General features: G+C 63.4%; 2 protein-coding genes across 3 annotated transcripts; one reads left to right on the forward strand and one right to left on the reverse strand.

The window, feature by feature from the left end:
• Window positions 1–1,345: 1,345 nt before the first annotated feature.
• INSYN1 (inhibitory synaptic factor 1) lies at window positions 1,346–12,261 on the forward strand. 2 transcript variants are annotated; one of them, XM_051822301.3, is made up of 3 exons: window positions 1,346–2,473; window positions 2,833–3,546; window positions 11,438–12,261. In XM_051822301.3, exons 2-3 carry the CDS (start codon window positions 3,391–3,393, stop codon window positions 12,170–12,172), a joined length of 891 nt encoding a protein of 296 aa, XP_051678261.3. In that variant the 5' UTR covers window positions 1,346–2,473; window positions 2,833–3,390; the 3' UTR covers window positions 12,173–12,261. The 2 variants fall into 2 exon arrangements, with proteins under 2 accessions (XP_051678261.3, XP_051678262.2); XM_051822302.3 differs by lacking the exon at window positions 1,346–2,473 and having other exon boundaries at window positions 3,482–3,546; window positions 11,438–11,512; window positions 11,608–12,261.
• A 17,906-nt stretch (window positions 12,262–30,167) lies between these two features.
• Window positions 30,168–57,059, reverse strand: CD276 (CD276 molecule). The gene is made up of 11 exons (XM_070053431.2): window positions 56,893–57,059; window positions 43,165–43,276; window positions 42,928–43,016; window positions 40,817–41,167; window positions 40,301–40,615; window positions 39,603–39,953; window positions 39,105–39,401; window positions 35,233–35,367; window positions 33,993–34,034; window positions 32,302–32,337; window positions 30,168–31,299 (listed from the first exon to the last, which is right to left on the reverse strand). Exons 3-11 carry the CDS (start codon window positions 42,974–42,976, stop codon window positions 31,286–31,288), a joined length of 1,590 nt encoding a protein of 529 aa, XP_069909532.2. The 5' UTR covers window positions 42,977–43,016; window positions 43,165–43,276; window positions 56,893–57,059; the 3' UTR covers window positions 30,168–31,285.
• Between the last annotated feature and the right edge of the window lie 3,889 nt (window positions 57,060–60,948).

Genomic DNA, 60,948 nt, shown 5'->3' on the forward strand with positions numbered 1-60,948 from the left:
GAACTTTGGGAAATGTCACCCGTCCCCACTGACTGCCCCCCATTCCTCACCAGCCAGTCAGTCCTCAAGGCCCAACAGCGTGGCTCCTGTCACTCCAGCACCACCAAGACGCCCCTGCCATCACCGGTGACAGCCTAAGGACCAGGCCAGGGGGCCCTTCCCGTTGCTTCTCTCACAGCCGCTCTCTGGAGCCTGGGACACTGGGGAGCACCTGCCTCCCGGGGCCCACTCTCCACCCTCCTGGGCCACTTCCCCATCTCACCCACAAGCTCTTGTCCCAAGGTCCCAACCTGCACGCATGGCTTTTGTTCCCTCTCCACTGTCAGTATTGGTGGCCAAACCAACCGACCCTACACCCCCAAGACCCTGCCTCTCCCATCACCTGGAGCGTCTTACCTGCCCCTGGCGGGTTCTCCTCCCCCTCCCCACACAGCCGTCCACCCAGCTTCATGGCTCAAACTGCTGCCCAAGTCCTCAGCTTCCAAAAGCCTCCTAATGGATGTGGCCCCGAAATCCACCACGTGCAGCCCCCAGGGGGCTCTCCTAAGAAGGCAGGCAGGCCCAGCTCACTTCCCGACCACCATTGCCTCCCCACCTCTGGCAGGGGGTTGGAACCAGGGCCTCCTCTGAGCCTCCCTGCTCCCCGTCTCAGCTGACATAACTCCCGCACCCGCACCCTGCTCCCTGCCGGGCTGCCACTCCCCACCTCTTCCCACACTGACAATCACGGGGTAACTCCTACTCTGAGAGCCGCTCCAGGGCTCTGCCTCCCGGGAAGAACCTGCCGGGCTGAGCATACCTGCTCGTCCTTGTCCGCTCAGGGTCCCTGTGAGCCTGCCTGCTTTGCCTTCCTGCGATGTGTACACAGAAGGTGCTCAATCAGTGTTGAGAACATGGGTGAACAACTGGAGAAAGTGCTGGTGTCCGCGGCACACCTGTCACCCCACCCAGCAGCCCCCAGCCCGGCCCTACCCAGAGCTGGGCAGGCAGCAGGTGCTCAGCCTGGCTGGCTTCTCTTTTCCGAATTCACCAGAGAGCAAACTGGGTCTGGGGTAGCTTGCAGGGGCGTGGGGAGGGTCTGGATTCCAGAAACAGCCGGCAGGGAAGCTTAGAGCTCACCGCAGTCGGGGCAAGGGGCGATGGGGGTGCCTAGGGTGCGAGGCACTACGTCCCCCGGCCACTGCCCCTGCGGGGCCCCGGGGCAGCGGACGCGGGCCTGGCTGGCCCTGCCCGGCCCGGCCAGGTCCGGCGAAAGCAGGACCCTCGCCCTCCTGGCGTTGAGACCCCGGCCGCGCCCGCGCGGGGAGGCGGCGCGCGTGTCGCTTTAAGCGCTCGCTCCCGGCGCGCGGCCGGCCCTTCCCCGGCAGCCGCGGCGAGCTGAGCGGGGAGAGCCGGGCGGCCTCGCAGGGAGCCAGCGCCCGCCCCGGGCGGCCAGTCCCGCGGCGGCGGGGCCGGGGCGCGCGGCCTCCGGGAGCGGGCCCAGGCCGCGGAGCCCCCGGAGCCCGCGGAACCCGGCGGAGCAGGTCTGGGCGAGGCCGCGACGAGGCCCGGCCCCGAGCCGGCGGCCGGGGCTGCGGAGCCGCGGAGCCGAGAGCGGCGCACGGGAGGCAAGCGCGCGCGGGCTGAGCGGAGGCTGCGAGCCCGTGCGCCCCGCGGCCCGGCCCGGCCCGGCCCGGCCCGGCCCGGCGCGCGCCCTCCCCGCCCCTCCCTCTGCCCTCGCCCCCTCCCCTCGAACCCTCCCCTCCGCTTCTCTCCCCTCCCCTCGCCTCCTCTCCTTCCCTGCGCCGGGCGCCGAACCCAGCCGGGCCGGGCCCCAGCCTCGCGCGCTCTCGGCCGGGCCCTGCGGGGGACCCGGTCCCGGCGGCCGGCGCTGCCCCTCCCCCGGGACCGCGGGCTCCGGACCTTCCGGGACGTGGACTGAGCGGAGCGAGGCTGGGCGGAGCGGACCCTAGCTGGTGCCGGAGCGCCGACGTCGGGTTCTGGGCTGAGTGCGCGCGGGCGCCCAGCGCGGCCGGCCCGCTCCGGGCAGGCAGGGCAAGCGGAGCTCGCGGAGCCCTGGCCCGCCGGGGCGCACTGGACAGAGCGAGTCCCAGACGCTGCCGGCCGGGGGCGCCGGGCTTGGGCTGAGGACCCCCTGCACCCTACCGGCCGCTGACTTGAGCTCCAGCGCTGGGACCGGCCCGGAGTCGCCTCGGCCGCCCTGCGCCCGGGTCACCTGTGGCCTCGGAGCCCTGAGCCGGCCAGGTCTTCGCTCGCTGCCCACCTGGAGCCTGGTGGGGCTTGAGGGCTCTCGGTCCTGCCCCGCCCCCTCCCTCCCGCCGCCCAGATGTCCCGGGCCCCGGCGCGGAAGACCTCGCCCAGGCCAGAAGCTGAAGGGTCCAGAGAGAGGAGCCCGCCCTAGGGAGCCTTGTTGGGGGGAGGTCCCCCAATATCATCTTGGGGCTCGGAGAGAACGCCAGCGCCCCCACCCTCGGTGAGTCGGGGAACGGGTTCCGAGGGCGGGGGGGCGGGGACTGAGACGCAGGACGCCCCCCCCCCAAGGGGCCCTGGGCATCCAGGGATGCAAAAGGGGGGGGTGGCAGGCACCGGGGCGTGGGGGTGGGGCGGCGTGGCGTGGCCGGGCGCCCCCGGAGCAGCTGAGGATTTCAGTCCCTGGCAGCGGGGGCTCCCTCCCCCCTCCAGAGGAGGAGCCGCGTTGGAAGCCGTGGCCTGCACAGCCCTCCCTAAGATAAATAGATGCCCGGTGGCCCGCGTGAGGGTGCAGGAGTGCCGAGGAGGGCGCCGCCGGTGCTGCAGCCCGAGAGCTGACGCCAGGCTCCCCGCTCTCCGCAGCCGGCTGCCCTTCTGTCACCCGCTCCAGCGCCAGCACGGAGCACGGAGTAGCCCCCCCCCCCCAGCTGGAGCACCCTCCGCTGTCTGGAAGACCCTGGCCACCCTCCCTCTTCAGGTGTCAGCCACCTCCATCCAGACCTCTGCCGTGGGAGCCGGCCGGGAGTCCTACAGGGAAAGCCACTGCCTCCCCCGCTCCAAGGGCGTCTCTCACCCAGAGTCCCTGCAGTGTCATCGCCCCGGCGGGCCGCGGAGTCCAGGCTCCGGGGGACATTGGCGCGCACGCCCACTGGTGCTCCCAGTGCTGAGGCCATTCCTGGGGCCTGAGGCCCCTCCCGCTGCCCCCTGCCAGAGTCCGGCAGCCTCTGCCTCCCTCTGGGGGGCTGCGTTCCCCCACCCAGAGGCGGAAGAGGCGGGGTGGCAGGGGCAGGGGTCGGGGGCGTGGGCTGGGGGCCGTTAAGATGTGGAGCTCTGCCCGGCCGAGGGGGGCTCCGTGGAGGCAGGCGCAGCGTGAGCCCGGCAGGGGGGAGTATGGGCAGGCCTGTGGCCACGTGGTAAAGGATGAACATTCGGGGGGCCCCGGAACTCGGGCAGCCCAGTGACTACCCCGGCAGCGGCGGCGAGCGGGAGCGGATCCGGCAGCGCATGAAGATGGTCATCGGGCAGCTTGAGGACATCCTGCAGGAGCTCAAGGAGGTGGCCAAGGAGCTGAGGGAGGTGAGTCGGGGGTGACGCCTGCCCCTGCGCCTGGCCTCGACCCAGAGCTGCAGGCTCGCTTGCCCTCACGTGTTAAAGCCGTGCCGAGCCGTGTCCGTGCGTGTCCGTCTTCGGGGGTGCCACTCTTGCCTCGTTCTTCTGTCCCTAAGACCATCACTGAGCTCCAGGGCTGGAGGGCCGCTGGTGTGGCGGGAGTGTCCTAGGTACCGTGTCAGCGGGTCCCTAGCCCCTGGCTCTTGGCACGAGAGCAGCCGAGGTGGCGTCGGCCACGGCTGTTCTCCTGGGACCTGAGCTGACCTCTTTGAGGCCATCCTCTGCCTCCTGACTCTGCCGAGAGGCCCTGGGAAGGTGCAGATGGCTCTACTGGGACAGTCCCCGCTGCCTGAGGCCCAGCTCAGACCGTTCCCTAGACTGCAGGAAGAAGCCAGCTGAGCCCTCCCGTCCTGGGATCAGAAGAGGCCGTGTGTGTGTGTGTGGGTGTGTGTGTGTGTGTCTGTGTCAGGGCTGAGGCATGGGTGCTAGCAGGTGTTGGAATCCAGGAAACAGTGGGGTTGGGGGCTTGCAAAGCTGAACGGCCCCCCAGAAACGCGGGAGAGTGTGCACCTCTGTCTCTTAGCGGAGCCCAGATGAACACTGCTGGGGCAGTGAGGTACACATGTCCTCGACCTGCTCCCTGAGCTGCCGTCCTGCCCAAAATGCACGGTGGCCGCCGGCCTGAATCTGCCCGCCGGGTGCCATGTCGCCAGCCAAGTGGGCTTTAGGCATATTCCAACTCCTGGTAACCAGGGGCCCGGGCTCTCCGCAGCCAGCTGTGCTGGGCACGGGGGCCCTGGGAAGGCTGCGGGGACAGTGGGTGTCAGCTCCAAGCTGGCCTGAGAGCCGTGGGGTTGTTTGGCGGCAGCTGTGGTTGGAGGTGGCAGGGCCTAGAGGGGAGGGGCACAGGTAGAGATGTTGGGACAGGAAGTGAGGTCAGGCCATGCTGACTCTCAGCCTAGTAGAGCTGGCCGCCAGGAAGTCCTGTATGAAGACGGGGTCGTGACTGCTGCTTCAGGTAGACAGGGGCAGGGGCGCTGCTGCCCGTGGTCTGGCCAGGCATCTCTGGGTGGTGCAACTTGGAGGGCGGAGGCGAGATGCCCCTGCCCCCGGGCAGCCTGTCTTCTGGTCTCAGGGATCCAAGGACTCCGATCAACCACCCCCTCCGGACCCCCACGTTCTTTAGCTGTGCTGCAGAGATGGTTCTGTGGGGCGTAGGAACTGTGTGGTCTCCGTCGGGCAGGACGCTGTCTGTCCTGGGAGGCCCTCCCAGAAGGCCTGGGAGCCAACTTGGACCTGACTCCAGGCCGCCTCCCGCCTGAGCCTGTTCCAGGCTCCCCAGGGCCCCTGTGTGCCAAGCTGTTTCTTTGCTGTTGAAAGGACAGAGGCCCAGAGAAGCAGAGGAGCCTGGCCCAGGTCACACAGCCCACCCATGGCAGAACTGCAAGCCTGGGACGCAGTCCTGATGCCCCTCCTGGGCTGGGTGGGCCCCCGGTGCCCTCTGCGTCACCCTGTGTCAGGAGCCCTGTGCACTGCTGTGAGGCTGTGGCACCAGCACTTGTTAGCAGGTCCCTCTCTTCCTGTCTACGGTCCCCTACTCACACATTCCACCTGGAGGAGACCCTGGCCCAGCCAGAGAGGGAGGAGTCCCCTCCCCCACAAACCCTGGCCTCTCCCAAGACTTGGGCAGGTTGCTACAGCAACCAGAGTCTACCTAGGTGCCCGCTGCCAGTGTCCCCCCCCCCAGGGAGGGGCAAGCCCCAGGATGGCGTGGGGTGGGGGAGTGGGGGCAAAGGGCAGTGGGCCAGGAGGAGGCAGGGGAGGCTCTGGGAGGCCCAGGCGAGAGGAAGAACAGCTAGGACCACTTTCCTGTGCGGTGGGCAGGGGTCAGGGTTCCAGCTCCGGAGACCTGGAGGGAAAGTAAAGGCCTGGAGGTGGAGACGGGCGGGCGGTGCTTGTGCCGCGGGGGAGCCGTCCAGGCTCAGCTCCCCTGTGCCACCCCATTCCCCAGCACCCGCTGCTCACAGAGGCTGAGAGTCCCTGAGCTTGGTGTGCTCATCTCTGACATGGGGAGGGGGCCACGGTGATCTTAACCAGGGCTCACCCCCGCAGAGGGTGTGGAGCTGCCCCTCCCGGGTCCCTCTCACCCTCCCAAATCCCTGCTGCGCAGCTCAGCCAGCCGCCCCCCTCCCCGTCCATGGGGGGATCACTACCCGGACGCAGGCAGGGAGGCGGTGACGGTGCCTTGCGAGCTGCAGTTGGGCTGCTGGGGACGTCAGACCTTCATGAGCCTCATCTCTCCAGGTCCCCCCGCCCCAGTCCCCACAGGCTCTCTGCGACAAGCAGCCCAGCCCAGCTCCACGGCCAGATGCCTCCATTCAAGTTCAGTTCCGAGCTCCAGCCCTTCCTAGCTGTGTGAGCTCGGGAAGTCACTTCGCCTCTCTGTGCCTGTCTCCCTGCCCAGCCCGTCCTCCGACTGCGACCTCTCGGGTAGGGTCCCTGTGAGGATGAAAGGGGGTGTCGTGTGTGCAGTGTTAGCTCCGGGCTGTGCCTGCTCCGCCCGCAGCCCCGTCTTCCCCAGTGATCTAGCCTGGACCTGGGAGTGCAGGGCTGGGTGCTGGCCTCCTGGCTGGGGAGCCAGTGGGGAAAGGGGTAGTGATGGGGACAGGGAGGGGGTCTCCAGTAAGGTGGCTTTGGAGTAGAGACTCAAAGGAAGCGAGGGCACAGCCAGGTGCGTGTGCAGTGAGAGGCAGCCAGGGTGCGGGCTGGAGAGGCGGGGTGTGCCGGGTCAGGGCGGAGGCCTGTGCAGGGGCGTGGTGTGATAGAGGAGGAAAGCATTGTGGGGGGCAGGCGCAGGGGTTCCATTGATATCAGAAATGACCCCCAGAAACCTGGATGTGTTGCGGGGAGGGCCCACGCTGTCCAGGAGCCCCCGTGTTTCTGGTGGGATTCTGCCTGCCCCGCCTTCTCCTGCCCCCGCCGGCCGGATGCTCTCCCTGGCCCTCGGTGTCGGGCTTGCCTTGAGCAGGTACTTGGCTGCCTCCTCCTTGGGATCCCCCTGCCCCACGATGTTGCTGAGCCGGGAGGCTCCGGTAGGATCCGTAAATTGACCCCGTGCCCCTATATCCTCAGGGACTCCTGGGGAGACCCCTGGTGCCAGGGCACACCTGCCTCCTCAGCCCCAGCACCTCGGGAGCAATGGAGGAGGTGTGGCGTGCCCTTTGCCCAGCCCAGGGGGTGGCAGGGAGTCCCCTGTCTGATGCCCTTAGGGAACAGCCACGGGGGCAGGTGTTTGCTCCGGCCAGGGCACGCCATGGGCGGTGCGAGTGTGAGAGCAGCGTGGCCCGGCCAGGAAGCAGCACAAGTGGCCAGGGACCACGGAGCCGTGCCAAAGTGGGTCACCCCATCACCCACCGCTCAGCGAGAACGGTGCGGGTTTCTTATTTTTTTCACGCTTGCCTTTCCTCCTCCTCCTCCGGACAGATTCACCGAAGCTCCCCGGCCAATTAGGTCAAACTGCAAGCTGAGAGCCCGTGACTCACGGTCAGCTCATCCCGCCCCTCCCCAACCCCCAGCATCCTCCCCCCACCCCCCGGAAGATAATAAACAACGTAATCACAGAATTAAAAAATAATCAGTGGTCATAAATAATGCAGAATCCCCAGTTATGTAACCAGCTGCCCCAGGGAGCTGGAGGCAAGGGAGCCAGGAGCGGTTGTGGAGGGGTGAAGAGGGGCAGATAAGGGTGCCGGACCCCCGAGTCCTGGGAGAGGGGGCTGGAGGGGAGGGCTGGGGCCAGGCTGTCCTGGGGTGTGCAGGCCATGCAGCAAACAGAAATCCCCAGCGGCTTCTCATCAGCCCTCCCTCCGTGCCGCCTCCTCCCCGCCCCCCGTCACTGGCTGCTGACATTGCGGTGTGTGGTGTGGCTCCTGGGGCCAGGGTTCGCTATTTCGCCAGGAGCCCCGCGTCGGCCACAATACCACCGGCGTGCACAGAAGTGCAGCTGTGAGGGACGAGAAGGGTCCTGACGGGTGGGGCAGGTGCTCTGAGAGCCGACAGCAGGGCACAGGGTCGGCTGGCTTCCCGGGGAGGCACAGGCGGGGTCCCCCGGAGGCTGCTGGGCGAAGGCTGCCTGTTGCCGAGGACAGGGGGCTGTGTCTGGAGACTTGGGAGGGGCTGGAAGCAGAGTAGTAGCCTGGTACTGCGGCTGGCTGACCAGAAAGTTCTCTGGGCACAGCTGGACAGGAAGTCGCCGTCAGTGGGAAGCACAGGAGGATGCGGTTGTTCAGGTGAGGGGAGCGAGAGGCTGTGACCAGGACAGTGGCTGGGGAGACTTCTGAGGCAGGACCTGGGGCCAGGGCCGCCCTTCCTCCCTGGGGCTCCTTCCCAGCCCCTAGCACGAGTGCTCATGGGATGGAGGCGCCAGGCTCTCCGCTCAGCTTCTTCCAGGCTCTGGGTCTCCGCGTCCCCAGCGGCAGGCACAAGGAGACAGGCGGGCCCCTGGCTTGCGGGCTCTGTGGCTCTGTGGCTTATGCTGCTGCTTCTCTCCAGTTCTCTGCCCCAGCGTCTTTCCTTCTGTGTGTGTAGCTGCAAGGAAATCCCACCTGCCACATGGGCAAAATGAGTCTAAGTCAGAGGAGCGGGCGCTCGGCCCAGCAGTTAGCATACTCCTGGTCCATACCAGAGTGCCCGGGTTCAAGGCCCAGCTCCGGTTCCTGACTCCAGCTTCCTGCTAATGCAGACCCCAGGACACAGTGGCGACAGCCCTAGGGACTGGGATCCTGGGAGGTCTGGATTGAGTTCCTGGTTCCAGTCCCCTGCCTGGGGGCTGCTGTGGGAATCTGCAGAGTGAACCAACAGATGGTTCTCCCTCCCTCCCTCCCTCCCTCCCTCCCTCTCTCCCCTCTCCTCTCCCCTCCCTCCCTCCCTCTCTCCCCTCTCCTCTCCCTCCCTCCCTCCCTCTCTCCCCTCTCCTCTCCCCTCCCTCCCTCCCTCTCTCCCCTCTCCTCTCCCTCCCTCCCTCCCTCCCTCTCTCCCCTCTCCTCTCCCCTCCCTCCCTCCCTCTCTCCCCTCTCCTCTCCCTCCCTCCCTCCCTCCCTCTCTCCCCTCTCCTCTCCCCTCCCTCCCTCTCTCCCCTCTCCTCTCCCCTCCCTCCCTCCCTCCCTCCCTCTCTCCCCTCTCCTCTCCCCTCCCTCCCTCCCTCTCTCCCCTCTCCTCTCCCTCCCTCCCTCCCTCCCTCTCTCCCCTCCCTCCCTCCCTCCCTCTCTCCCCTCTCCTCTCCCTCTCTCCCTCCCTCCCTCCCTCTCTCCCCTCTCCTCTCCCTTTCTCCTCTCTCAAATAAACAAATAAGAAAAAAAAATCATCTCATGATATCCAAAGAGAGAGGCGGGTTGCCCAGGCCGGCCCCACACCTGCTCTGCCCACTGGCCCCAGGAAGTGAGGCACCTGGGAAGGCAGCGGGCCTGTGGGCTGACCCAGTCCTGCGCAGTCGTGGTTTACTTGGGCACGTGGCGTCCCTTACGTGGCCATCCGGTGGTTGTGACCCGTGCCCCCGGAGCAGCCTGAGCCAGCTTTGGCGTCGGCCTCGTGGCTGGTTGGCTTCTGGAACCTGTGTGGCCCTGTCCCACCTGGGGGCTGCCTGGCTGGGCTGCCCGTGGGCTGGGTGCCGGAAGCCCCCACGGTCACAGGAAAGGTCCCCATCGCAGGGCTGTCCCCTTAGTCTACGCGGGGCCTGGCCTGTGCACAGTGCGTGTCGGTGGCCTACACCGTTCTGCTCACTTTCTGAAGCGTACTGTCATTAAGTCCTCGCAAGGGCCCTCTCAGGTGAATCATCCGTGCGTGAAGGAACTGGGCCCGGGGAAGCCAAGTAACTCGGCAGCTGGTGGGCAGCGAAGCCAGACTGGACACCAAGTCTGGCTGCAGAGCCCAGGGCCTTCAGGGTGTGGCGTCCTGCTGCTGCCCATGAAAGCAGGCAGTGTCTGCTCTGGGCCCGACGGCCCGGGGCCGGGGCACAGGCCTGAAGCCGAGGCTTGGTGGGGAAGAGCCACGGCCTTGGGCTCCTCTCCTTCCATAACCCTGGGGTGGGGGAGGGGTACGGGGGTGGGGGGGAGTCCAAGGCCTCCACAGGGCAGCCAGGGATCTCTGGGGACGGTGTGTGTGCAGCCTGAGGCTCCGGGGTCCCCCAGCTGAGCACCCCCTCGGGTCCTGCTGCAGCTGAGCCAGATGCACCCCAACCTTGTCTTCACCGAACACAGGAAGCTGAGCCTGGCCTCCCAGGGCTCTCACTTGATCTGGGGGTCCTCATGGGGGTCCCCACTTCCCCAGCTCTTCTGCGCCCCCAGCAAGTGGGGCGTCCTCTCCTGGCCTGCGCCTTGGCATGGACACCCAACCAGCTTCTCATGCTCACCCCCATAATCTCCTCCTGGACTCTCAGAGGCGGAAGGGACCTTGGTGGAGCACTGGGCCACCCACCCTCCCCAGGGAGAAACTGAGACCTGGGAATGACCCAGATGGGGTCTCCCCTCCCACTCTGGGGCTTGCACCAGCCCACCCTCACCAACCCTCAATCCCCCCCACACACACACTGTGGATGTGGGCTGAATGAGTGATTGCCTTGGTTGCTTGGTTACTCCTGGGGAAGAGCCTGGGGCCGTGCTGGGAGCCGACTGGTCTGGATGTTCCCTGTGTCTTTGTCCCCGCCCACCGTGGCCGGCCTGGAGTGGACCCGTCTGCTCTGCATTTGCGGTTCTGCTGTTTTGCTTTTGGCCTGACTCTCCCCTCTACCATCCCTGGTTCCATCCCCTCCTGTGTCTCTAGCTGGGTCCCACGTCTTCCCACCGGGTCTCTCACCCTGATTTCTCTGCAGGCAGGGGCACAGGCAGGCACCTGTGCGGGGGTGGGAGGGGGAGAGGCGCAGGCAGGCACCTGTGGGGGTGGGAGGGGGGAGAGCAGGGTGAGGCTCTCACTGGGTGCCCTTGGCCCCAGCCCTGAGCCCGGGAGCGTGACTTCTTCTGAGTCCTTCTCCCCGCAAGCCAGGGGCCCAGGGAGGACACACAGGGGGTGTGGGGGGTGGGTGCAGGAAGAGGGTGACCAGCCAGTGCCACACGCCTGCTGCCCTCGTCCTGAAAGGCTAGGGGAGACCTGGAGGGGACAGTGGCTGGTGGGCTGCTGGTGGTCCCAGGTGCTGTACAAAAACCTGGACAGGGCCTTCCTTGTGGCTACCCTGAATCCTGTCCTCCCTGGGGGGAGTCCTGGGGACACTCTGGGGTCCTACTGCCCTTTAAAAAAAAGGTATATTTATTTGTTTTTAAAGGCAGAGTTAGAGAGAGGCAAAGGCAGAGAGAGAAAGTCTTCTATCTGTTGGTTCACTCCTCCGAATGGCTGCAACAGCCAGAGCCGTGCCGATCCGAAGCCAGGAGCTTCTTTGGGGTCTCCCACATGGATGCAGGGGCCCAAGCACTTGGGCCATTTTGCACTGCTTTCCCAGGCCACAGCAGAGAGCTGGATTGGAGTGGAGTAGCCAGGACTCGAACCTGTGACCATATGGGATGCCGGTGCTGCAGGCTGGGGTTTTACCCACTATGCCGCCGCGCCAGGCCCCCCACTGCCCTTCTGACCGAGCTCTCTCTGTCAATCAAAGGCTAACGGAGCCCCATCACCAGGGCTGTAGCTGGGTGGGAGAATGAGGGCCACAGCCAGCTCCGTCGGGCCCGGTCTGGACCCTCAGCTGGACCCACGAACCTGTGACCGCCAGCCCGACCGCCCTCCTGTAGCTCAGCAGCCGGGGTTGGGGGAGGGGGGCACACTCGCCGGCACGCAGCCCCACGGACCCTCCCATCTCACCCCCCCCCCCCGCCAGGTGGTGAGCCAGATCGACAGGCTGACCTCGGACTTCGACTTCGACCTGGAGCCGGACGACTGGACCACGGCCACGGTGAGCAGCACCTCGAGCAGCGACAAGGCGGGCACGGGCGGCCCCTTCGACCTGGGCCAGCTGGACTTCGTGACGGCGGACATCCTCTCCGACAGCTGGGAGTTCTGCTCCTTCCTCGACGCCTCCACGCCCTCGGACTCTGTGGACGGCCCCGAGGCCCGGCCGGGCGCTGGCGCCGACTACCGGCTCATGAACGGCGGCCTGCCCGTCCCCAACGGGCCGCGCGTGGACACCCCGGACTCCTCCAGCGAGGAGGCCTTCGGCGCTGGCCCGGCCAAGGGCCAGCAGCCCCAGCGGACCCCGGGCACGCGGGAGAGGGTGCGTTTCAGCGACAAAGTGCTCTACCACGCGCTGTGCTGCGATGACGAGGAGGGAGACGGTGAGGAGGCGGCCGCCGCGGCGGAGGAGGAGGAGGGGGGCGCGCCTCCCGAGCTCCCCCACGCCGAGGGCCACGGCGCCGGCCCCCTCAAGCCGGCCCCAGCTCCCCACAAGCCCCGGCGCCCTCCCTTGACTGGCGGCCGCTCGGGCCCGGCGGCGGCCCCTGACCACTTCAGGAGAAACAGCACAAGGAACAGCAGCACCCAGACGGTGTCAGACAAGAGCACGCAGACGGCGCTGCCCTACACGGCTGCCCGGCAGAAAGCCAAGGGCAAGAACTAGGGGCGGGCGGGCAGGCACATAGAGCTATATATATATAATATATATATTTAAATAATCGCAGTCATAATAAAATTTTAAAATGCCGAGGATCCGGCCCGCAGGCCCCCGGCACTCATCTTGGGCCGAGGTGAGCCTGGAGGCACAGCCAGGAACAGGGCCCCTGCAGGGGTGTTTTGAGAGGATGCCTATGGGGTGTGTAGCGGGGAGGGGCGGGGCGGGGCCTGGCTGCTGGCCTGCAAGGCAGCCATGGCCCAGGTCCCAGGTGCACATTGGAGTGCTGGGGACATGGCAGGGCTGGGGGCCCGGGGGTGGCCCTGGATCCCTTGCGCCTCCTCCTGAGAAAGCAGGGCCACAGCCAGGCTCCCGGCCGAGACCACCTTAGCAGGCTCAGGCGTGAGCACCTAGGGCTGCTCGCGGTCACGGAGCTCCCTGCACACCTGCCCGGCGCGGCCAGCCTCCCTCTCCGAATCGCCATGGCCAACAGCACAGGGAGCATCACTGTCCCCGCTTTGACAAATGAGGAGGTGCGGGGCGTCCGCAGCTGCTCCGGGCCCCACTGTCTGGCTCTGTGTGGCGTGGGCCCGGCGGTCGCCCGCCTCTCTGAGCCCGTCAATGGAATGAGTCCGACGGTCTTCACTGGCCGTGGCAGAGCTGTCACAAGCCAGGGGGCCCTGATGGACAGAACGGGCTGCAGGTGCCTGTTGTGATTTCTGGGGCAAGGGTCCCTGAGTGGGTGGGGAGAAGCCAGCGGGGAGCCACCGCTGGGTCCACCAGCTCTGGGTCCACAGCGAGGACAGGGCTCCTCCTCTGGGCCTCCGTGTCCATGAAGGCAGCTTTCCCGGCACCAGGGGGGCCTGGCGGCAGCTGCTGTCTCTGCTCAGGAGGTGCTGTCCAGCCCCAGCCGTGGGGAGACAGCTGGATCCGGCAGCAGACCCACTGGGGCAGACTCGAGGTGCTGGCTGGGTGGGGAGGGGTCTCTTCTGCAGCCCTCCAGAGGTCACCAGGATGCAGTCCCCCTCCCCGCCCCCCGCAATGTGGAAACTCGGCTCTTCCCAGCCCAGCCTGAGAGCCAGGTGCTCCTAGCTGTGGTCGACCAGGACAAGGGCCGGGGGCTCCCTGGCCGTGGGAAGAGGTGGCTTCTGTTCCCTGACGGTGAGGAGGGGCGGCCCCCGCCCAGCCGTGGGTCCACCTGGTTCTGCGACAGACCCGCGCTCTCCTCCAGAGAGGTTCAGACTCAGTCTCTCTGTTCACCAGTCGGGGAGAAGAAACCCATTTCACAGAGGAGGAAACCAAGGGCCAGAGCCAGGGCCTCCGAGAAAGCCCAGGACCTGTCACCCCCCCACACACATATACACACGCGCACACACACCAGGCTACTTGTAAACGCGGCTGTGGCGCAGGTGCGTCCTGGAGGAGGGGCGTGGGTTTGGAATGGGGGTCCGGACGCGTTGTCCTCATCGTTTTGCCGAGGCCAGTCCCGGCCTCACTGCCGAGGGGTGGGATCCCCACAGCTTGTGGCCACCCAGGGAGAGCTGATGTCACTGGTGAGCTCCCGGTCCCTGCAGCGGACCCCACCATCCCCGCGGGACCTCCTCCAGATGCACCTGCTGGGCAGGGGTCAGCCCGCGTCCTGCCCTCCCTGCTGCTAACCTGGGCCAGTGTCTGTGCTGCGTCACCCAGGCCTCCTGCAGGAAGGGGCCAGGCTCTGTCCTCACAGGCGACTGTGCTGTGCACTAAAGCTCGCTCTAACCCACTCATCCCACGCTGCAAACAGGAGACGGGACGCTGGGGCTCTGAGCTGTGCGGCAGGGGGCGGCACTGGGTATCCTAGGCCAGGCGGGCCTTGGGGCTTGGGTGAGGGTGCAGACATCAGGAGGAGGGTGCCTAGGGACTCTTGGGAGAACCTGGCTACTATGAACCTGAGTGTCACAACCCCTGACCCAGAGCCCCAAAGGGACAAGCGGAACAACAGATGTTTGTTGGATGACTGAATGAGCTACACCGACAGAGGATCACCCACTGTGCATGCATTCAATCAGCTTTGACGGCGGCCGTGGGGGTGGGGGTGGCTCTGTGCACCAGGTCCATGGTGCTTGTGCACAAGCAGGTGTGCATGCCTCCCCCAGGACAGCCTGGGCTGTGCAGAGTGAAGGCAGCAAGGTGCCACCCTGGGGGGGGGGAGGGGCCAGAAAGGGGAGGAGCTGTGGGGAGAGACCCTCAACCCGATACCCTTCTTTTAGGCCAGGTGTGGAGCAGGGCCCGGGAGTCGGAGAGCCGGGGCCAGGGCTGTCCCCTTGTACTGGCGACGGACTGGTCTGACAGTGCCAAGGGGCGGAAGGGGCGCAAGCTGTTCAGAGACCCCAGACTGTACCCCTGTGAGGAGAGCTGGAGTGAGAGGCAAGTTCACAGCGGGTCGCACATCCAGGAGACGCAGGCCCAGCCCCGCCCCCAGCTCCGCCCACTCCCACCTGGCACCTCTTCCACAGCTGGGACTGTGCAAAACGCTGACAGCTCCTGACAGCCCAGCGCACAGCAACACATCACGGCACTAACACGCAGTGACAGAGTGAGCTGGGCCCGGCACAGAACAGGTCACCGGGTGATTACTGAGTCAACGGATTCACCACACACCTTTCCAGGGTGAAACCAATGCACCAATGGGGACCGTGTTCCGTGGCGGAGCCAGAGGCCAGGACTGTCACTCCTTTTTTTTTTTTCCTCTCTCTCTCTCTCTCTTTTTTTTTTTTTTTTTTACAGGCAGAGTGGACAGCGAGAGAGAGAGACAGAGAGAAAGGTCCTCCTTTGCCGTTGGTTCACCCTCCAATGGCTGCTACGGCCGGCGCACCGCGCTGATCTTGATGGCAGGAGCCAGGTGCTTCTCCTGGTCTCCCATGGGGTGCAGGGCCCAAGCACCTGGGCCATCCTCCACTGCACTCCCCGGCCACAGCAGAGTTGGCCCGGAAGAGGGGCAACCGGGACAGAATCCGGCACCCTGACCGGGACCAGAACCCAGTGTGCCGGTGCCGCAAGGCGGAGGATTAGCCTAGTGAGCCGCGGTGCCGGCCGGACTGTCACTCCTAATGCTGTGCGTGGAGGAGCTGCCGTCCCTGGCAGGCAGGGCCACCTGCTGCCCTGGACGGTGGGCCAGACTTCCGGTTCTGGGGGCTCAGCAGGCAAGCAGCTCCAGGACCGGGGTGGGGAGGGGGTCCCTGGCTCGCCTCCTGTCTCTGGCAGAGCCGCAAGACGGGCCCTGTTCTCAGCCAGCAGAGGCCCAGGCCCTCTCTGGTGTAGGCTTGCCTGGTGCTGGGGGGCGGGGGAGGGGCAGGGGTTACCTGGAGGAGGAAGTGAGCGCCTGGGAGTGGGAATGGGTGGCGTAACAGGGCTGGTGGAACCTCAGGTGAGAGGGTGGGCGTTTAGCCTGGTGGTTAAGAGGTGTCCCCGTCGGAATACCTGGGCTTGATGCTCCGGCTCCGGCTCCGGCTCCGGCTCCGGCTGCCTGCTCGTGCACACCCTGGGAGGCGGCAGTGATGGCTCAAGTCCTTGGGGTCCTGACACCCCATGCGGGGGACCTGGCTGCCAGCTCCAGCCTGGCGCGGCTCTGGCCATGGTGGGTACTCAGGAAGTGTCTGTCTCTGCCTCTGAAACATGTTTTCGTTTTTGTATAAAAGCGCTGCCCGCAGTGCCTGTGCGGCAGACGGGAGAAAGCCATCTTGCCGAACTACAGGCCAGGACAGCGGGGAGCAGCTTAGCAGGGCTCAGAGCAGCCCCGCCTGCCCGGGGGGAGGGAGGCCGGGCGCCCCTGTGCTCTGAGACAGGGGCCGGGGGCAAGCATTTGGCACAGCAGTTAAGGTCCCTTTTGGGCCGTCTGCTTCCTGTATGGAGTTTCTGGTTTGAGCCCTGGCTCTGCTCCTGGTTCCAGCTTCCTCCTGATGCAGACCCTGAGGGGCAGCAGGTGATGGTTCAAGTACTTGGCTCCCTGCTGGCCGCACGGAGGCCAGAACGGAATGTCAGGGTCCTCGCTTTTGGCCTGGTCCAGCCCTGATGGAAGATCTCTCTCTCTCTCTCTCCTCTCTCTCTCTCTTTCTCTTTCCCGCTCTTTCTCTCTCCATCGATATCTCTCTGCCTTTAAAATAGAAAAGCATTTTTTAAACAACTCAGTAGCACGTCACGCAGTAGAGACCGATGTGATGGGCAGAGAACCACGGGGCATCGGCACACTGGGCATGAGTTACACACGGAGGTATGAGTGCATGGAAAACAGTTGGGGGGCCGGCGCCGTGGCTCACTTGGTTAGTCCTCCGCCTGCGGCACTGGCATCCCATGTGGCCATTGGTTCAAGTCCCGGCTGCTCCACTTCTAGTCCAGCTCTCTGCTGTGGCCAGGGAGTGCAGTGGAGGATGGCCCAAGTGCTTGGGCCCTGCACCCGCATGGGAGACCAGGAGGAAGCGCCTGGCTCCTGGCTTCAGATCGACGCAGCGCTGGCCATAGCAGCCATTTGGGGAGTGAACCAACGGAAGGAAGACTTTTCTCTCTGTCTCTCTCTCACTGCCTATAACTCTACCTGTCAAATAGAAAAAAAAAGAAAAGAACAACAGTCGGATCCTCCCAGTACAGCCAAACACCCCCATCCCACCCCACACCACCACGATGTGAGCACTGCACCTCTCCCCCTGCCCCAGCCCCAGGAGTGGGGCGCTGGGGACCAGGTGGCTATGACGCTGCTGCCACCTGATTCTGCTCACCTACTGCCCCTCCCCCTACACCTGTGCCCTCCGTGCCAGCCAAGGACACTGCGGCGGGCTCTCCGTGGGTGACTACAAGCCACGCTGTCCACGGCCCTAGCACTACACTGATCGAATCTGACTCCCTGCCGGGTACACTCAGGCTCACACACCTGCCTGGGGCTCCTGGGCTCCTGTTCCCCTGTTCCAGCTGGGGCCGGGGGGAGGTGAGACGCTTCCCACTGTGGGCGACAAACCCTCCTGGAGAAACCCAGCCCCCAGGGGCTACCTCTGCAGGATGGGGCTGGGGGCAGGCTGGGGGGGAGGGGGTCCTATAAGGCAGAGTATGTGCAGCAAGTGTGGAAAGAGACCTGGGACCCTGGTCTGGTTCACCCTGGCCATGAGACCCTGTGAGGACGGATGCTCTTTCTCTGAGCCAGACAGACTGATGGCGGGGACCAGCGATGGCTGAGCCCACCCTGGAGGGGCAGAGAGGGGCGGGGGGCTCACTCACAGGTGGTGACCCAGGAACGTGCAGAGGGGACAGCACCCTGGCAGCTCTCACAGGCAGCAATGCAGGCGCCATCGCTCCCCAGCACTGGCCTCCCCCATCCCCCAGAATGACGGCTTCCCTGGGGAGATGGCACTCACCCCAAGACCCAGGGGAGCTGTGGGTGGCTAAGGAGAGCAGACGTGTGGGGCGAGTGAGGAGCTAGTGTTTAGCCTCTGTGCGCTGAGGATGCACTGGGTCAGCCTGCAAGCCCACAGGCACTGGGGGGGGGGGGTGCCAGGAGGTCCCTGGGGGGCAGGAGCCCACCCTGGCGAGCAGACTGCTGGGGGACATGCTCCTGGGGGGCTCAGCCTGACTGCACTCTGACCTTGCCCCCGGGTCTGGTGCAGGCAGGAGCAGAGTCAGGGGGCAGCCCCAGCATGGCGTCCAGTCTCCCCCAGCAGCAGGTGGTCTCCCTGAGGCTCTTCCTTGTGCCAGGGCTGCCTGCAGTGGCAGGGAGGCTGTGTCTGGGGGCTCTGAGAGCTTCCCCGGCCCAGAGACACCCACCTCACTGCAGAACCAAGTCCCTCAGGGGCACGGACAGTGGCTGTGTCTCCAGGAGCAGGCTCAGGGCTCCACGTGGTCCCTAGCAGGTTCCTGCCTCTGCCCTCAGAAGCCATCCTTGGCCTTGGGGGCTTCCAGCCGTCTCTAGAGTCAGGGCGAGGGGTCATGACTCCCACAGACAGGTGCCGGGGTGGGGAGCAAAGCAGGGGAGCTCTCAGCTGATCCTGCTGCGAAACTTCCCCCCACCCCAAGTTTTCTCGCTGGGGGCTGGGGGATGGAGCTGCAGGTTTGTTTGTTTGTTTGTTTTTATAAAGGAAGCCTCATCTCCAATACTCCTGCGGCTGCTCCGTCAAACCCGCTGGAGCGGCCCCAGGCACAGAGGCAAGTCACAAGCATTCGGGGTTTCCCATGGGGCGTGGTGAGCTGTCGGTCATGTGAGGGTTCACTTACTCAAGGGCCTTGGCCCTGCAGTCCCCCGTGTGAAGGCCCGGCTGAGCAAGGTCTGGCTCTGTGGTCAGCACCCGTGTCTCCCACCTCCGGGACAGCTGCTGGCCCAGGCAGCCGGTGCAGGGGCCTCCAGGGCACCCCGTGGACAAGCTCAGGGCCCTTTGCCTCTCCGCCTGGGCCCATCAGTGAGGGAGCGGCGAGGGCGCCTGCTGGGGCCACTGCACAGCACCAGGGCCCCCCGGTGTGAACGGCCCCTCACACGCCACCAAGAGGACGCTGAGGGAATGACGCCCCAGGAGCCTGGTGAGTCCCGGCTGCTCCACTTCCCATCCAGCTCCCTGCTGATGCACCTGGGAAAGCGGTGGAAAATGGTCCAAGTGCTTGGGTCCCTGTACCCACATGGGAGACCTGGAAGAGGCTCCTGGCTTCAGCCTGGCCCAGCCCCTGCTGCTGTGGCCATTTGGGGAGTGAACCAACAGATGTAAAATCACTTTGTCTCTCTCTTTCTCTGTCGGTCTCCCCCCTTCTCTATGTAACTCTGCCTTTCAAATACGTAACAAATTAAAATAAGATAAATGGAGATTCTGACACCTGTTCAGGGCCATAAGGATGCATGGCCTGGACTCAAGAGTCCTGACCCTGCCCGGACTTGGAGCCCTCCAGGGACAGGGCCTATTCTGGCTGTCTTCTGAGCTCAGCCGCCGGGGTCAGGGCCCAGAGAGGTGGCCTTAGGGACACAGCAGGGGCAGGGTGTGGCCCCACACTGGTCCCACCCTCTGACCATGGCAGAGACCTCCTCCCAAATTTCCCACGCAGAGACCAGGACCTCTGGCAGGGCTGTCCCAAGTCCTGGAGGCTCAGCATCACTGACCACATCCGGCCAGAAGCAGATGCAGCCTGTGCCCCAGACCAAAGGGAGGACCAGGCCAGGCCGGAGGAGGCCAGCAGGAAGGAGAGGCCTGGTCTGGATTGGCGCTCGCTCTCCTGCCGGCTCTGCAACCTGGCGCCTGTTCCTTAAGCTCTGGGGTTCTCTTTCTTAAAGCGGCAGGGGCTAGGGAGGCTCAGGGACACATCGCATTGCAGGCCGACAGTGCAGTTCGGCCCCTCTCAAGGCCCCTAGGGGATGCCCTCTGAGCTCAGGAGCAAGGAATGGGACATTCCTGTGGCTGCCCCCCACCCCCGAACCTGGTCAGCAAGGTTCAAGGGAGGCCTAGCCGGAAGGGCTGGGCAGAGCCTCTGCAGACCTGGGGACTGGAAGATGCTGCCCCCTTAGAAACACTTTATCTGCTCCACCTCGGAGGCCACCTGCTAGCGGGTGGGGCCCTGGTTGTCCCCTGGGACAGGACAGGAAATGGGCATAGGTGTGGGGAGGCAGGGCCCAAGCAGCCTGGAGATGGAAAGTATGTGGGGGTGGGGGTAGCAGGTACAGAGGACAATGCAGGGCTCCCCCACATTCATCTGCCTCCCCTCTGACCACAGTGGCCGTCCCCAGCACCATGCACTCGTCCCCACCCGCTGTCAGTCACGTGAGCTGTTTTCCCAGGCCTGGCCCTGCCAGCTGCCTCCACCCACGGTGCTGCTCGTGCGTGTCCTCAGCCCTCACTCCCGCTCAGCCGCGGCTGGGAGCTGACGTCCCCAGGCTGTGGCTAAGTCCTCCCTGAGGACACCCTGAGCCCTGATCCTGGTCACACACTCCAGGCTTAGGACGGGAGCCTCTTCAGGGTAGGAAAGGGACCGGAATGTTCTAGGCCCTCTCTTTCCTCACTCCCCCCCCCCCACAATCCATCTAGCACCAGGCGAGCGCTGTGGAGAGGGGAGCCCTGGGCTGCCGGCAGTGGAGGAGGCGGCTCTCAGTGACCACCTCTGCTGACTGCCCTGCGGTTAGTGGCCTTCCTCAGAGTTCAGATGAGATCATGGCTCAGTGGCTGGACAGGCCCAGTCTACAGTCCACAGCCAGAGTTAGGGCCGGAGGGAGGCCAAGGTCAGACTCTGTCCAGGACAAGGGTGGGGCTCAGTGTATGTCCAACTTAAGGGCTCAGTGTAGACCAGGATCAGGGCTCAGTGTGGACCAGGGTCAGGGCTCAGTGTGGGACCAGAGTCAGGGCTCAGTGTGGGACCAGGGTCAGGGCTCAGGGCTCAGTGTGGCACCAGGGTCAGGGCTCAGTGTGGGACCAGGATCAGGGCTCAGTGTGGGACCAGGGTCAAGCTCAGTGTGGGACCAGGACCAGGGCTCAGTGTGGACCAGGGTCAAGCTCAGTGTGTGACCAGGGTCAGGGCTCAGTGTGTGACCAGGACCAGGGTCAGAGCTCAGGGTGGGACCAGGGTCAGGGCTCAGGGTGTGAGCAGGGTCAGGGGTCAGTGTGTGACCAGGGTCAGGGCTCAGTGTGGGACCAGGGTCAGGGCTCAGTGTGGGACCCTTGTGGTCTAGCTTCCTGGTTCTGTTACAGGAGAACGGCAGGCCTTTGTCACACACATGTAAGCTCATATCTGACTTCCTACCTAACAGTTCTGGCTGCGGGTTTCTAGCCCTGGGTCGGGTTAGGGCAGTGCGTTCTTGTAGCTGAAGCTCAGATGCTCCCTCCACCTCCCACAGCCTCCTCGTTGCTGCGACCGACTTGGCAGCTCAGACAGCAGTCAAACCCATTCTGCCGTGGGGGGGGGGGGGGGGGCGAGTCCAGAGTGAGCGTCACCTGGGCCCGTGTTGCAATGTCAGCCGGCACTCCCGCTGGCGGCTCCAGGAAAAGCTGTTGCCACTCTTGCGGATTCCAAAGGCAACTGCGGTTCCTGGCTCCCAGGCCCCCTTCTCCATCCCCAGGCCAGCTGCTGGCCAGCGTCCCCCTCCTTTTTGTCTTCTGATGACCTCTTTGCTCTTGGATTCTTTCCTGCCTTTCTCTTCGAGGATCCACCCAGAGAAGCAGAATAATCTCCCCATCTCAAGATTCTTGCGTGGATAGCATCCCTTCTGCCACAGGCTCTGGGAATTAGGACCGTGTGCCTACGGGGAGGGCCGTTAGCCTGCTACACTGTGAGGGCGCACAATAGCCTGTATTAAATTCCTTTCTGCTTAAGAGGCAGCCTCTCTGCTTCCGGTACCCCCGACCAGATGGAGGGGGCAGCCACGCATGAGACGCCAGCTTCTTCAGAATTTTGGGTCCAGAATTAGGCAGTGACAATGACAAGGGGCAGAAGAGGCAGCCTCCACACAAAGGAGAGGCAGGGGTTAAGCCCAGGACCCAGCCAGCGACGAGCAGAGAATAAGTCCTGCTGGAACAGGAGCAGGAAATGTTCTCGGGCCCTGGCGCCCCCTCACCTGGGACCGGTGTGGTCCCAGAACCAGAACCGTGCCTCCCCAGTGCAGCACATCGAGGAAGCCGTGAGCGAGAAGGTGACAGCCAGCCCTGCACGGGCCACCTCGGCTGACCGGCGAGAACCCAGGAGCCTCAGGCTGGGAAACCTGCCCTGCCCACGGCCAGCAGCGGTTGACCACATAGAAGCAGAGAGGAAAAGAGGGGTCCCTGGAGGCGGGAGGGGAGGGAAGAGTGAGAGGTGGGTGATGGGCACCTTCAGGTGGGTGATGGGCAGTTCGAGGGGGCGGGGTTCCAGCGCCACTGGCGCGGTGGGGGACGCACAGTCCACAACAGAGCAACCAGAGACCCAGACAGCGGCGCCTATAGCCCGGCCATAACCACACATAGGTGTCCTGTGGCCAAGCCCCGCCCTCCCTGGCCCTCCGTGTCTCCCGTCTATACAGTGGGGACAGCAGAATCCGGGCTGACGGCCTAGGGAGAGAAAGGAAGCCGCAGGAGCAGCAGAGAGGGGAGCAAGGTCCCACCTAGCAGCGGGAGAGGCAGAGCCTGGATCTGGGCAGGAGAGGCAGAGGCCAGGCGGCCGGGGGTGGAGGAGGGGACGGCTGGGAAGCCCGAGGGGCCACTAATGAGGTCCCAGCAGACAGGCCGGTTGTGAGCGCGCAGCTGTCCCTCCTCCATCCCTGACACTCTGCACACTTCCAATTAATAATTAAGGAGCTTCCTGTCGGCTTGCAGCCTGACGGTAATTAGAGCAGCTCTGGGCTTCAGGTGATGGCCGTGAAAACAGCTCTCTCGTTAGAAGGAGACCTTCCTGGAGCCAGCAGGGCGAGGTCGAGCCCTCCTCCCCGCGTCTGTCTGCAGGCCGGGAGCAGGCAGGCTGGGAGCAGGCAGGCTGGGAGCGGGCAGGCTGGGAGTGGGCAGGCTGGGCTTTCCCTCTGGCCTGGGGAGAGGCAGGGACATGGGGCGGAACCATGAGTCCCCCACCTGTGCCTGGAGGGCACTGCCCAGGCACCACCAGAGCTGCAGACAAAACAGCAGCTCAGGGAATCGTGCAAGATGAGGACAGGAAGGGGCTGCCGTGAGTTTAAAAAGCCAAACAGACCAAGGGGTTCAGTGCATCTCTCAAGGGACCCCGCACCCTGTGCCGTGGGACCCTCTCGGGCCCGCTGCGCCTCGAGTGCTCAGTTCATTAACCGAGGGCCCTGAGTTCCCATCCTGGGGCTGCAGCCCGCCTTTAGGGGCTTGACTGGGTACCTATTAGAAGGGAATCGTTGGAGTTTGCCTTCATAAATATTTTAAAGGTGTTTACTAGGAAAATCACAGCTGAGTGGAGGTTGGTGAGGTTGGACGGGAAGCTGCCCAGGGGGACTCGGCGGCCGCCAACGCCACCAGAGACCCCGACTCCCTCGGAAGGGCTGCTGGGAGGGAAGCCCCCTGTGTCCCCGCCCCACCACGGCGGCAAGCAGCTTCTCAGGTGCTGTGCTCTCGTCCTCACGCTGAACCCTAAAGGAACCGGCGGGCTTCAAATAGCTTGTGGAGGCCGGAGGCCGGAATCCTCTGCCTGCGGCGCCGGCACCCCAGGTTCTAGTCCCAGTCTGGACGCCAGTTCTGTCCCGGTTGCTCCTCTTCCAGTCCAGCTCTCTGCTGTGGCCCGGGAAGGCAGTGGAGAATGCCCCAAGTGCTTGGGCCCTGCACCCGCATGGGAGACCAGGAGAAGCACCTGGCTCCTGGCTTTGGATCGGCGCAGCGCTGGCCATAGCAGCCATTTGGAGGGTGAACCAACGGTAGGAAGACCTTTCTCTCTGTCTCTCTCACTGTCCAACTCTGCCTGTTAAAAAAAAAAAAAAAACCAAACACCTTTCTCTGTCTCACTCTCTGTAATTCTTTCAAAATAATAATAATAATAATAATAAAGAGTTCGTGGAAAACAAGTATATGTGGGGAGGTAACCAGATTTTAAAATCCACTCCCAGTCTCGCCATAGGCAGCACTTCCTGGGAACTTTTGGAAGGCTCTCATAGACTGCAGTCCTTGGGCCCGACCCTGGGCTGGCAGGGGAAGCTGCCCCGCCCTCCTCGGAGCTTGGCTGCCGGCCGCTGGAGAGCAGATGGGGAGGGCCCCTGCTGGGCAGCCACCGTTTCCGGATGTACAGCCGCGATCCCGGCCCTCCTCTCTCCCTCATCTCCTGCCACATCCAGGCAGAGCCACGGGCATTGGGCTGTGCAGCTGAGGCAGAGCAGGTGCCCGGGGCCAGAAAGCACCCCCAGGAGGCCCTCAGTGCAGGCACACCACAGAGTGCCGAGAGAACCCGGCTGGGGCCTGGGCAAGAACGGTGCTGCACCTGCTGAGCCCAAGCCTCCGGGGAAGCCGCCCATGCAGGAGGTAAGGCACCGAGGCCCAGCTGCTTCCCCGTGTGCCGGGGGCACCTTGCTCTGCGTCCTCCCTACTCCGTCGCCGGCTTCTCCTCCCCCTGCCCACACGTGCCCCGTCACGGGGCTCAGAGCCAGCCCACTACCACCTTCTGAGACCCATACACTCCCACTGGCAGTGGTGGCCCTGGGAAGGCTCGGTTCTAGGAGCAATCCCTGTCCTTTCCCACTGACCAGGGAAGGGGGCGCTGCCGGAGACCCCATTTCACAGGTGCAGCCGGCAAGGACAAGAGGCGGAGGCACCGGGCTCACTCCCTGGGCTGGGGGTTGGGCCAACAGCTTAGAGCGCCTTCTCTGGTTAAGAAAAAAAAAAAAAAAAGACTTGTAATTACCATATCAATTGTTTCTGGGTAAATAGGGGCCTCTAAAAGATTTTAAAATAGATTATTCTTTCAAATAGGCTGAGCACCCTTGGGCAGCCTCATTTGCATTATTCATTTTCCGGGAAATCCTTTCTTCATGGGTAGCGTGGCTGTGGGGGAGAGGGTGACTGTGCCAGGGAGGAGGAGGGGCGCTCCCGCGAGGACCGCAAAGTGCAGGGCTGTGGGAGGGGGCGTGTGGGCTCAGAGCCCCCCCCCGGGGGGGGACTGAGGAACACAAGCGACTGCCCCTCCCCCAGTCATCTCTGTCCCCTTCCCACCGCCCCGTACCTCCCCCGACTCCCTGGACCCCCACGCCCTCGGCCTCTGCTCTCCCACCGCGGCAGAGGCCTCCACTGGGGAGCTCTGGCTGCCAGCACAGCCCCTGTGGGCTGGCCCAGACCCTCTGGCCGCAGTGGACAGGAGAGCAACAGGAATAGACACACGCAGACATGCTGGGGGGTGGGGTGGGGGATCCACACCCTGGCCATGCTCAGCACAGAAGTGCGTCTACTCGTGGACAGATGGACAGTGAGTTCCATGCAAGGCATAGCAAATACAGCAAAACCTCTACTCAGGGTGGGCGGGCTGTGCCGGCCAGCACTGCGAGGACCCTCTGCGGGGAACAAGGAAGCCAGAGGAGCAGGCAGAGAGCAGGACCCTGGGGTGCTGGGCTGGAGCGATGGGTGTGGGAGGCTGGATCTGGATGGGTGTCGTTTGTTTTTTTTAGGTACAAATACGAAGATGAACTTAGAATGAGGGAGAAATCCCATCTCACGATTTAAATTCTTCAATGAGAGGTGCAGCGTGGTGGGTAAAGTTGGCGCCTACCACGATGCCACGGGCACCCCATATGGGCTGTGGTTCAAGTCCCGGCTGCTCCACTTCCAACCCAGCTCCCTGCTAATACCCTGCAAAAGCATCAGAAGATGGCCCGAGCGCTTGGACTCCTGCCACCCTCAGAGACCTAGATGGAGTCCGGGGTTCCTGGCTTGCGGCTGTTTGGGAGTGATCCAGCAAAGGGAGTATCTCTCTCTCTCCTCCTCCCCCTGGTTGCTGTGTCTTTCAAGTAAATAAATATTTTTTGAGACTCTTTTTGTTAACATGCAACACTTGCACATCCTGATGGGTACAATGCAGCATTTCAATGCATGCACAGAGCATAAACTGATCCAACCAGGCAGCTGGCCGACTGGATCACAGGCTGCACCCTATTCAGGCTGGAAACAGAGGGGAGCCCAGGGAGGGGAGGGGGCTCCTGGTGTGGAGGCGGCTGGGGGGCTGAGTTTTGAAACTGAGGAGGGGCTACAGTCAGAGGTCCTCGGGGAGAGATGCCAGGCTCTGGTCACTACAGGCCCGCAGGATGGCAAGCACCCCAGGACCCTCCTGCGGCGGAAGTGTCTGAGGTGGGGGCAGGGAAGGGCGGGGAGGCTGCTTCGCTGAGCCTGGGGCTCAGGCACAGACTGACAGCACTAGGAGCAGGACAGATGGCTGCCCTGTGGCTGCCCTCCCTCCCCCGCCCGCGGGCCAGCCACGTGACAATGCATCTGGAGCCTCGATCAAGGTGCGGGGTGGGAGGGGCGGGGCAGGGCACGCAGAAGGAGGGAGGCCCCCTTCCCCGGACTGAGCTCAGAGGGGCTGAGCCTTGGAAGGGATCCTGCTCTCTCCGGCGGCCACACAACTCAGGGAGCAGGGGAGCCTGCCACGTTCTCTGTACTCTGCTCCGTTAGAAAGCACCAACCCTTTTGTCTGACTGCGTGGTCTCTGAGGACGGTGGCCCCCGCTCAGGGCTGGCCCCCGCATCCTATTTTGCATTCATTTGCAAGCCAGGCTGGAGCCCCTGGGACCCGCAGATCAAATATTGAACGACAATCTCAACCAAGAGCATCCCAGTGGCTCAGAGGGGGGACCTGGCACCAGCAGCACTGCAAACCCCCGGAGTGACTTCAGAGAAGCAGGGAGCTCACTGGAGCTGGGGCTGTATCCTGAGGAGCACAGTGGCCAGGGGGGAGGAGGTGAGAGGCAGCCAAGGCCCTGCAGGAGACCGATGGGGTGGCTGACCGCCCTGCCTCGCACATCGATTCACTCAGGTGTTCTGGGTGTGCACGCTCAGACCTCAGCGCTGCACCCTCACCCCCTCCCCCCAGCAAGAGGCAGGTGCACCCACCCCAGGGTGGGGCTCCCAGACACGCAAAGACAGCTCCGGGGAACTGAGGACGTGGTGGACAGAGGCAGATGTATGAGGGGCAGGGAGTGGAAGGGTGGGAGGAAGAGGTGACCACAGACCCTGTCCACTGCAGAGCTGGGGCTCCAGCCTCGTGAATGGGCTGTGGCTGCTAAGCACGGGTTCCGCCCTTGTCTGGACTCAGCATTGAGGGGGGGCTCCGTATTGTTCTTTCCTGGCTTCTAACTGCTACAAGGCCTGGCCACAAAGCAGCCGGAGTCACTGGCAACGCCACCAAGGTTTAAAATGCTCCCCAAGCTTAGACGATGCACAGGTCTGCATCATTGTAGCCACGCTGCAGAAGTGGCAAAAGGCATTAGTACCATACAATACTCCCTCCCGGCCACTGACAAAACCCAAGGCAGGCCTGGATACAAAATAGCAGGCACTGGAAGTTTAAGAACAAGCAGAACTAAGCTAGGTATGTGCGCTCTCGCCTGGAAGCGGCAGTCGTGGGACTTCTCGGGGCCCCAGAGCTGCTCCGGCTTCTCCGGGCAGTGGTTCCAGGGGGAGATATTTGTGTAAAAGCCGCGCGGAGGCCTGGCATGTCTTACACCCCGCAGTGGGGGAGGTAAGCGCTTCTCACAGCAGATCAGATGGCAACAGGGCTGCCTTTGTCTCATACAGGAGTCAAGTGGGTTCAAGTCCTGGCTCCGCTTCTGATTCCAGGCCCCTAATGAGCACCCTGGGAGGCAGCAGGCGATGGTTCAAACAGCTGGGTCCCTGCCACCCACACGGGAGACCTGGGTTGAGTTCCTGGCTCCCAGCTTCTTCCTGCCCAGTCCTGGCCATTGCAGGCAGTTGGGGGAGTGAAGTAGTGCTCTCTCTCTGTGTCCAATAAATGATTTTAAAAGGAGGAGTAACGGAGTATAGTGTGCTATATCAAACCCCAAACCCTCAAAATAATTGACCTTATTAAAAAAAAAAAACAGAGGTGTGTTACACAGCAGTACACAGAGGAGAAGGGGAAGTTGGTGAAGAACGCAGCGCTTACGTGCGAGGTCATGTTTGGAAACAGAGGAGGCGGCGGGGGGAGCCTGGCGGGACAGCGCACCCCCCGCGACGCCGCCCCACAGCGGGCAGCACGGGGTGGGGGGGGGCAGGCACCACATACATCTCTGCCCTGACTGCTGCCCTGCCCCCCGCCCCCACCTCTGGCTGCAGCTTTTCTGGGAACCCCCGTGGGTGGAGCCAGGGGTCCTGGTTCCTCAGCGCAGACTCGGGCTCGGCTGAGGTCTTGGCCTTGGCCATGTTGTCAGGATCTCTGCTCAGGGGCACCCCCGCAGCTGCCTCTGGGCGGAACCAGGTGAGGTGCCTCCTGGGCAGCAGACCCCACGAAGGCAGGGCTCACGGCCGCAAGGGGGAGCAGGAGGATCCCAGACAAGCAAGGAGAGGTGGGGGTGGCTTGGGGTCCCTCCTCCCCGTCTCTCCTCTCTGACTGGCCCTGGCGCATCCCCACGGCCCTGGCTTTGAATGAACCTGGCTCTGTCCCCTCGCCCCTATGAATGGAACACCTGCCGGCTGCAGCTTGTCACACTGGCAGAGTTATTTCTCCATTAAAATGCAGGAGTTGGACCTTTGCCCGGGCAAGCAGCTAAAAATACTGTCCTGCAGGGCACTTGTCACCAGGAGACTTCGTGGCCACTGTCCTCACTCATCAGTCCCCAGGCGAGTCGCACATGTGCCGGCCCCTCCCCGCAAGCACCGGTTAGCAGGCCTGTCTTACAGTCGGGCAAACTGAGGTACGGACAGCTCCCTCAGCGCCCCTGTGTTCAACCTACTCGTGTTGGGAGCAGCAGTGGGCGGCCCCGACTCCAAGGAGGGGAGAAGAATCCTTGACAGGAGCCCTGCGCTTCCGTCTGCAGTGTCTTCCTACCCACGCCTCCTCCGAGTCTCACAACGAATCCTTGAGACGGAGAACCGACAGCCGTCTCCACCTCACGGGCGGGAAGGAACCCGGCGAGGGGAAGCGAGGTGTTCAGGTCACACAGGGTCCTAAGGGGCCACAGCACACCTACATCAGAACAAGACTTTCAATCCAAAACCTGCCCGGAGCGGCGACCGGGGGACTGGAGCAAGGGGGAGTGGCCTCACGGCACAGCCGTCACCTGTGACAGGTGCTCCATTTGTCACGCACCCCGCAAGCTTTTCAGGCCAGGACTGGTCACCCCACTTAACAGACAGGGAAACGGGGTGCAGAGGTGTGAAGACGGCACAAGTCGGGAATGGAGCTGGGATCAAACGTGAAGGGTCCTGGGGTTGGCACCAAGGCTAAGATGCCGCCTTGGGGCCCAGGTCCCATCTCAGCGCCTGGGTTCTACTCCCAGTTCCTGACCCCAGCTCCCTGCTGACGCGTACCCTGGGAGGCAGCGGGTGATGGCCCAGGTGCCTGCCGCCCACGTGGGAGATCTGGATTGAGTGCCAGGCTCCGGGCTGCTGCGGGAATTCAGGGAGAGCAGCAGTGGATGGAAGATCTCCGTCTCTGTTTCTCTCACTGTCTCCACCTTTCAAACATAGTTGTTTTTTTTTTTTTATTTTTTTTTTTATTTTTTTTTTTATTTTTTTGACAGGCAGAGTGGACAGTGAGAGAGAGAGACAGAGAGAAAGGTCTTCCTTTGCCGTTGGTTCACCCTCCAATGGCCGCCGCGGCCGGCGCGCTGCGGCCGGCGCACCGCGCTGATCCGATGGCAAGAGCCAGGAGCCAGGTGCTTTTCCTGGTCTCCCATGGGGTGCAGGGCCCAAGCACCTGGGCCATCCTCCACTGCACTCCCTGGCCACAGCAGAGGGCTGGCCTGGAAGAGGGGCAACCGGGACAGAATCCGGCGCCCCGACCGGGACTAGAACCCGGTGTGCCGGCGCCGCTAGGCGGAGGATTAGCCTAGTGAGCCGCGGCGCCGGCCCTCCACCTTTCAAACATAGTTTTAAAGACTTTAAGTGTCCTGGCCCCTGGCCCAGAGCCTGAGGGGCTCCGGGATGGGTGGCCGGCCCAGGGTGGCGACTCGGTCCCCAGGGCAAAAAAGTAGTGAGCTCAGCCGCTCCACAACCCGAACCCGCTCCTCCTGCCAGATTCACCTCCTTTCAAAGTGGAAGGTGCTTAAAACTGCAGACCCATTTTCCACACAAGAAAACAAAGGCCCGGAGGAGGTAAGGGCCTTGCTTAGGGTCACAGGACGGAAACTCGATCCTGAGCCTGGTGCCCACTGCGCAGGGTCAGCCAAGGACAGCAGAACTCTCTTCCTGGTGTCAGTGTCTTCCTGGGCCTCAGTTTCCCCATCTGTGAAATGGGAACACTAGCAAAGGCTCCAAACAAGCATCAGGGTCGAGTATTCTGAGGCAACGAAACCTGCAGCAGCGGGCAGTGCCCCAGGCGTCTCCCCCCCCACCCCGCTTGCAGTGTCCAGCACGGAGCACGGCCCACCGCGTGCTGCTCCAAACACTGCACAGAGGGACAGCTTCTTACAAAGGCATTTATTTTTCCCCCAAATCCTCCCCCCTCCCCGGTTTACAAAAGCCCTGAGTCCCACACTTAAATAAGAAGCCCTCCCGCCTCCATTCGTGGGGTAGGGGCGCCATCGGCCTCAGCAGTTCTTGCTGCCAGGGCTCGGGGCTGGCCGAGACAGCGGGAGGCTGCTTCCCGGCCCCGGAGTAGCACCGCAGGGACCCCTCTTGGCTCTGCCCCATCCCAGGCTGTGGCCAGCGAGGACAGGCCCCACGCTCGGCTGTGCGAGGTTGGCAGGGCCCTGGCTGCCGGCTCAGGCCGCGTCCCCCTACTCCTGCTTTCTGCTCCCATCCCAAGCTCCGGGGAAAGATTAGGGGACGAGATGGGGGTGAGGTATCCAGGCAGCTGGGGGCAGAGGCAGAGCTGTCCCCAGGAAACCACAGACCCCGCTTCCAAGTGGGGGGTGGGCAGCAGGGGTGGGGTGGGGTGGGGGACTGGTCTTCTCACCGGGGTCCCCAGTACCTAGCCCGGCGCCGACACCCCTGTCACCCCGTGAACAGTGACCGAATGGATGGCAAACAACAAAAGCTGCAGTCGGGGAGAAGCAGACCCCAGACCCAGTGTGACCAGCACAGGCTGCCCCGGGGCAGGGCAGGCAGCAGGGAGGGCACCGCGATGGTGACCACCAGGGGGCGCCCGCACGTGTTCCTGCACGTGGCCGTGGGTCCGCCCCTCTGCGTGCGGGGCCGGGGTCAGAGCGGGGCCGGCTAGGCTGCAGGCAGGAGGCAGCCCCTAGACCCTAGGAGATGCGGGGCCGCTGTGGCGGGGTGAGGAGGTGAGAAGCAAGGCAGGGGGTGAGTATGAGGAGGAAGGAGGCGGGGCCGGCTCAGAACGCCCTGTCTTTTGGATTAAAAATAAAAAAGGCAGCCAGGTGGTCAGAAATAAGGTGGTGTGGTCTGGGCCCTGTGTCCCTAAGAAGTAAGGCGCTGGGATTGTGTCGAGGAGCGGTAAGGCAGCAGGACGACGCGGGCACAGTGTCACTCACAGGAGGCACAGACCTGGCCCAGCAGGCCCGTGTCCCCAGGAGAGAGCCCGCCCGGGGCCGGGGGCAGCTGCTCCCGGGGCTCCGGGGTCAGGCGATTTCATCTGCACTCGCCATGCCGAGAAGAGAAGGAGAGAGAAGCGTTAGCTGTCCAGCTGCCAGAAGTCCCGCTCCCTGCACACACTTCTGGGGGCCGCGTGGGCAGGACGGACCCCAGCAGTCCCACGGAAGCCCTGGGCTGACCGGGGCTCTCGCAGCCCAGACCTGGGTACCGGAGGCAGGCCATGGAGACTATACTCGCTGCACCCCTCCCCCTACACGCCTCCCTCTGCTGGGCCCCCTGCCCGGATGTCTCCCCTCCACTTCCCATCTGCCCTGCTGCCCTGCTCTTCAGGGGACGCCCTGTCCCTCCCTCTCCAGTTAGTTCTTGGGCTCTGCTATCCTCATACAACTCGTGGCCGCTGGCCCTGTGGTCGTCCAGCGTGGCCAGGGGCTGGGGGCCAGGCTGCCTCACTGGGCAGCAGGGACGGGACGGCCACTGCTTTGCCCTCGGGGCACGGAGAACGCCACCTGCCCGCTGGGTTCTGAGCTGCAGGCTGGGGGTGTCTTCTCTCCCGCGTTTCCCAAAACAACTGCAGATGAGGTCACAACACAGAGCCCCGTGGCTGGATGATGAGGTCACAACACAGAGCCCCGTGGCTGCTGGCACAGGCTAGCAGGCGCCAAGGACCAGGGACACGGCCACTCCCCCTGAAAGCTGCATCCATCCCCTGCACCCACTGGAGTTCAGGGTCCTGGGGCTCCCTCTGTCCCTTCCTGGCCCAGGCAGGGCGCTGGGGGCCCAGAGCCACAGCTTGGATCTGGAGCAGAAGCTGTGCCCACAAGGCCGAGCGCAGGCGAGGGCACCTGGCTGCAGGACTCGGGGTTTCAGGGTGCTGCCGGCCTCTGTGCTCTGCAGCAGCTGGGACCCAGGTTCCCCGCCTGCTGCCGGCTCACAGGGTCTCCTGGGAGGGAGCCTCAGGTCATGGGTGAAAGGTGATGACCTCTGCCCACCCCCCCAGGCTCCTCCACACAGTGCACGCATCCCAGGCCCCACGTGGCTTTACCTTCTTTGCTTTCAGAGTGCTTCAGAGGCCGCAGGGCTGCCAAAGAGAAAAGCAAGGAGTCCCTGGTAAGGGAGGGGGTGGCGGGACAGAGGGAGGGGACATCACAGCGCCGGGAGAGGCCCCAGGCTGCTCCCCAAGGCCCCGTCCTGAGTCCCAGCTTCCCAGGGGTTTAGAGCGCCTCTCTCTGGGCCTCAGTGCGCTCTGTCCACTGATGGGGACAGTGGCTCAGTGAGCTGGAGATGAGGTCGTGCCCTGAGCCCACTCTACGTACCTTGGCAGGTGCACGCGCACACACCCTGAGCCCACTACGGGTCCCTCCAGATGCGCACGCGCCCTGAGCCGACTCTACGTACCTCGGCAGGTGCATGCGCCCTGAGCCTACGCCGCTCACCTCCAGACGCGCACGCGCCCTGAGCCCACTCTACATACCTCGGCAGGTACATGTGCCCTGAGCCCACTATGCTCGCCTCAGCACGCGCACGCACCCTGAGCCTACGCCGCGCGCCTGAGCAGGCGCATGCGCCCTGAGCCCACTCTACATACCTCGGCAGGTGCATGTGCCCTGAGCCCACTACACTTTCCTCGGCACGTGCACACGCACGCGCTGTGAGCTCGCCTCGGTGTGGGGAGGAGCTACAAGAGGCTGGCGCATTTGCAGGCCGGCCCAGGTGGGCTCAAGACTGACCAAACCTCCAGTCCCCCTCTTCCTCCTCCCTCCCTTCTGCCTCTGAGCAGCAAAAAATGAGGCCGGATCCCAAGGCTGTCTCCATGCCTGCCACCCAGCACCGACCGCAGGCAGAGTATTAATTGGCATAATTTATAGCAGTCCCAGGTGTCAGTTGCCTGCCTGCCTTCTGCAGGGGTGGGAAGGGAACTGGTGTCAACCGGAACGTGCCTCTCCCAGCCTGGCTGTCTCTGGAAGGGACCCCCGTGCTGGGTCCCAGGTCTGCAGTGGCCCCTTCCCGTGACTTTACTGATGGTACATGCAGCCCAGAGCTGCCGAGTCTCTCGCGGGAACTGGGCTACCCCGGGCTGTTTGCTGACACATGCAGTTCCCGGCTTCCGAAGGCACAACTCAGGACTTTGCCACTTTAGATGGTGGGAAAGTGAGAGGCGGTGGCAGAAGCCATACTCCAGGATCGGGCACTGTGCCAAACAGGTGCTTTGTTGATGCGGTGTTCCCGGCTTGGGTCAGTGTGCCGGGTGCAACCATGAGGGAGCATCCCAGAGACAGGGCTCCATTCCAGGCTCCAGGTCCGGGACCCGGGTCTTTCTGCACAGTGTCTCCTTTAACTGAACCCAAGCAACCCGGGAACCTGTTATGACGCCCATTCTGCGGATGAGAAAACTGAGGCCAGAGGGGCCCAGCAACTTGGCTGAGGGCCGATCAGTGTCTATGAGCAGGAACTGAAACTCCCCTGTGTGCTGAGCCCCTGCACCCATCCCCGGCAGGCACAGGGCGGGGTCCGTCAGGGGGACTTGGCCCTGGCAGACAGGGGCAGGCCGGCAGGACAAAGGAAGCAGCGACTGGCAGGGACTCGGGGGCAGCACCTTGGGGCCTGACCTGAGCCAAGAGCTGACCCCCAGGCTTGGGCAGCCTCAGGGCCGGGACACACCCCTGCCACACCTGGAGCAGAGCCAGTCCCTCCAGGCCCCGCAGGCCCTGGGCCGTGAGCTCCAAGCTCACTCACCGGTCTTGGAGCCATCTCCATCCCCGTCCTGGTCCTCTGCCCCTGGAAGGCAAGGACACAGCGTGAGCGAAACGCTTCCCGGCCCCTTCTCAGCCCGCCCTGCTCTTCCCGGGCTCCGAGGGTGGGGCCTGGGGTGAGAGTGTGCGGCCAGGGCAGAGCCCGGCCGCGCCTGCGGGAGGACGCGCCTGCGGGAGGACGCACACGCAGCCAGCCTGCAGCCCCCTACTCACTGCCCGTCCCATCACCGGCACCCTCCCTCCCACACCCGCCCTTCCGGCTCGCTCTCCAGCCCACCCAACTGCCCGCTGGCCAGGGTGTGGCTGGTGGCTCCTCTCGGTCCCCGACGACACGGGGTGCTCGTGCCCAGTTGGGTGGGATGGCTTCAAACGGTGGGCCTTTCAGAGGGGTGGGGCCGCAAGGGCTCCACGTGGAGGGGAGCCCTGCCCTGCCCGTGGTCTGGCTCAGCCACTCACCTCCTGCCATGAGAGGACCATGAGGCATGAAGCCGCTTCCGCAGGGGCCTGCGCACACACGCACACCTGCACACACACACCTGCACACGAACACACACCCGTACACGTATGCACACCCACACACCCACGCGCACACTTGCACAAGCGCACACCTGCACACACACACCTGTACACGTACACACACCCGTACATGTATGCACACCCACACACCCACGCGCACACTTGTACAAGCACACCCCCCCACACCCGCACACCTGCACACACACACCTGTACACGTATGCACACCCACACACCCACACGCACACTTGCACAAGCGCACACCCCCACACCCGCACACATGCACACGCACACACACCCGTACACGTATGCACACCCACACACCCACGCGCACACCCCCACACCCGCACACCTGCACACACACACCTGTACACGTACACACACCCGTACATGTATGCACACCCACACACCCACGTGCACTTGTACAAGCACACACCCCCACACCCGCACACCTGCACACACACACCTGTACACGTATGCATACCCACACACCCACGCGCACACTTGCACAAGCACACCCCCCCACCCGCACACATGCACACCACATACCCACTTGCACAAGCACACATGCACACGCACGCACACCTGCACACACACCCGTACACGTATGCACACCCACACACCCACGCGCACTTGCACAAGCACACACACTCTCGCACACGCACGCACACCTGCACACACCTGCACACCCACTGCCTCTCGCACTCACCGGCATTCTCCTCCTCGCAGCTCTGCTTGATCTTCCTCCAACACACAAAGGCCAGCGCCACCAGCAGAACCACGAGACAGACAGACAGCCCCACGGTCACCCACAGGGCCTCGGGGGGAAATGTCATGGCCTGCCCTGGGAGGGGTGAAGAGAAGACAGCCGTGAACTTCAGCCTCCACTCGCCCCACCCCCAGTACACCATTGGTCCCACCCCCAACTCCCCACTGGCTCCACCCCAGCAGAGCTCCACCCCTGGCACCCCACTGGCCCCACCCCCAGGACACAACTGGCCCCTCCCCCAGCATATCACCAGCCCCACCCAAGTGTCCTCCCCCACCTTCCCATACTCCCCGCCCCCAATCCTCGGCCTCAGCCTGCCAGTCTTCCTGGGGGTGGCACAGGGCCCCTAGCACCTGCCCTTCTAATTTCACTACAGGAACCCCCGGCCCAGCCACGCAGAGCCTGAGCTCCACACAGGCTCCCTCCAGCCCCCGTGGCCAGCTGGCCATCCCCTCTCCCACGCTCTCCCCCCAGCCCGAGACTCCCCGACTCCTGCGGCCAGCAGCCGGGAAGCCACAGCCCGCGAGCCGCTCCCGGCTGCTAAACTGAAGCATCTCCGTGAGAAATAGCAGTAGCCGCGCAAGAGGAGGAGGAGGAGGAGGAGGAGGAGAAGCAACAGAGGTGGCGCATCACCCGCTAAGCCTTTGCCCTGGCCCCGCAGAGAAGGGAGGGAGGATTGTGGGGAGCATGGGAAACACTGAGCCGCCTACTCTCAGCTTGAGTCAACAGCAAGGGAGTGCAGGGGCCCAGGCGTGGGCCAGCGCCGGCTCTGTCCCCCTAACGCTCCTCCCAGAGTGCCCCGGGCAGCAGCACTGCCGTCCACCCCGGGCTGCAGAGGCCCTGGCACAGGTGCACATGGGGAGTGACGTGCTGGGCACCACGGCAAAGCTGCTGCTCTGGGCTCTGGAGGGGCCCAGGACCCCCGCGAGCAGGGGAAGGGGGTGGCCAGGAGGCTCGGCAGGTGCAGCCCACAGAAACCAGCCCAGGAAATCCAGGCGGGATTTTCCCGCAGGCAGCGCGGGAGGGACAGAGCTATAGAAACACTCCCTTGGGGGGGGATGGGTCTCTCTCTGAGTGTTCCCCCCCCCCCAGGCTGGTGTTCCTGTGCTGGGACTTGGACCAGACTTGCTGTCACTCTCCCAGGAGGAGAGGACAGAGCTGGGACTCCGACCCACATCTCCAGGCCACAGGTCCAGCGTCTGCCCCCTAAAGGGCCCCTCCCAGGAGACTCCGCCACCTCCATCGGAAGAGGGAGAGACCCGGTGGCTGGACGCAACCTCTGCATCCCGCAGGTTTAACCAGGAGCAAAGCTGCCTGGAGCAAAATGCAGGCCAAGGGCTCCAAAGTAGGCCAGCCCTGCTGCAGCCAAGCCGGGAGAGTGGCTGGCGGGCAGCAGAGGAAGTAGGCCGAGAGGCCAGAGCTGGATTCTGATCCCGGCTCACGTGCTCACCGCAGGGTGCTGAGCCAGGTCCCCGGCCCCCGAGGAGGAGCGCAGACAGGCCAAGAACACAACATGCAAGCGGCTGCATTTCTCATTTATCCAGCTTCCCAGCAGGTGCGCAGGGTGGGGGGTCGATGCGCAGCCTCAGGGGGGTGCCCTCTGCTCTCATGACCTCACCCGCGAGGTGTGCTGGGCACCACTGGCCTCAAAGCAGCCACCTTAAATGTCAGCCACTAAAGTGCAAAAGAGGGGCCAGCGCTGTGGCACTGGGTCGAGTCCCGGCGGCCCCACTTCCTGTCCAGCTCCAGGCCAAATGCACCTGGGAAAGCAGCAGAGGGTGGCCCAAGTGCTTGGGCCCCTGCACCCCCGTGGGAGACCTGGATGGAGCTCCACGCTCCTGGTGAACCCGCAGATGGAAGATCTCTCCTTCCTACTAAGTCTGCCTTTCAAATAAATAAATACATCTTTATAAAAAAAAGTCTAAAATAAAGGATTCCCTCTGTGAACGCTCCTCCTACAATCACGTTTACACTTGGAAGGCCTTATGCACGGCTCGCTCATTGCCCACCTGCCCAGGTGGGGCCACTGCCACCACCCCCGCCGTGAAAGCCCCACGTTCCCCGGCCCACCTGCTGTCTGACACACCTTGCTTTTTCCTGTGCGCATGCCAGATCGCATGCTGCTCTCTGCAAGAAAAAGGACACCCAAGAGCCCAGGGCAGAGACGCCCCGCCCCCCCCCCCCGACAGCACAAACCGAGGAGTCCGTGGGGGGGGCAAGATGGGCTCAGTCTTGGGGGAGGATGGGCAGGGGAATCAGCCCCTCCAGGAGGGGGAGGAGGGAGGCTGAACGGCTAGCGGGCAAGCCTGGCAGAGCGGCGCTAAGCTCCTCAGACGCCAAGGTCACGTCAGGGCCAGGGCACTCGGAGGCAGAGGAGGTACTGTGCAGACACTGGGGGCCGGGTGGGCATGGCGGGTGACCTCATGGGAAGAGGACAGGGAGCTAGCCAGCCAGAACCTGCCTGCAAAGCTCAGATGGCCCAAAGGGGTGGGCTGGCCAGCCGGTCAGAGCACAAGGCCTGGGCCTCTGAGAGCCAAATGCAGATACAGACCCCCTGACTGTGGGCCAGAGCCCGCTTCACAGCCTCCCCCGACCCCTGCCCCCTGGCCCAGCCCCCGCCAGGCACAAGCGCTGCCCACCTGGGCTAGGAACTGGAAACCAGAACCGGATATAGCCAAAAGGGAGAAGCTACGGAGTGTCTGACCACAAGGGGGCAGCAGAGACAGCTCCCGGCCAACCCCACTGTCCCAGTACTAGTCCCCTAAGGAGCAGATGTTGACCCTGGAGGGGAGGCGACCTGTGGAGGCCCCGCTGCGTGTGTGTGTGTGTGTGTGTGTGTATGTGTGTGTGTGTCCAATCACAGGGTGCCAGCGAATTCAGCATCCTGGTGGGGTGTGTGTGTGCCTGGGTGTGTGTGTGCCTGGTGTATGTGTGTGTGTGTGTGTCGACCTGGGAAGGCCCAGCTGCCTGGGGTGGGTGTATGTGTGTGCGTGTGTGTGTCCCAGCTGCATGTGTGTGAGGGGGGCCAGCTGTGTGTGCATGTGCATGTGTGTGTGCCCAGAATCAGAGGGTACCAGTGAATTCAGCAGCCTGCTGGGGTGTGTGTGTTTGTGTGTGTGCCTGGGTGTGTCTGTGTGTGTGTGCCTGGTGTGTGTGTGTGCCTGGTGTGCATGTGTGTGCCCAGAACCAGAGGGTGCCCATGAATTCAGAAGCCTGGTGGTGTGTGTGTGTGCCTGGTGTGTGTGTGTGTGCCTGGTGTATCTGTGTGTGTGTCTGGGTGTGTCTGTATGTGTGTGCCTGGTGTGTGTGTGTGTGTGTGTGTGCCCAGAACCAGAGGGTGCCCGTGAATTCAGCAGCCTGCTGGGGTGTGTGTGTGTGTGCCTGGGTGTCTGTGTGTGTGTGCCTGGGTGTGCCTGTGTGTGCCCAGAACCAGAGGGTACCCGCGAATTCAGAAGCCTAGTGGTGTGTGTGTGTGCCTGGTGTATCTGTGTGTGCGCCTGGTGTGTGCCTGGTGTGTGTGTGTGTGTGTGCCCAGAACCAGAGGGTGCCCGTGCATTCAGCAGTCTTCCCACCCGGAACCTCCTCCCGAGGGAAGGCACGCCCTCACCCTGGCGCATGCCCCGCCTCCTCCAGGTGACAGGCTACGCACACCTGAATCACACTAAGGACGTCACGCTCCATGGTTTGATCCGCTCACGAAAGCAAGAGCCTGAGACACTGGAGCGCTTCGGTCAGGGTCAGCCTCGCCCTCGCCCTCGCCCTCGCCCTCGCCCACCTTCGCGCCTGGCACCTGCCAGCCCCGCCGCGCTCACCTGTGACGGTGACCGAGCCGTGCGCGTCCTGCCGCAGCACCGGGTTGCGCACCAAGCAGCTGTAGGTGCCGTTGGCGCCCAGCACCACCCGCAGGACGCTGCGCACATCAAACAGGCCCTGCTCGTTCGCCATCTGCGACGTGGTCACGTTGCCGGTCAAGGGCGCGCCCTGTCCGTCCTGCCACAGCACCTCCGCCTCCGGGTAGCCCCGGTAGCTGGAGCACGTGATGGTCACGGTGTCCCCGGGCCGCAGGTCCTTGTTGGGCTCCAAGGTCATGCTGGGCTTCGAGTAGGGGGCTGGAGGGCGGCAGAGGGCAGGGGTCAAGAGCAGGGGCCAAGCAGGTGCAGGCATCAAGGGCAGAGCAGGTGCAGGGGGGAAGGGGGCGTGCAGCTGTGAGCTCAGCGGCCGGCCAGCACTGGCGCTTGGGATCTGGGGCAGTCAGGGCAAGGCGGGCTGGGGGCTGTGCGAGGGATGGGGCGCCCCCTCCCGGTGCTCACCCGCCACCTGCAGGCTGACCGCCGCGCTGCCGAAGTCCCGGATGCTCACGAAGCAGGTGAAGCTGCCCTCGTCGGCCACGCGCACCCGCAGCAGCCGCAGGGACGCGTTGCCCTGCGCCAGCAGCTCCGGGAAGAGCGCCGTGCGGTTGGCGTAGGCGCTGCCCGGGTCGCTGCCCTGGTCGCGGCCGTGCGCGAAGCTGTGCACCAGCTGCTTGGTGTCCGTCAGCTGCCAGATGAGGCTCAACTGCGCCAGGCTGAAGCCGGGTTCAGGCGCAAAGGAGCAGCGCAGGGTGGCGTCGGTGCCCACCAGGGCCACCACGGGGTCTTCGGGGACCTGGACCTCCACGGCTCCTGGGCGGGGCGCCGAGGGGTGGGGTGGTGACTCCAGGGGCCGCTAGGCCACATCCTCCAGAGCCCACCCCACGACCCCCAGGCCCTGTCCCATCCCCCCTTGGTCTCCCCGCCACGGGGTCTCTAGTTACCGGGTGGCCCGAGCCACCCCTCTTGCCCTCTGGGAAACCTGGGGTGGGTGCTGGATCCCTGCCCTCCACCCTCTGCGCACCCTGTCATCTTTCTCCTCGCCACCACGCCGTTAGTCATTCCCGGCATTTGAGACCAGGAAGGCAGTCCTGGATCCTCCAGCCTCTGCCGACTGAACCAGAGCCCCCCCCCCCCCCCCGGGTCATGTAAGCAGAAACCTGCGGGGCTTCTGTGGGGTGTGACGGTGACCGAGCCGTGCGCGTCCTGCCGCAGCACCGGGTTGCGCACCAAGCAGCTGTAGGTGCCGTTGGCGCCCAGCACCACCCGCAGGACGCTGCGCACATCAAACAGGCCCTGCTCGTTCGCCATCTGCGACGTGGTCACGTTGCCGGTCAAGGGCGCGCCCTGTCCGTCCTGCCACAGCACCTCCGCCTCCGGGTAGCCCCGGTAGCTGGAGCACGTGATGGTCACGGTGTCCCCGGGCCGCAGGTCCTTGTTGGGCTCCAAGGTCATGCTGGGCTTCGAGTAGGGGGCTGGAGGGCGGCAGAGGGCGGGGGTCAAGAGCAGGGGCCAAGCAGGTGCAGGCGTCAAGGGCAGAGCAGGTGCAGGGGGGAAGGGGGCGTGCAGCCGTGAGCTCAGCGGCCAGCCAGCACATGCGCTTGGGATCTGGGGCAGTCAGGGCAAGGCGGGCTGGGGGCTGTGCGAGGGATGGGGCGCCCCCTCCCGGTGCTCACCCGCCACCTGCAGGCTGACCGCCGCGCTGCCGAAGTCCCGGATGCTCACGAAGCAGGTGAAGCTGCCCTCGTCGGCCACGCGCACCCGCAGCAGCCGCAGGGACGCGTTGCCCTGCGCCAGCAGCTCCGGGAAGAGCGCCGTGCGGTTGGCGTAGGCGCTGCCCGGGTCGCTGCCCTGGTCGCGGCCGTGCGCGAAGCTGTGCACCAGCTGCTTGGTGTCCGTCAGCTGCCAGATGAGGCTCAGCTGCGCCAGGCTGAAGCCGGGTTCAGGCGCGAAGGAGCAGCGCAGGGTGGCGTCGGTGCCCACCAGGGCCACCACGGGGTCTTCGGGGACCTGGACCTCCACGGCTCCTGGGGCGGGGCGCCGAGGGGTGGGATGGTGACTCCAGGGTGGGGGGGAGAGGGGCGGAGTTCTCTTGGCTCCCCCCTTCCCTGTTTCTTGAGCACCTACTATGTGACCAGCTTAAGGGTTAGGACATGCAATGAGATTGAGACTAACGAGTCTAACGAGACGGATACACAAATCCCACTACCACGCAGTTAGGGTTTGAGAGGAGATGGCAGCTTTTCCAAAACCTGCCAGGTCCCCTGCGCCTGTGTGTTTCCCCTGAGCACACACCGCTTTTAGAAGCCGAGAAGGTAGAATTTCTGCGACCAGATGTTAGAGTGGCTGTCCCTGCAGCAACGTCACACGTGCTGTCTCCTTTTTCCTAAATAAGCGCGGCTGGTGTTTATGCGACAAGGGATACCTCCTTCCATCAGGCACTGCGCTTTAAAGGGATGGGGAGGAGCCGGGAGTTAAGGGGAAGGAGAAAGAGCCAGGCCAGTGTGAGAGCGGGGGTGGGGCATGGGAGGGTCTGGACGGCAGGGCGACCGGGTAAGGGTTTCCTGCATAAGCACTGGGAAGTCATGGGGCGGCTATGATTCTGAAACCCCCGCTGGAGCTCCTCTGCTGATGGTGGGCTGCCCAAGGGCGGGTGGGGGACCAGCTAGGAGGCTACGTTGGTGTCCCTGTTAGGAGGAGTGGCTTGGCTCAGGAGGGGAGCCAGCAGACAAGAGCCGGGGACTACTGGGCAGATTCAAGGCTGACTTAGGAGGGAAAACCAGCGGGGTCTGCTGGTGGGTTCCAGGTGAGGGGCAGGCAGGGCACGAGAGACCCCACCGGGGCCGGTTCCTCTGCTCCCCGCTAGCCCTCTCCCCTCCCCAGGCCGTCACAGCTGCCTCCACTCCAGCTCTTCTTCAGAGCCCTGGAGCTTCTGAGGCGGCCAGCGCTGTGCCTGGGTAGTGGCTCTGGGCACCTGCACGGCAGGCGCATTCTGAATCCAGGCAGATCAGCCTGTGCGGGTGGCGCACGGCGCCCAGGGGCGCTTTCTTGCGTTCAGAGAACGCCACATCGCGGCTAGTGCTTTCACTGTAAAACTGCACACGGGGAGGGGCCGCTGCAGCCGTCCCAGTGCCCGGAGACCCCCAAGGGTGCAGCTTCCCGGAGAAATCAGCAGCAAGCTTGGGGACGTATGGGCGCCACCTCCTCGTGGCCACAAGGTGGTGCCCCGCCGCCAGACACTCAGCTTGGTGAGCCCCGTGGGGGCAGGCGTCCGGCTTAGAGCAGAGATACAAATTGGGTTGCGGATACTGTTATTAGGATATTGTTATTAATGTAGCTGAGCTACGGGGCACCTACTCTGCAGCAGGCCCTCATTGTGGCCCCTGTGTGAGATGCTGGGGACAGGAAAAACGTGGAAGAATGCAGTCAGGGTGGGGGGAGGGAGGGTGGGGGGCTATTTTTTGTAAGGAGCCAGCAAAACCTGGCCAAGGAAGCGTCCCTTGAGCCAAGACCTGGGTGGACTGAGGGCTGCAGTCCTGCGGGTGTCTGAGGGGGGTGGAGACTCAGGCACAGGGGGCAGGACGTGCCAAGGTCCTGGGGAGGGGACACACAGTGCACAGGCACCTGCCTCCTCACTCACACACAGAGCTCACGTCCCATTGCATACACACGGCAAAGCAGGCCCAGACCCCGCAGGAAGAAATGAGCGCCCCAGCTGGACGGGGCTGGCTGGGCAGGCGCCCTCTCCCGAGCTCACCCTTCCCAGGGGTTCCCGCCTCCCCCTCACCTGCCAGGCAGAACCACAGCACTCCCAGGGCGGGGCCTGCACGCAGCATCTTCCCGGGAGGCGCTGACGCAGGCTCTCTGTGGCTGCCCCTGCCTGGAGGAGGAGGAAGCGAGGCTGGTCTCAGACGTCTGGCCCAGACCTCCCCACGCCTCAGCTCACCTCCCCGGGAGAGGCCAGCAGGGGGAGCCACCGGGAGGCAGGGGGAGGAGGAGGAGAGGCCAGCCCCAGGGCGAGGACCTGCCTTGCTCAGTGCGGCTCCAGGGGAGCAGGTGGGAGCTGGGCTGGAACAGACTCAGGGATGGCTCAGAGGTGTGAACTCTGTCTTGAAGGCAGGGAGCCAATGAGAGATCTTGGACAGGGGAACAGACGTGGTCAGAGCTGAGCTTTATCAAGAGCAATGTGACAGCTCCCGCAGGGTAAAGGCGAGGGGTGGACAGGCCGGACGGAGCAGGTCAGTGCACAGGACAGCACTGAGGATATAGGGAGGAGGGGGCCGCAGGGTGACCGCGCTCCTGAGCCTGGGTAGCTGGGTGGGCACCTGCTGGGCCAGGGGCCAGGGAAGGGCTCCGTGGGGGGACCAGGAAGTTAGCGCAGGGTTTGTGCAGAGACTCCCAGGGCAGACTTCCAGGAGGCAGTGTGTGTGAGTGTGGGACCGCAGCGTAACACATGTGCACTGTGGCCAGGAGCCACGGGAAACGGAAGTGGCCATGGAGAGCTGACCCCCAGTGCTAGAGACAGGACTCAGTGACAGGCAGTCTGTGGCCACAGGTCAGACCTGAGCTAGGGACCCTGGATTCCCCTGGGAGCCAGCCTGCTCCCAATCCGGCCACCCCAGGGGTGTCCAACCTAGGCAGGCTGCACACTCCCGTGCCCTGTAGCTCCTGCCCCGTGGCTTGTGCCACGTCCATCCTGCTCCAGCCCCAGGGGGTAGCCTGATGCCAGCCAACAGGACAAGCACCCAGGCCACTTCCTGCCCGGACCCTGGGACACAATTGCACCTGCCCCGGATGAGTGAGTTCATGAATGTCACATTAAGTTCCAGGGTGGCACAGCTACAAGGAGCCCCGTCCTGCTAACCCTCCTGCCCTTCTGCGGAACAAGCCTCACCAGCAGCCATGAGCACCAGTTCCAATCATAGGCGCCCAGCCCCAGCCTCCCAGTCTCAGCCAGCACCCCCCACACACACACACACACCACCCACGTGCACACAGGCAGCTGGGCGCAGAGAGGCCTCAGCCAAACCGGGTGTATCCTGGTCAGCCCTCCACAACACACACACACACACACACACACACATACCACATGCCAGCTGTCCCCGGCGGGGAAGCCCTGGGCAGCCACTTCCTTTCCAGACGCTTCCTGTCCCAGCCTGGCTGCCTGCTGAGTCAGCAGCTTCCGGCTCCATTCATCAAGGCACCCTCAGGGGCCACCACATCCTGCCCCAGAAGGGCCACCCTAGCCACAGGAAAACCCCTGCTGGGCCTGCCCTGCCTCCCGGGATTCCTCAGATAGGAGTCTGCTCAGCTCTCGCCCTCATTCACAAACCTCCCGTGGCTCCTTTCCTGTGACTGCCTTCTCCATATCCCACACGGACTGCCGCCCCCAGGGCTCACCTCTGAGGGTCACCTGGGAACACCTGCCACCCCCACACATACGGGGGAGCAGGGAGCTCCTCTCCTGATCAGACTATGGGGACCCTCCCCTAGGGCGGGCAGCCCTTCCTCTCCCAGTCTCTGGACCCAGGAGGGCCTGAGGCCACCGTGGAGAGGAGGCACGAGGGTTCCACGGCACTGGCACCAGCACCGGGAGTCTACCGTACCAATAGCTGGGCCCCCCAGGCACGAGGACAGGAGGGAGAGACAGGGGACAGGCCTGGGAACAGGAAGCCAATGCCACCTCCCAGTAGGGACCTGCCTTGCAGTCAGCATGTGCAGCCCCTCCCAGTGAGTCAGCAGCTGGCCCTCCCTCCCCCTCCCCCTCCCCCTCCCCCTCCCTCTCCTCTATGCTCATCCCAACCAAAGGTGGGAAAGACCACAGAGCATCCTGGGCTTCTGCAGAGCAGCAGAAGTGAGGGGCCAGACCGCCCTTGGACTGCAGAGACAGGAAGTGCACGAGCCCCCAGCAGACAGGAAGTGCATGAGCCCCTGCAGGGACAGGAAGTGCATGAGCCCTAGCAGAGACAGGAAGTGCATGAGCCCTAGCAGACAGGAAGTGCATGAGCCCCAGCAGAGACAGGAAGTGCATGAGCCCCCAGCAGACAGGAAGTGCATGAGCCCAGATGCAGACAGGAAGTGCATGAGCCCCAGCAGACAGGAAGTGCATGAGCCCAGATGCAGACAGGAAGTGCATGAGCCCCAGCAGAGACAGGAAGTGCATGAGCCCCCAGTGAGCCCTCAGCAGAGACAGGAAGTGCATGAGCCCCCAGCAGACAGGAAGTGCATGAGCCCAGATGCAGACAGGAAGTGCATGAGCCCCAGCAGACAGGAAGTGCATGAGCCCAGATGCAGACAGGAAGTGCATGAGCCCCCAGCAGAGACAGGAAGTGCATGAGCCCTAGCAGAGACAGGAAGTGCATGAGCCCCAGCAGACAGGAAGTGCATGAGCCCCAGCAGACAGAAAGTGCATGAACCCAGATGCAGACAGGAAGTGCATGAGCCCCAGCAGAGACAGGAAGTGCATGAGCCCCAGCAGAGACAGGAAGTGCATGAGCCCCTGCAGGGACAGGAAGTGCATGAGCCCCAGCAGAGACAGGAAGTGCATGAGCCCCAGCAGACAGGAAGTGCATGAGCCCCAGCAGAGACAGGAAGTGCATGAGCCCCCAGTGAGCCCTCAGCAGAGACAGGAAGTGCATGAGCCCCCAGCAGACAGGAAGTGCAAGAGCCCCTGCAGGGACAGGAAGTGCATGAGCCCCAGCAGACAGGAAGTGCATGAGCCCAGAAGCAGACAGGAAGTGCATGAGCCCCCAGCAGAGACAGGAAGTGCATGAGCCCCAGCAGACAGGAAGTGCATGAGCCCCAGCAGAGACAGGAAGTGCATGAGCCCCAGCAGAGACAGGAAGTGCATGAGCCCCCAGTGAGCCCTCAGCAGAGACAGGAAGTGCATGAGCCCCTGCAGAGACAGGAAGTGCATGAGCCCAGAAGCAGACAGGAAGTGCATGAGCCCCAGCAGAGACAGGAAGTGCATGAGCCCAGAAGCAGACAGGAAGTGCATGAGCCCCTGCAGAGACAGGAAGTGCATGAGCCCAGATGCAGACAGGAAGTGCATGAGCCCCAGCAGAGACAGGAAGTGCATGAGCCCCCAGTGAGCCCTCAGCAGAGACAGGAAGTGCATGAGCCCCAGCAGACAGGAAGTGCATGAGCCCAGATGCAGACAGGAAGTGCATGAGCCCCAGCAGAGACAGGAAGTGCATGAGCCCCCAGTGAGCCCTCAGCAGAGACAGGAAGTGCATGAGCCCCCAGCAGACAGGAAGTGCAAGAGCCCCTGCAGGGACAGGAAGTGCATGAGCCCCTGCAGGGACAGGAAGTGCATGAGCCCCAGCAGAGACAGGAAGTGCATGAGCCCAGAAGCAGACAGGAAGTGCATGAGCCCAGAAGCAGACAGGAAGTGCATGAGCCAGAAGCAGGGCCACAAGGAGGCCCCGAGATGACCCAAGCTGCATCCTCATGAAAACCAGACTGTGAATAAACACTAGGCAAGATGCCCTCAGCCTGCAGACGCTCAAGAGGGGCTTCTTCCCTGACCTCCGCCCAGACCGCCTACCCTCCCCCGCCTCCCAGTCCCTGTGCAGGGCTCCTGGGCAGTGCGTCCCGCAAAGAGGACAGGAAAGGCTAGAGGCACGCAGAACCCTGCAAAGACGTTAAGTACCCAGATCCAGCTGTGCCTGAAGCCAGCTGCACACCGACACTGCCCAGGCACTTGGGCCGAGCACTGCTTTCCTCTTAAGCCGTGAGAGTTGTTTCTGTTTCCTGCAACTGAAGAGGTCCTTGAAGAGAATTCAGTCACTCTCTGTCATTCATTTAACTATCCACCCAGTGCCTGGGAGGGTCCCAGCAGGCAGAGAGGGCCCAGCCACACGCAGGGCCTCGAGGCCAGCACAGCTTAGCAGTCTGCTGTTGAGGGCACAGCGAGGGCTCCCGGGGGGCATCGCAGGGACAGGATAACCCCAGAGGTACATTCTGACGGTGCTGAGCAGCTTCCAGGGGACACGGGCTGGGGGAGGCAGCCCCACCCGGGCCTGGTGACACCTGTCCTGGCACTGCGTGTCTGTCACCTCCTGGAAATGGTAGAAAGTGAGCCCCAAGTGTGGGTTCTCACCCCAGCTTGGACACCTTGCTATAAGGTCACTCCTACCCCTCTCTGAACTCGATGTTCTCATCTGTAAAATTAAGGCTTGGGCGTGGGTGTTCAGCCTCGTGGTTAGGACGCCCACACCCCACAGTGGAGCGCCTGGGTTTGATCTCCAGCGCCAGCTCCTGACTCCAGCGTCCCGCTCATTCCACCTTGGGAGGCAGGTGATGGCTCCGGCGCCTGGGTCCCCTGCACCCACACAGGAGGCCCTGACTCCACTCCCGCTCCCGCTGGAGCCCTGGCTAGTGCAGGCATCTGGGGGAGGGAGCTACCTTTTCCTTTCTTTGACTTGCAAATAAAAAAGAAAGTTTTTTTTTTTTTTAAACAAGAAAGTGTGGCTGGATTCTAGAGGCACTTCACCCCTGCCTTACGCTTTCTTGGGCCCTATCGCGCTGGCTCAGGCAGCTCGCTGCTAACCAAGGAGCTCGGAACGTGCAGCGACTGCGGCAGGAAGCAGGAGCTGCCCCACGCCCATCCTCCCCTCCTAGGGAACCCTGTTAGACACGCGGTCACGCAGCCAAGGACTACAGATCCCAGGCTCCCTTAGGGCGGGGGTGTGGCCACGGGACTACCTCCTGGCTAATAGGATACGTGCGGCTTGGGAGTCCCGGTCTTACAGGTGGGGTACACGCTCTGCGTCTCCCTGCCCCCCACCCCTGGCTGCAGCAACAGGGGTGTGCAGCCTCCCACGACCACACTGCCGAAGGCCACAGGCACCGGGGCACTGCAGAGCAGGACAGGATCCAGCGCGGCTGTGGTCCCGGAGGGCCACGCAGGTGAGAAGTGAGCATCTACCCGTCAGTCCCTGCTATTTTGGGTTCCAAAGCATCTGAACCAAGTAATTTGGGGAGCCGCCGCCCTCCCTCCATCCCTTTCTCTCCACCCAGTGAAAATCGCCACTGTTCGGAGCCACAAAAGGAAACCACATCTGAAACAGGTCTCCCAGAACACAAACTGGAGGCTTCTCACCAGAGCCCCCGGTGACGGTGTCGCGGCGCTGGGGGACTGTGCGTGGGCAGGGGCGGCGCCGCAGGCTGGGCCCCTGAGGAAGAGGGGGAGACCTGGGACTGGGGCTCGGCTTTGGGGCAGGAAGAGTCCCACCCGCCGAGCGCAAGCCATGGCCTCCCAGACTCCCAGAGCTGGGGCTCAGCACACACGGTGGGTGGGGTGGGGCAGTGGTGATGGAAAGAGAGGCCCCAGGACAAGTCTGGAGAAGTTCACGGTCAAGCACCAAGACAACAGGCCTCACTGGCCACCCCCTCCCAGGGTGGGCACCTTCCACCCGCGAAGGCAGCCCACTCACAGGGGCGGAGCTCACTGGCAGGAAGCTCTCACTTCCGCAGAGCCCAAATCTGTCACTCGACCCAGCCCACCTTGGCCGCCAGCCAGCCCCTCCCTCATCCACACCGTTCACCCCAACCACTGGTTAAGACGCTGCCTGGGACGCCCGCTTCCCATGTCCGAGGGCCTGGGTTCGAGTCCCATCTCTGCTTCCTGCTGATGCGCACCCTGGGAGGCAGCAGGTGTTGGCTCGAGTACTTGGGTCCCTGCCACCCACACGGGAGACCTGGACTGAGTTCCCAGGTCCCGGCTTCACTGCACCAGTGAACGAGAGCTCTCTCCCCCCCTTTCAGTTACATTAAAAATTCTTTTAAAAGGTTTTATTTGAAAGACGGTTACGGGGGGGGGGGGGGCAGGAGACAGAGAGAGAGAGAGAGAGAGAGAGAGAGATCCTCCATTCACTGGTCCACTCCCCAGATGGCTGGGGCTGGGCCAGGCGGAAGCCAGGAGCCAGGAGCTTCTTCCAGGTCTTCCACGTGCTTGCAGGAGCCCAAGCCCTTGGGCCAGCAGCTGCCACCCCTCCCAGGCTATCAGAGGGAGCTGGATCACAAGACCGGCCCCTACATTTTTAAAAACATTTAAAATTATGCCAGATGACAAGAACCAAGGCCAGCGCTGCAAGCCTGCCGCACGCCGGCCTCTGCCTTCGCACACACAGACCGCCCTGGGCCTCTGGCCCCTCTGATGCAGGCGCTCTTACTGTCATTTCGGAGCAGCAGGCCTGGGCTGACCGGCAGACTTGCCCAGGGCTACGGCGCTGATGAGCCGCAAGCAGTGTGAGACACAGGGGCCGAGTCTCCCTTATCTGAAAATCTCGGGAGCAGAAGGGCTTTCAGATCTGGGTTTTTCACGTGGAGTCTGCATAGACAGAGCACGGCGTCTCGGGGACGGGACCAAGTCTGCACAGGACGGGACCAAGTCTACACAGGAAATTCGTTTGTGCCTCACCTGCCCCTCGCACCCAGGGACCGAGGGTCACGCTATCCAGTGTTTTCTTTTCTTTTTTTTTAAATTAATTAATTTATTTTTTTATTTTTGACAGTCAGAGTGGACAGTGAGAGAGAGAGACAGAGAGAAAGGTCTTCCTTTGCTGTTGGTTCACCCTCCAATGGCTGCCGCGGCCGGCACACTGCAGCTGGTACATCACGCTGATCCGAAGGCAGGAGCCAGGTGCTTCTCCTGGTCTCCCATGGGGTGCAGGGCCCAAGCACTTGGGCCATCCTCCACTGCACTCCCGGGCCACAGCAGAGAGCTGGCCTGGAAGAGGGGCAACCGGGACAGAATCTGGCACCCCGACCGGGACTAGAACCCAGTGTGCTGGCGCCGCAAGGCGGAGGATTAGCCTACTGAGCCACGGCGCCGGCCACTATCCAGTGTTTTCAGCATGCCTGTGTTCCCCCCCACCCGTCACAAGGTGGGCCGTGGGGTCACCCACACATGCCGTCGTATCCACGCTGAGCACATCCTCCATGTTGGAGCAGTGCCGAGCTGGGATTTGGGGCCTGGGGGTACTCACCCTGTATCACGTTCTCATAATAAAACAGGAAAAGGGGTTGGGAAACTGATAGATAATTCAAATATTAAAATATAAAATGACCAGTTCTTTGCTACCAGCTTTTATTTTTATTTGATTTGGTTTTAAAAGGCAAAGCAACACAGGAGAGAGAGAGAGAGAGAGAGAGAGAGAGAGAGAGAGAGAGAGAGACTGTCCATCTGCTGGTTCACTTCCCAAATGGCCACAAGGAAGCCAGGAGCCTGGCGCTCCACCCGGATGTCTCACATGGGCGGCAGGGGCCAAGCACTCGGGCCACCTCCCGCTGCCTCCCCAGGTGCACGGGCAGGAAGCCGGATCGGAAGCAGAGCAGCTGGGACTCACTCGGAGCCGATACGGGATGCCGGCGTCGCACATCAGCCCCGAGGTGGCCTTTGTGGCGGGCCCTCGCGACGGTCACGCCTTGTCTCCCTGGTCTGGCAGGCCGCCATCATCTCGCCTGGGTGACCACAAAAGGCTGTCTCTGGTCCTCTGGCCTCCCGCCCCTCTCTTGTCTCCCCCCCCCATTCAGTCCTCCAGGCTACACACAGCAGCCAGGGGGCTGCTACAGACACACACACTGCAGCACGTCACCTGCTTCAGTGGTGAGTCCCAGGGCTGCTCCTTTCACGGGGGAGAGCCCAGCTCCTCCACGGCCAGCAGAACCCTACCTGGTCTGGCCCTGCCCCCATCTCTCCCTCACCAAAGAGCTGCTCCCAGCTCCTAAAACCTGGGACTCTCCTTCCTGCCTCCCATGGTTTTATTTTGTTTGTTTGTTTGTTTTAAGACTTTATTTATTTATTTATTTGAGAGATAAAATTACGAGGTGGGAGGGGTGAGGAGGTTCACTCCCCAAATGGCTACAATGGCTGGAGCAGAGCTAAGCCGACCTGAAGCCAGGAGTCAGGAGCTTCTTCCAGGTCTCCCAGGTGGGTGGCAAGGGCCAAGCACTTGGGCCATCTTCCCCAGGTTGTCAGCCGGGAGTTGGATCAGAAGAGCAGCCGGGACTCAAACCAGCACCCATATGGGATGCTGGCACCGCAAGTGGAGGCTTAGCCTACTACGCCACAGGGCAGGCCCCTGTTTTGGTTTGTTTTTCCAAGGTTTTAATTTTTATTTATTTGAAAGGCACAGTGGCAGAAAGGGGTGGGGGGAGGCAGAGAGATGGATCGTCCACTTACTGGTTCACTCCCCAAATGGCCCACAATGGCTGGGCTGGGCCAGGCTGAAGCCTGGAGCCCGGAGCCCCACCCAGGTCTCCCACGTGGGTGGCAGGGACCTGAGCGATCACCCGCTGCCTACCGAGGCGCATTAGCAGGGAACTGGACCGGAAGCAGAGTCAGGATGGGAACTGGTGCTCTGCTATGGGATGCCGGAGTTGGGGGCAGCCCCTTAACCCCTGCACCACAGCATCCGCCCCTCCCAGGGGTCTGCAACACCGTCCTTCCTCCTGCCGGGCGGTGACGCCTCCTTTCTCTGAAAGTCGCCTTGGCAAAAAGGCCAGGGAGGAGGCCGGGCGCGGAAAGGGGGCCCTGCCATCCACAGCGCCCGTCTGTTTCCCTCCCGTCCTCCTGGAACCTCCCTGAGCGGGAGCCACGGCTTTATTCAATGACCACACCCTCAGTTCCAGCAAAGCCTTGGCACATACGGGTGCTCAGTGCATTGGTCAATACATACATGACTGAGTGAGTGCATGTGTGTCTAGAGATGGACGGGTGTGCACGAGGGCTTCAAAGAATGCTGGGGGGTCAGCGCTGTGGCTCAGCAGGTAAAGCCACTGCCCACAGTGCCAGCATCCCATGTGGGCACTGGTTCAAGTCCTGGCTGCTTCACTTCCAATCCAGCTTCCGGCTATGGCCTAGGAAAGCAGTAGAAGATGGCCCAAGTCCTTGGGCCTCTGCGCCCACGTAGGAGACCAGAAGAGGCACCTGGCTCCTGGCTTCGGATCAGCCCAGCTCCAGCCATTGCAGCCATTTGTGGAGTGAACCAGCTGATGGAAGACCTCTCTCTCTCTGCCTCTCTCTAACTCTGCCTTTCGAATAAATATTTCTTTTTCTAAAAAAAGTTTTGTTCATGATATGGGACTCTCCTTCCTGCCTCCCATGGTTTTATGTTGTTTGTTTTTGTTTTTTTTAAGACTTTATTTATTTATTTGATGCATGGATTTTAATTTTTTTGCACCAAAAAAAAAAATGAGGATTAAGGTCTACTTCCATTTTCTGCTTGATCTATTCCACTTCAGGCAATGAGCATGAGATTCTTCAACTCACAGGGCAAGGAAGGCAGCAGCATCCAAGCCTGGTGTGGACCTGAGAGCCGCTCAGTGACCGCCCTGGGCCTCTGCCCCCTCGGCTGCCGCCCTGGACTGTGCCCAAGGCCACACGCTGGCACCATCACAGAAGGGGGCCTGGTGTTTCAGACAACTCGGGTCAGAGAGGTGGGTTCAAATACAGGTCACGTGACTAGGGGCACTCTAGTGTTCTCATCTGTGAATCGGGGCTTGGAAACCCTCCCCTGTGAGTGCAGAGATCGGAACTGGCCGGCGCCGCGGCTCACTAGGCTAATCCTCCACCTTGCGGCGCCGGCACACCGGGTTCTAGTCCCGGTCGGGGCGCCGGATTCTGTCCCGGTTGCCCCTCTTCCAGGCCAGCTCTCTGCTGTGGCCTGGGAGTGCAGTGGAGGATGGCCCAGGTGCTTGGGCCCTGCACCCCATGGGAGACCAGGAGAAGCACCTGGCTCCTGCCATCGGATCAGCGTGGTGCGCTGGCCGCGGCGGCCATTGGAGGGTGAACCAACGGCAAAGGAAGACCTTTCTCTCTGTCTCTCTCTCTCTCTCTCACTGTCCACTCTGCCTGTCAAAAACAAAGAGAGAGAGAGAGAGAGAGAGAGAGAGAGAGAGAGAGCGCGATCGCAACTGACCCCGTTAACGCCAGGCGCCATCCAGTGGGCAGGTGCGGGGAGAGGGGGCGCAGGTTCCGCACAGTGCTCTGGGAAGCGCCTCCTCTTTCCAGGTTTTCTGAGTCAGCCCTGGCGTGCGTGTCCAAGGCCATCCACTGGGCTGCGCCCCAGCCCCGTGACCCCACCCGAGGGAGGTGACGCGTCCTCCCTCTCCGAGTGAGGCAGGACAGCGGCTGCCATCATGGCCGCCCCACACGCGGCCAGGCCCAGGCCTCCCTGGCGTCCCCACCTGCCTCCCCGTGCAGCTTCATCAGGACCGGGAGAGCGCACAGGCCAGTGGCCGCCCCCTCTCCAGACGCACGCGGGGCTCAGGCCCAAGGCGCCCTGATGCCTGCGCCGGCCCGCCCTGTGCGCTCCTCAGGCTGCAGCTGCCCCAGAATGAGCCTGCGTCTCCCAGGGCCCCAGGCAGCGTGAGCCCATCCTGGCACCAGAGGCCCACGCGAAGCTGAGCTATCCACGCATGCAGACCACGGAGGTGCGCACTGAGCTCGGAGGACTCCAGCCGAGAGGGTGGCAGCAAGGGGACGGACACAGGAAGTTGCGGTCCAAGGCAGATGTTGCCAGGCACGTGGCCCCCACCCCAACATGGGCTCAGTCCTGTGAGGCCCCACCCGCACCCCTGCCCAGGGCCTGTCCAGGCTCCACCTGAAAGAGGCCCAATTCCTGCACTGCCCCCCAGGGCTCTCCCACGGACGCTGGCTCAGGAGGGCGGCAGGTGCAAGGGGTCCCCTGGGCGTGAGGGCCTCTTGGCGTTCACCTGGCCCCGTGCCCCTGACACAGACAGGAATCAGAGCCTGGACAGGAGCCAGCATGTGGTCACCGGTCAGCAGCAGAGGTGATGGCCAGCCAGCCAGCTGGGTGTCCCCGTTAGAGGGAGCCTCAGGCCACCCGCCTGCCCAGGATACAGCAAGGGCTCAGGAGCAGGCAGCCCTGGGTTCGAATTCTGACCCCGAGGCCTGAGCCAAGTGTACATGGCTTAACCCATGAGAGACTGGATTCCATATCTGTGAGACTAAGGTGTGGCACATGGGCCCAGGGATGCGGTGAGAATAATACAACGGAGAGACAGAGAGAGAGAGAGAGAGCGAGCTGCTGCTGCCCCCACCCCGCTGTCCCAGCCAACACATCCTGTGTGGGGGCCGGCATCCAGGCCCCAGGGCCTTTGCTCCTTCCCTGTCTGCCGGGAGTGCCCATGCAGCTCCACAGCCCAGCCACAACGCGACCCCATCTCTGGGCCCCTCCCCGCTCTCTCCCCAGAAGTGCCACAGGCTCCAGCCACTACTATGCCACCCCCCAATTCAGAGCCCCCCGAAACACACACTGCAACATCTCCCCAGTTCCTGGGCACCTGGGATGACTTGGGGAGCCCTGCCTCACAGAGACAGCGTCTCACTGCTCCTCACGCCACCACCTGGGGGTGGGGGTCTTGCTCCAACACCCTCCGGAAGCCCACTCACATCAGGGGGGACCTGGGCAACGGGCAGGCAGCTGGGAGCCCCGGCCAACGTCCTGGCTGGTGCAGGCGGGGCCCCGGAGGCCCCCTGTGGGCAGAGGCAGGAGTCTCAGGCAGTACCGTCATCAGGGTTGCCCAGCTCCCCAAGGGGCACACTCGGTGAACCTTTCTCCCCCACACCATGAAACCGTGGCAGTCCCCAGCATGGCACAATGGGCCAGCTCCCCTGGGCCTCAGTTTTCCCATCTGTGCCATGCTGCTACCGGGCAGGACTGCCTGGACAATTCAGTGAGATGAGATCTGGGACGCATCCCCCAGAGTCCCGTCTGTGGGGATGTGCCGAGCTGGGGCGGTGGAACAGTGTGGCACCCGGCCACACAGGACCAGCGGGCATTTCCCGAGACCATGCGGGCCCTGGCTGTGCCCTCCCCACCACGCCTGCCCCTGGGGTGTGGGAAAGGACGCAGGGAGGAGCTTGTGGGCGGTGACATCATCCTGCCTGCCCTTCTGCCTCCCCCCTGGGCCCATGACTCAGATCCATCATGGCAGAGGCTGCTGGCCAGCCTGGGGTCACTTTGTGCACACAGCCCAAACCCCGCCTGTCTAACCAAGGGCCACGCAGCAAGGGCCGAGGCACCTGGGCTGCCTTTTGCTTGTGTGTGTGTGTGTGTGTTTTAAGATTTATTTATTTACTTCAAAGTCAGAGTTAGAGAGAGAGAGAGAGCAAGAGAAACCTTCCATCTGCTGGTTCGCACCCCAGGTGGCCACAGGGCTGGGCCAGGCTGAAGCCAGGAGCCAGGAGTTTTATCCAGCTCTCCCATGTAGGCAGCAGGGACCCAAGCACTAGGACCATCTTCTGTTGCTTTTCTTGGGCCATTAGCAGGAAGCTGGATTGGAAGTGGAGCAGCTGGGACACAAATTGGTACCCACATGGGAGGCCGGCGCTGCAGGTGGCGGCTTTACCCACTCCCCACCACGCCACAGCGCCAGCCCCCACTGCACTTTCTAGAAGACTCCGTGGCTGCCCTATGACCATCCCGGCACTGCCCAGCTCTGTTAGAAACCCACTCCAGAGAAGGACAAAGGTCAAGGTCAAGGAACCACACAGAAAGTTTTCCTGGTCAAGTTCACCACGAAAAAAGGGCACAGACCCCCCAGAGGCGGCTCTGAACCCACAACTTTTACCCTCTGAGCTCCCTGTAACTTTCAAGCACCAGTCTGGCTGCCATGTACTCAGAGGGAGAGGACCCCGGCCAGGGCCCAACACTGGGTGCTCCCACCCCAGCAGGGTCTCACGCTGAGGCTGGGGAGGGCTGAAGCCTCCAGGGCACCACACGGCTTCCTGCAGGTAGTGAGGTGCCTCCAGGGGGCCCATGGAGAGCTCCAAGAACCAGTCAGGGCTCTGTCTCCCCAGAAGCCCCACTGAGCACGGGGAGGGGGCCACCCCTTAGTGCAGACACTGCTGCGGGCAGGACTGACCCCAAGTTCCCAAAGACAGCGTCAGCACTCCTGTAATTAACCCTCAGGAGCTCAGGAAGTCCAGGCTCCAACCGCCACACACGTGCGTGCAAGACCCCGGGCCCTCGATTCAGCCTGGTGTACAAGGACCCACACAGGATCTGAGGGTGAACCCTTACACACACACACACACACACACACACGCAGTATTCTCCCTCGGTGACAGATGCCCGGGTCTGACTCATCCATCACGCACTTCTCATTAGGGCAGGTTTGGCTTAGCAGTAAATCCCCTTTCTGCCCTGTTCACCGCTCCCAAACCCAGCCACTGCCACACTTGCGGGCCTGGGCCACCCCTGCGCCCGCGCCTCTGGCCGCCCCCTCCCCCTCCCGCGCCCCATACTCCCCCCACCCCGGCTCCACCCTCAACGCCGGCACCGACTCACCCCTGCACCCGGGCCAGCTGTTCCTCCCTGTCCCCTCCCAGAACCGGTTCCTCGGCCGCCAGCCGCCCGGGGAAGTCCCCAGTGCCCACGCCTTCGTCTTTCAGGGTCAAGCAAAGAGGACCCTCTCCTCCCCGCAGACCCCTCCCCGACATCCAGTGGCTCCTCTTCCCTCCCAGGGCTTCCCGAAGCTTCCAGGCCCGCGCTCCACTGCCAGGGCCTCCGCGGGCGCGCGCAGCTGCCCCGGGAGCCAGGCGGGCCCGGCCCCAGCCTCGCCCCCGGCGAGGAGAGGCCAGGCTGGTGCTCGGTGGCCTCCGGCGCCCTGGGGCTGAGGGTCCGCCGATCTCCCGGGCAAGGCGCCGCCACGCGCCCGCTGCAGACAAAGGCCGCCCGCCCGCGCCCCGCGCGCTCGCCCGCGCCACGCAAGCACTCACCGCGCGCGCCGCCGGGACCGGCCCGCGCTGCCCGCCCGAGGCCCGGCCGAGAGGGGGCCGCGGCGCCCGCGAGCCCGAGGGGCGGGGCGCGCCGGAGGAAGCCGAGGGCCCGGAAAGGCGGCCCCGGCTGCGCCCCAGACGCCGGATTGGCCCCGCGGCGGCCGGGGCCGGCCCCCTACCCAAGTCGGGACCGGAGCCCGGGAGGCAGCGCTGCTCTGCTCTTCCGAGGCCCGAAGCGCCTCGGCTGCGGGAAGGGACAGGTGGTCGGTCCCTGACCGCGGCCGCACGCCAGGCTGCTGAGGGCGGGGCCGAGCCCGAGCCCGCCCGCCCTGCGCCCCAGGCCCGCGCCGCGGCGCGCAAAGGGTTAACTCCACCGCTAGGCGCTCCCTATAAATAACGGGGGCGTGGGCGTCCGAGCCGACCGCAGGGCCGTCTCCGCCGGGTTGGTCTTCCTTCCACCCACGGCCGCCGGCCAGCCCTGGCCCCCAGCCCGGGCTCCGTCCCCTGGCCTTTGCCCGGTCCTCAGAAGGGCCCAGCTCCAGCCTGGCAGGAGTCTGCCTGCGTGCATCTGTGCACCTGCACCTGGGTGAGTGCCCCTGGACCCAGACGACAGCGGCTCAAGGGCAAGGAGGCTTCCTTGTGCCTTTAGGAGCCCCGCAGCAGCCCCACCGGGTAGATAAGATTATTCCCATTTTACAGGTGCAGAGAGATGGAGGCGCTCCAGCCTTGTGCTGGGGCCGGGCCCACCACCAAGGGATGCCGGCGGCGGTGTTGGAGAGAGCTCAGAAAATATGCACGGGGCTGGCTTTGTGGCGTCGTGGGTAAAGCCGCCGCCTGCAGTGCTGACATCCCATATGGTCGCCGGTTCAAGTCCCGGCTGCTCCACTTCTGATCCAGCTCTCTGCTATGGCCTGGGCAAGCAGTAGAAGATGGCCCAAATCCTGGGCCCCTGCACGCACGTGGGAGACTCAGAAGAAGCTCCTGGCTCCTGGCTTCTGATTGGCGCAGCTCCGGCCATTGCGGTCATCTGGGGGAGTGAACCATCGGATGGAAGACCTCTCTCTCTCTCTACCTCTCTGTAACTCTGCCTTTCTAATACATAAATAAATACGTCTTTAAAAAAAGAACGATAAGAAGCAGGAATAGGCACAAAGGTGCTTGGAAAACGAAATTACATCACAATTTTATTTTGCTGCAAACAAAATTTGAAATCTGCCGTTTTACCAAGATACATATTTTCTGTGAACTTTCAGAAGGCAACAGGTAGCCATGTGTGTCAGACACAATTTTATTTTTTAAAATTCTTAATTATTTTTATTTCTGCTGGTTCACTCCCCAAATGCCTGCAAGAGCCAGCGCTGGGCCGGGAGCCGATACAACTGCATCCAAGTCTCCCTCGTTGGCCCAAGGACTTGAGCCATCACCTGCTGCCTCCCAGGGTGCTCATTAGGTGGAACGAGAGGCGGGGACAGGACTGGGGCTGAGGCCCCCGATGTGGCATGGGGTATGGGCTGCAGCCTCCTAAGTGTGACCCCGGATGCAGTGGCCTGCAGGTCCCTGCTCTGCTTCCTCAGCTCTATCCCCCCCCCCCCCCCCCCCCGTTGAAGGACTCCTGGGCCTGGGGTGTGTGCCGGGAAAGGGAGAAAGCAGGCGCCGGCTGTGCTGCCCGGTGTTCCCGGGCCAACCTCCTTCCTCACGGTACACCAGCTGCTTCCCGATGTGGGCCTGTGCATCCAGACTGTGGAAGCCAATCCGAAGGCTCCATTCCCCGGAATAAGAGACTGGAGGTGAGGGCGGGGATCAGCAGGGTCCCCTCACAGACATCCAGCCCCCGCCCCCCGCTGGTTGTTCTGGATGGAGGGGCCGTCTGCGTCCTGGGTGAGGGGATGGGGTATGAGCGTGGCCTTGGCCAGGGGCGTGGGGGGCCGCGGGCTGCGGACTGCACGGGTACCATCTTGCCTGCACAGAGCGAGGCTCAGCCAAGATGCCGGCCGAGTGTCAGCGGCTGGCTCCTCAAGCCCTCCCCCCACCTACCCTGTGGACGCAGACGAAACAGGGCAGTTGTGAGTTGTCGTCCTCAGGTGAGGTGTGCCAGGCCTCTGAGCCGCGTTCTGCAAGACGGCTGAGAGCTGGTTGAGGCGTCCAGGCTGCTGCGCTGACACAGAGGAGGAGGTTCTTGTCCCGCTGTGGAAGGCAGCAAAGGGAAGTCACCGTCTCCATCTCGCCCTGCAGTCGGAATGTCTGCTCCGGCAGAAGCGGCGGGAGGACGTCCCAGGTTACCTGTGCAATGCATTCTGCTCTCCCTTCTCGCAGCGCTCGGCGTGTGGGCGCCTTCCGTCTGGCTCTTGTGAGCACCAGTGCACCCTGCATTCAGTTCCCTGGGAGACAGGCCTGGAAGCGGAAGTGCCACACCGTGCGGTCATTCCACTTTCAAGTTTTTGAAGAAGCGCCAGGCTGTTTTCCATCGTGTGACAGGCTTGCGGCGGGGTGCCCTCCGAGTGAGCTCCCTTCTGTCTCAGCGCGGGTACCAGGCGGCCGTGTGGCGTGACTGTCTAGCTGCCTAGCTGCAAGGGAGTCTGAGCATTTTCCCATGGGTGTGCAACTTTGAAAGGCAGGGAGAGAGAGGGAGATGGAGACATATCCTCCACCTGCTGGTTCACTCCCCAGAGGCCCACAGTGGCCCAGACTGGGTGGCATCACCACTGCCTTCCAGGGTGCACATAGCAGGAAGCTGCGTCAGAAGCAGAAGAGCCGGGACTTGAACCTGTGGCTAAGCCACATGGGAACCAGGTATGCTAATGCTAACGCTGGTCCAAATCTTAAATACCAGCATGGACGCTTTCAGGGGCCTCTTGTGACCCCGTGCCTGGGCACCTGCAGGACTTCCTGCCACTGTCCATGCCCTTGGAGAAGGCTGGGCTGCCCCTGGGTGGCAGGGGTGTCTCCAGGGCCGCCCCCTGGCTGCCAGCGCCTGCCCCTTTTCCTGCCCGGCTCCTCCCATTCTGGTGTCTCTCTCTTCTGGGGACGCACATTCTGACACAAGTGTCCTGTCCTGGGGCCGTGTCTCTGCGGCTGCTCGGTCTCCATCTGGTCCTGGGGAACAGCCGGCCGAGACAGGGCAGCTACAGAGCAGGATGTGGGGGTGTGGGAGGCTCAGTCCCCCACCCTGCTTCTGCCACCAGAAGTGGGGCGTTGTGCCCAGAGGCCCCTTCTCCCTCTGACGTGGGGGAATCGTGTGTGTGTGTGTGTGTGTGTGTGTGTAAGATTTATTTATTTGGCCGGCGCCGCCGCTCACTAGGCTAATCCTCCGCCTAGCGGCACTGGCACACCAGGTTCTAGTCCCGGTTGGGGCACCGGATTCTGTCCCAGTTGCCCCTCTTCCAGGCCAGCTCTCTGCTGTGGCCAGGGAGTGCAGTGGAGGATGGCCCAGGTGCTTGGGCCCTGCACCCCATGGGAGACCAGGAAAAGCACCTGGCTCCTGGCTCCTGCCATCGGATCAGCGCGGTGCGCCGGCCGCAGCGCGCCGGCCGCAGCGCGCCGGCCGCGGCGGCCATTGGAGGGTGAACCAACGGCAAAGGAAGACCTTTCTCTCTGTCTCTCTCTCTCTCACTGTCCACTCTGCCTGTCAAAAAAATAAAAAAAAAAAAAGATTTATTTATTTATTTGAAAGGCAGAGTTAGAGACAGAGGGATAGGTCTTCCATCCATTGGTTCACTCCCCAAATGGCCGCAACAGCAAGAGCTGGGCCAATCCCAAGGCAGGAGCTGGGAGCTTCTTGCAGGTCTCCCGAGAAGGTGCAGGGCTTGGGCCATCTGCTGCTGCTTTCCCAGGCCATGGCAGAGAGCTGGATCGGAAGTGGAGCAGCCGGGACTCGAACCAGAGCCCACGTGGGATGTCGGCACTGCAGGCCGTGGCTTTACCATTATGCCACAGTGCTGGCCCCTCTTTTTTTTTTAAGATTTATTTATTTATTTATTTGAAAGAGAGGGTGATGAGGGGAGAGAGAGAGAGAGAGAGAGAGAGAGAGAGAGAGAGAGAATCAGGCCATTAACAGGG

This window comes from Oryctolagus cuniculus, chromosome 12 (genome assembly GCF_051225735.1).
Source record: "Oryctolagus cuniculus isolate XC-2025 breed Fujian yellow rabbit chromosome 12, ASM5122573v1, whole genome shotgun sequence".
In the NCBI taxonomy this organism is placed as follows: Eukaryota; Metazoa; Chordata; class Mammalia; order Lagomorpha; family Leporidae; genus Oryctolagus; species Oryctolagus cuniculus.

Excerpts from the sequence above, each read along its gene's own strand:
- INSYN1 (XM_051822301.3), top strand. The coding sequence starts at position 3,391 with ATGAACATTCGGGGGGCCCCGGAACTCGGGCAGCCCAGTGACTACCCC. Across the intron at positions 3,547-11,437 it reads TGGCCAAGGAGCTGAGGGAG|GTGGTGAGCCAGATCGACAG; the intron begins GTGAGTCGGGGG and ends CCCCCCCGCCAG.
- CD276 (XM_070053431.2), bottom strand. The coding sequence starts at position 42,976 with ATGCTGCGTGCAGGCCCCGCCCTGGGAGTGCTGTGGTTCTGCCTGGCA. Across the intron at positions 40,616-40,816 it reads GGTCAGCCTGCAGGTGGCGG|CCCCCTACTCGAAGCCCAGC; the intron begins GTGAGCACCGGG and ends GCCGCCCTCCAG. Across the intron at positions 39,402-39,602 it reads GGTCAGCCTGCAGGTGGCGG|CCCCCTACTCGAAGCCCAGC; the intron begins GTGAGCACCGGG and ends GCCGCCCTCCAG.